At 41.9% G+C, this 72,089-nt stretch overlaps 2 protein-coding genes across 2 annotated transcripts; one reads left to right on the plus strand and one right to left on the minus strand.

Annotated features, from left to right (window-relative positions):
- Positions 1-4,448: 4,448 nt before the first annotated feature.
- Positions 4,449-12,292, minus strand: LOC124712406 (fatty acid-binding protein, muscle-like). Its single transcript, XM_047242701.1, has 3 exons — positions 12,211-12,292; positions 5,832-6,112; positions 4,449-4,499 (listed from the first exon to the last, which is right to left on the minus strand). Exons 1-3 carry the CDS (start codon positions 12,290-12,292, stop codon positions 4,449-4,451), a joined length of 414 nt encoding a protein of 137 aa, XP_047098657.1.
- A 26,014-nt stretch (positions 12,293-38,306) lies between these two features.
- On the plus strand, positions 38,307-48,828 carry LOC124712407 (fatty acid-binding protein, muscle-like). The gene is made up of 3 exons (XM_047242702.1): positions 38,307-38,388; positions 44,857-45,137; positions 48,778-48,828. Exons 1-3 carry the CDS (start codon positions 38,307-38,309, stop codon positions 48,826-48,828), a joined length of 414 nt encoding a protein of 137 aa, XP_047098658.1.
- The last annotated feature ends 23,261 nt before the right edge of the window (positions 48,829-72,089 follow it).

Consider the following 72,089-nt stretch of genomic DNA (forward strand, 5'->3'; position numbering starts at 1 on the left):
ACTGTTAGTATCAGACCATCGCGCAAGACATATGACACACTCAATTCTTATTTTCTTATTTACAGGATGAAACACTGTCTGCTAGAACTGACTTACTGCTTTGCTTAGCTTCATTTATTGAAGAAACACTTACGTTTTTTAATTTGCTTTAAGTCTGATAAAACACTACATACCACATAGTATTATTTTCTGATCGATCACTATAGCCTATATTTTGCTTAACTATTGTTTCTTGACAATGAGAGGACGGTATTTAAATTACTGTGACTAGTAAAGAGTGTCATTAAATTTACAACAGACTATCATATATTACATTATACTACGTCATGTAATACGCAACGAAGTCATATACTCCCAACCTGAATGAGATAGTGTCAAAAAATTACATATTAGTTAGCAGCAGTTTATCCAATAAAAGAGAAAACCGAAATAGAACCTGCGGTCTGTAATATTTATATAAAATATGTATGTGCGAAAGATTATAGTCCGATATATGGTAGCGGTTTTAGACAAATTCTATCCACCACACACAACAAACAGCGAAGTGAGTCGATAGTCGCTAAACAAGACATGTTCCCCACATAAAATAGAGAAAAAATTTCGATTCACTTGAGAAATATTATCCTAGAGGCACACACATATTTATCGAAGGCTAAAACTGGATGCAAATGATTAATGCCAGGAACTGCCCTGATGCAGGGTGTGACGTATAATTTTATACATATAAAGTTTCGATGCCTACAGTGTCACGTCTTTCAGTGTCATACAAATTTTTATTTTTAAAGGGGAACACTTAAGACTATTTCCATGGGTTCGCCCCTCAAATTTCTCCCTCATATAACAAAATTGTCGTCTGATGTAGTACAAACTGAAAAATAAATTCCTTTTAAAGCACAGTTTGGTTTATAATTTATATTCAAAACCTTAGACCTGGGTCACAGAACAAATCGTACATCGAGAATACTTTACACAAGTTTAAGGGAAGCAATGCTTCCGAGAATTATTACAGTATTTAAAGAACATCAAAATATGAACAGGCTGAAATGAACAAACAGTACATGAGACTATGTTAATCAATTTAACTGTAAAAAGCTAAAGAGCATATTATTAGCAAAAGGAGAAATATGCAAAAGTGAAATGCCAAAATGAGCACTTCTCAATTCGGAATAAATCAAAACAATCAGAATGGTTGAAAGAGAGCACAATAACATGAGCCATAAGAGCTAAGCAACTAAGCAAATAAGAGAATAGGCAAAAATGAGATGCCAACAAAATGAGAGCTGGCCGAACTCCGTCGGCACTTGTACACGGTTGCGCTCGTGGCGGCACCTCGCGGCCCGTACGCAACACGCGCGCCTGCGATCGCAATGCACTCTTAGCGCTCGCGGCGGCGTCTAGCGGCCCCTGAGCAAGTTGTGCGATTGCTGTCGCAGGTCGACCCTTAATCTATGATGTTACAAGGGGTATATTGAAGTGATTCATGTTCATATATATAGGCATGTTACCACTTAACTGACTTACGTGAGTGAACTGAGGTATCAATAAATCTGGAAAAAAAAGAAGCATCGGATATTCGAAGGACAGTCATAAAGATTTTTAACATGGCTGTCAATCAGCAATTGTTGTATAATACAAAATTTTGAAAAACACAGCCCTCAGTCGCGAACACAATTAATTTGTAACCTAGGACCTTCTTCGGACAAAATTAAAACTAAATGTTACAGCATAACGTACCAAAAAATTCGAAAGCTGCGGTCATGCCTGACAGCGTCAGATAGTCAGAATTAAAATAAAATGCAACAGAGGTACAAGCCACTAGGGGCTGCCATGTATGCTCTGCTACAGTCAACACAAAACGCGTTATGCTGTAACATGTAGTTTCAATTTTGTCCGAAGAAGGTGTTCCTTGTGACACCGAAACCTAGGTTACAAATTAATTGTGTTCACGACTGAGGGCTGTGTTTTTCAAAATTTTGTGCAGTCATAAAGACTTTAATTGTTATTGTTGTTGTTGTTGCTGTGGTTTTGGTGGTGGTGGTATTCAATCCGCAATGGTTTCATGAAACACTTCACGTTAATCTTGTGCAAGCCTCTTCATCTCAGCAATACCAACTGCATACATTTGAAACAGTTTACTGTACTGAAGATTTAGTCTACCTCTACAGTTTTACCCTCCATACTTCCTGATATTACCAATCCGTTTATTCATGGATGACTCAGGCTGTGTGGTTATCAAACGATTCCTTACTTTAGTCAAGTTGTGCCAAAGTTCTCATTCAGTTATATTCAGAACCTCCTCACTACTTATTCGATAAACTCATCTGATTTCCAGCATTCTTTTGCAGCACCACTTTTCCAAACCTTCTCTTCTAATCTGAACTGCTTATCGATTTCGTTTCTCTTCTGTACAAAGCTATACTCGACACAAATACATTCAGAAAAGACTTGCTAAGTGATACATTTACATTGAATGATGACAAAGCTCTCAGTTTCAGAAAAACTTTTCTTGGTATTGTCAGTCTGCGTTTTATATCCTCTCTACTTCGATCATCATCAGTTATTTTCCTGAACAAACGGCAAAACTCACTGACTGTTTATAGTATCGCATTTTCTAATCTAATTCTATCAGCACCACCTGATTTATTTCTAGTACATTTCATTTCCTTTATTTTGCTTCTGGTGATATTAATCATACAAACTGTGTTCAAGATCGTATTCGTTCCATACAACCAACCTTGCAAGTCCTTTGCCGTCTCTTTGACAATGTCATCGCAAAAATGTTTATATGTGTTCTTCCTGTGCTTTAATTCCTTCTTGAAATTTCTCCTTCGTTTCCTTTACTGCTCTCCCAGCGTACTGACTAAACAACATCAGTGATAGGCTACCTGCCTCTCTCATTCAGTTCCCAAAAATGGTTCAAATGGTTCCGAGCACTATGGGACTTAACAGCTGAGGTCACCAGTCCCCTAGATTTAGAACTACTTAAACCTAACTAACCTAAGGACATCACACACATCCATGCCCGAGGCAGGATTCGAAACTGCGACCATAGCAGTCGCGTGGTTCCGAACTGAAGCGCCTAGAACCGCATGGCCACCGCGGCCGGCTCAGTTCTCAAGAACTGCTTCCCTTCATGCCTCTCGACTCTTGTAACAGCCGTCAGGTGTCTGTACTGGTTGTATATAGCCATTCGCTTACTGTATTTTGCCCGTGCTACCTTCGGCGGTTCAAATAGTGTATTCCAGAGAACACTGTCATCAACATTCTCTGAGTCTACAAATACCATAAACATAGGTTTACCTTTTCTTAACCTGTTTACTAAGATTAGTCATAGGGTTAGTACTGCATGATGTGTTCCAAAATTTCTCCGGAATCAAAAATTAATTCCCCCGACGTCGGCTTCTACCATTCTTTTACATTCTTCTCTGAGTATTTTGTTTTGGTGTTTTTCATCAATGACTTATTGAAGTGCTTGTCCAAGGTAACAATCATCAAGTGCTAATTATAGCGTACAGAACCTCTATAATATCTTTTCGTAAAAAAGACTTAATGCTGCTCAGTTCCATAGATGGATTACAAGCAAAAAGTTTAGCTTGAGAATAATGGGAAGCAATGAAGAAGAGTATTTGGGCAGAAAAGATAGATTCAAAGAGAAGGTTTTAGAATGGTTTGTGTAGTAAATCCTCTTGAATTTCATTAGTAATAGGACGTCAGGAGTAACTTAGGGGAAGTGAGGAAAAGATTACTCGATAAAAATTAGTTCCTGGCAGATGTTGGCATAGTTGTGGGAGAAATATCTAATGCATATCGTCTCTAGATCTGAATTGTTGACTATACGAATAAACGCGGCAGGAAGAATGAAGAAAGCTGACTGAAAGCCGTTGTCGCTTATGGGATGCACGAAATGTCCACTATTCACGTGTCGTATTGCACAGTGTATTTCTCTTCTTACAATGACGGTCCATATACCGTCTTGCTGTAGCAGCTATCGTTGGGTGTTATTACTATAGTGGTTGGTTATACATCTGTGCAGCAAACTGGAATCAGTCTGCCATCCTGCAGAGAAAACATATAAATTGCATGTTTGTTACTGTAGCAAAGAAATATTCAGCCCTTCATATACCAAGCACTCCTCCACATCCTAAGGTGTGTAAGGAGCAATTCGGAATACAGGTTTGATGGCATTTTCCAGTACTTACTGTGTTAATTCCAGAATCAGTCTAGAACATGTTACATACTAGTCGCTTTGCTCTGTATTTTAAAATAAAGAACAGAATTGATGACAAAATAGAATCGGATCTCAGTGTTTTAACTTTAATTTATTTGTGAAACAGACTACAAAAATACAATAACTTAACAGATAAAGATTTGGTACAGTTAGGAGATCTTTCCGATGATAGTTTTTCACTGTATACACAGTAAACACACTGTATTTTCAAAAACAGAGTTCAAACTGCCTTGTAGATCCTTTTTGCTGTGACGTTGCCGGTAGTGAGGGTCTGTAAAAGAAAAAAAGTTGAATAAGAAAAAGCAATGCGCTGTTTTCTTGTTATGCCTTTTCTATAATGTAACTAAATTGGCAATAATAGGGCAAATACAGCTATATGACACAGTATATCAATCTGTTTTATTATTTCCATTTATTATGAGTCATTGTGGATATTTTTGTCTTTTATGCCTTAAAAGACTTAATTTTTTAAGCAGCTTGATACCTAGTGGAATAACGAAGATACATAACATTCTAGGTAAGAAATCAAATATTGATAGCTTTATTTGTTTACAGTGATTTTCTAGTTGATCATTAAATTAGGTTTTAATGTAAGGCTTTTGAAGCCAGAGTCCATTTGAATAAATTCTTGTACGTGTGTGTGTGTGTGTGTGTCTGTGTGCGGGAGGCAGGGAGGGGGAGAGAGAGAGAGAGAGAGATACGCGAATGCATCATACACGATAGTAAAACAACGAAAATCATCGCTGCTGTTGTAGGCAACCTTTATGAGGATAACATTTAATAATATTGTTCTATTGATTCTTCTGATCAAATTCTTTACTGAAGTCTTGAAAAGAAGAACTGAGAATACATTTGAAGACGAAGTAGATCAGTCACTAAATGAAGTTCAGTGTGTTAGTCACATTTTCAATACGGGTACCCTGTGGATCTGATGGAGAATACAAATAAATTTCAAAACTGTTTTAATCCTGAGGTTGTGGAAATTCCATATAAATTGTGAAAGACGAACAGTGAAAGGAAGTACTAATGACTGTTAACACCAAAAATTTTTCTCACAATAACAGTTAGAGATAATTATGCATCAATTAATGAATGATGCAGTGATCGCAGATAAAGCAGGATACTCAACAATATTATAGGCACAGCTTCATAGAACAAGAACAAAAGATGATACTGCATTTGATAGTCCTAGCATTCTGTGAGTGTACTTCATCAAAATAATGGTAGGCGATATATAGGATCAAATTATTCTAATCGAGATTCTCTTCCAGATGTCAGTTTTTACAAGCTTTCATAAAAATTATTAGTATTTTGAGGCACATCTTCATGAATTCAGAATGCTGATTAAAACTGACAGCAGCATCTGAGGATGTGTGACTTGTTCATTGTCTGTGCTCACTTTCATTAACTAAGCCTTATTTCAATCTGACACTAAAAAATTTTCAGCATCTATGGCTTGGAATATCAGAAATAAGATGCTTCTGTTAATTTATTCAATACTCAGTAATATGTGACAGCACAATGTTCACTCATATACGACACATGATAAGAGCAGGTATAAAAGAGGGAGTGCTGAGAGTGGGAGTGTAGTGTTGGGACTCACCGCGACCATCTTGTCGGCGCTGAAGGTCTTCTCTATGGTGACGGTCTTGCCGTCTTCGTACTTCTCGACCTTGACCAGCGTGTCAGCGCCCCTCTGGGTGACGGTGCTCTTCCTCTTGCGGCCGGCCGTGTCCTCTGTGAACTCCTCCCCCAGGCGGTATGTCAGCACGTGTTTGTACTCGCCCAGCTGGGTCACGTCCGTCACCTTGTCACCCTCCAGTGTCAGTGTCAGGGTGTCCTTCGCTGACAGAGCCAGCTGGCGGTGTGTGGCATCTGTCACTCCTGTGGGGAAAAATTAAGTAGACACTACAAACAGCCCGTCAGAGGATCATCCGCAACTGAGGATTCTAGCAGAGGTTGATAATATGGCTTCAGTTGTAAGGTTATTTTTATTTGAAACAATACCGGTTTCGGGATCTTACATGCCCATCACCAGGTCTTATACTAAAAATAAACAAGAGACCAGAGCTAATAATAACTTTTACATGTAGTAGTATACATAAAATAGCAGGGGGCTAGTGGTCCCACGTTCTTCTTCCCGTAAACAAATGACAGTACATTTGCCATTCTGGTTTATCAGTTTGCTTCCACCTTCGTGTATGCTACTGCATCTTTTGCAGTTGCTGGTGATACACACCGTCCTGCACTCGCCCACTGGGGTGCTAGGGGTCACAGGGCAAAGTATAACTGTCCTGGTGTTCATTGCATATTTCTTTACCCAGGCAGCCTTCTGTAGTATTGTCTGGTGTCACTTCGACATTGACTTAAGTTTTACCACACCTAGCTCAACTGCTAGTTTCTAAAACGTTATATGGAACTTAATTTCTGTTTTTTTGTGCACTGCTACATATAAAAGCTATTATTAGTTCTGGTCTCTAGTTTAGTTTCAGTATAGCACCTGACGATGGGCATATAAGAGCCTGAAACTGGTCGAGCTTTAACTAAAAAGAGTCTTACAACTGAAGTGGTATTTTCAATCTGTGATAAGTTAACTCTACAGGAGTACTGTCACATATTCCATAGGTAGTTGGTGTTAGATAACAATGGAAAATGTACACATGCTTAAAATGATTTCTCACATTGGAGATGTGCACCATATATAATTCTAATGATATGCTTTTGTGTAATCCAAGTTTCCTTTACTCATAACATACTTCATTATTAACATCAATTTATAACATCTTTGTCTTGCGATTACAATGCCCAACATATTAAAAACCAGTAAACTCCTATACTGATACGTTAAATAATCGATCGTCCACGTATGTAAGTGGTAGAAAATTTAGTACGTGGTAAAGAAATAATAAATTGAAAAGTCACACTTGATGCAGATCTTTTTACTGAATGAAAAATGAACATTTGGTAAGTGATAAACTGTTCTTCGTTAATTATTTTGTGTGCTTTTAAGGGAGAACAAGTATAGAAATTATATTTCAAGTGTTGGAAATTGATGCTCTCCTGATGAAATACTGGATGAGTACCATCTGGGAAAATTGCGATAAATTTTAAGAATAGTTAGTTTTTCACACACATCAATGTCTACAACGTCACACATCCTGGACGATGCGCTGCATAAAATATAATATTGCAACTATTGCATTTATCTCTACTGTGTCCAAAATGTGTTCCAAATGGACTTAGTACTAAGGAAGAAGAACTGCAAAAAAGGAAAAATATCTATGCTTTCATTATTTTCTGTTTTTGGTATCAGCGAGAAAAAGTTTCCAAAAGGTTTGAAATTGTGTGTCAAGTATAAATGATCATTACTTGAAAGCCTCAGGTGTCGACAGGTGTTGTTGATATATCTCGATGGGGACAGCTGAAAATGTGTGCCCCGACCGGGACTTGAACCCGGGATCTACTGCTTACATCACAGACGCTCTATCCATGTGAGCCACCGAGGACACAGATGGCTCTCACGGGAAGCGTGTGTGAGATAAGTCCCTGCAGTCGCCCTATTCATCTGTGTCTTCAGTGGCTCAGATGGATAGTGCGTCTGCCATTTAAGCAGGAGATCCCTGCTTCAAGTCCAGGTCGGCGCACATAATTTCAGCTGTCCCCATCGAGATATATCAACAACACCTGTCGGCAGCTGAAGGTTTCAATTAATTTACATTAGACGGACGGAGTCCTACAGCCGATCGTTACAGTCATTCCACCAGGAAGAAGGTATAAGGCTCGTGTTGTCTGTAGTTCAACCATGCCTAGACGGTCAATACCGCGGTTCGATCGTGTCCGCATTGTTACTTTGTGCCAGGAAAGGCTCTCAACAAGGGAAGTCCAAAAATAGTTCAAATGGCTCTAAGCACTATGGGACAACATCTGAGGTCATCAGTCCCCTAGACTTAGAGGTACTTAGACCTAACTAACCTAAGGACATCACACACATCCATCCCCTAGGAAGGATTCGGGCCTGCAACCGTAGCAGCATCGCAGTTCCGGACTGAACCGCCTAGGACCGCTGGGCCACAGCGGCCGGCCAGCAAGGGAAGTGTTGTTCGGATATGGAGGGGATACAGAGAGACAGGAATTGTCGATGACATGCCTCGCTCAGACAGCCAAAGGACTACAGCTGCTGTGGATCACCGCCACCTACGGGTCAGGGCTCGGAGGAACCCTAACAGCAACGCCACCATGTTGAATAATGCTTTTAGTGCAGCCACGGGACATCGTATTACGACTCAAACTGTGCGCAATATGTTGTATGAGGCGCAAATTCACTCCCGACATCCATGGCGAGGTACATCTTTGCAACCACGACACCATGCAGTGCGATACAGATGGGCTCAGCAACGTGACGAATTTAACGCTCTGGATTGGCATCACGTTCTCTTCACCGATGTGTGAACGCATATGCCTTCAACCAGACAATCGGCGGATACGTGTTTGAAGGCAACCCGGTCAGGCTGAACGCCTTCGACACATTGTCCAGAGAGTGCAGCAAGGTGTAGGTTCCCTGCTGTTTTGGGGTGGAATTATGTGGAGTCGAGGTACGCGGCTGGTGTTCATAGAAGGTGTCGTAATGGCTATGCGATACGTGCATGCCATTCTCCGACCGATAGTGCAACCATATCGGCAGCATATTGGCAAGGCACTTATCTTCATGGACAACAATTCACGTCCCCATTGTGCACATCTTGTAATGACTTCCTTCAGTATAACGAAATCGCTCGACTAGAGTACCCAGCATGTTCTCCAGACATGAACCCTATAGAACATGCTTGGGATGGATGGAAAAGGGCTGTTTATGTACGACGTGACCCACTGACCACTCTGAGGAATCTCCGCCGAATCGCCTTGAGGTATGGGACAATCTGGACCAACTGTGCCTTGATGAACTTGTGGATAGTAGCCGCGACGAAGACAGGCATTCATTAACGCAAGAGGATGTTCTACTGGGTATTAGGGGTATCGGTGTGTAGAGCAATCTGGACTACCATCTCTGAAGGTCTCACTGTATGGTGGTATAACATGCAATGTGTGGTTTTCATGAGCAATAAAAAGGGCAGAAATGATGTTTACGTTGATCTCTATTCCAATTTTCTGTACAGGTTCCGGAACTATCGGAACCGAGGTGATGGAAAATTTTTTTTGATGTGTGTATTTTAAGACATCAGGGCGTAGCTTCCTTGGGACTAGAGGGATCTGTAAAGGGTAAAAACTGTAGGGGAGGACAGAGACTGGAATATATCCAGCAGGTAATTGAAGAAGTAGGGTGCAAGTGCTACTCTGAAATAAAGAGCTGAGAGGAGTCCATACCGAGCCGCAGCCAACTAATCAGATGACTGATGACCCAAAGTCAAAAGCCCCCTATTATGCGTCATGTTCAGACCATTGAGCAGTTTCATCCATTTTTCTTTCCTTCCATCATTGAGTGGTGCGGTCTATACTTCGCCTGCGGTTTTGGCTTCTTCAGCAAATGAGTCTTCGTCAAAGTGCTCTCGGTACGCAGTGAACAATCGTTTGATGTGCTGTGTTAGTCCCACTAGGTACTGAGTCCTGCATTATAGTGGAATATGCTTACGTCATATTTTCTCCGTTATGTGCACAAAAATCCTGAATTTTATGTCGCTCGTTATAACTTGGTCTATCTCTAGTTCGAAATTATTCCAGCTCGCCTTCTTGAACTTGAAACGTCATTAAAGGGGAACATATTCAGAGTCAGAGGCCATCTGCTTCCACTTGTGACTGGCCAATGTTGAGCTCTGGGTATCGGATCTTCTACAGGTTTCATGACATATTGGTCGAGGGCACTCCTGATCTATATATTATTCGGATTACATCCCCGATGGTTCAAATGGCGTAGGAGTTTAAGGTCTTCCTGTTCTGCCCACAGTTACACTTCTTCGCCGTTTCTATGATGTTATACCCCCAGATGATGATATGACAGTTAAAATTTTCGATTAAATTTTTTATTTTTAAATTTGCCAAATTCATGGGTATCAAAAATTCTAAAACTGTGATGCGTCGTTTGTACTACTTTGTGACAGTGCAGGAGTCTTTCTACGTCTAAAGTAAGACTCTCTCCTCTGGGAGTCCCTCGTACCATTGATACACTCATGTCCAGAAAAAACATAAAATCCTGAATAAGACGCTCATATTCACAGAATTGAACATTAGTATGTTCTGCGGAAATGATTAGGAATGAGTTACCTCGTGTCAGTAAGTGTCCTGTAGCCGAGTAGCAACAGGGTCCGCCATGCGCACTCATAACATGTTCCAAGGGTGATGGCATCGACGCGTATAAGTCGCGAATGGTGTCCTGTAGTTTAGTCATCCATGCCGCGTTCATCTGGTTCCCGTGCTGGTTGGCACTGGGTCACGGTGCTTCACCTGTCTTTTCACCATATTCCACACATTTCCGAGTGGTGACAATCCTGGTGGTCTGGTGGGCCAGGGCAAAAGGACGACATCCTGTGACGTGTTTTTGCGGCAACCTCTCGTCGTGCATTGTCTTGGTGAAAAATGTCGTCTGGGGTGTTGTGCAGATAGGGTATAGCTACGGGTGGCAGGATGTCATTCATGAAGGTCGCACTGGTCAGTGTCCTGGACATGCACCAAATGTGATTTTTATTTGTACCCAATGGCATCTCACAGCATAAGGTCTTGATTTTGCGCTGATTTCTTGCGCAAATGCAGTCACTAAGATGCTGTTCCCGACTTCTGTAGCGAACCAGCAAGCGGCCATCTTTTTCATACACACAGAACCTGGATTCGTCCGAAAACACTATCTGATGCCGTTGCTGTCTGCGATGGAGTCGTTTCATACACCACCGCTGCCCAGCATGTTTCTGCACATTCGTGAAAGGTGGAGCGTACGTAAGCCATGCCGTAATGAACTGCGACAGACTGTCAACCCTAATAGTGTACGATGTATTGTTACAGCCGAGGAGGACGCAAACAGATCTGATCTGTAATGACATAAGGATGAGGCTTCCATGTCCTCGGTGGGTGGTCTGGGTGCTGCGACCTCATCCGTCTCGTCGTGTTCTACAGCTATCCGTGAAGCATTCGGCATACACCAGTTGTACTGTCGAGACACTTCGTCCCACACAAGCAGCACTTTCTCGGATGCATGAATTCCAATCTCTCATGCCAATTTGCGCCATCTTTCAGACTCACTGATTTGACGACACGATTCACACTGATCCAGTACCTTTGCTGCATAGCAAGAACGAGAGTCGCAGGCACATTTTACCGGTAGTTCGTGCTGCGCCGCGATGTAGATGTTGACACTGAACCGGCGAGGCGGTATTGTTCAAATTTCTCCAGAATCTACTATTGTACATGTTCTATGTGAAAGTCCTATCTTCAGTCGTTCAAGGGGTTCTGTTTTTCTCAACATAAGTGTACATCAATTTTATGACGTTTGCGTAGGTCAGTCGATGGAAGCAGTCTTTCTTTGTTAAATGAAGTCGTTCTGAAGCAAGCCCTTTTAAAACGCCGAGTGGTATTTGAGTCTTCGAAGTTGTTTCTTAGTGCGTAATGATGGTTAAGGGATTGGCCATCGGTGCATAAGCCGATAATACTTTTGACTGCTTTTGTGTAGTGCAATCTTAGTGTAGGCTCCTTCTTTGTTCCCCCCGTAAACCGCTTGAAAAATTTGATCGGAATGACGCGATTTCGTATTCATATATACTGATTTACTACCACCTAATCCTATAAACTTTCTGTGTAATTGCACACACTGTCCGAAAAAGTCCAAGAACTCTGCAGATTGTTCACTCTTAAGTTTTCCGCCGACATTTCACGTAACTCTAGCCAACTGTACAGACCTTTCTGCTGCAGTGTAAACAGAGCCTTAGTATTTTACTTTTTACGTAATTTAAATATAAGATATGTTCCAGAGTTAATAAAGGTTTTCTGATCTATTCACTCACCGCTGGCGTCGAGAAACGCCTCCATGTTTTCCAAGCTGGCCGCGTTGAGCGCGTAGCTCTTTCCTGAGAACTGTTTCACCATCTTGAACGGCTTACTCCTCTCAGGTGTAGCGGCTGAAATAGTGAGCCCACAACGTGTCTTGTGGCTGTGTGGCCGTTTATTTATCATCGAACCGTATCCTTCGCTCAGCCGTCACTTCCTTCGATAAGGAACGGTTCAGTATCTGATTACTAAGACGATATCCGGCACTCTTGCTGATATTTTCTTGCGTAATTCGTACACGTGACAGGTGATACAAAGCACATCTGTTTATGACGGACGTATCGTGTTGCGTCGTACACTTTCTACGAAGCCGAGAAATTTGCTGCGACATTAACATCCTTAATCATTCACTCCTCAGTTTGGATTCAGTGGAAATGTTGGCAGACATGAGGCAATACTGAAATTACGACTTAGAAGCTAGATTAAGGAAAGGAATAGCTACGTTTCTAGCATATGTTGACTTAAGAGAACGCTTTTCACAATGTTGACTGTAATACTATCTTTCAAATTGTGAAGGTGGCTGGAGTCAAACACAGGGAGCGAAAGAGTACTTACAATTTGTTCAGAAACCAGATGGCAGTTATAAGAGTCAAGGGGCATGGGAAGGGAGTAAGACAGAGTTGTAGCCTATTCCCAGTGTTATTCAATCAGTATATTGATCAAGCAGTAAAGAAAACAAAAGAAAAATTTGGAGTAGGAATTAGAATCCATGAAGAAAAAATAAAAACTTTGAAGTTTGGCGATGACATTGTAATTCTGTCAGAGACAGAAAAGGACCTGGAAGAGCAGTTGAACGGAATGACCATTGACTTGAAAGGAGGATATAAGATGAACATGAACAAAAGCAACTGAAAGTATTCGAATTAAATTAGGCGATGCTGAGGGAATTATATTAGGATATGAGACACTTAAAGTAGTAGATGAGTTTTGCTATTTGGGGAGCAAAATAACATGATGGTGGAAGTTGAGAGGATAAAGAATGTTGACTGGCAATGGCAAGGAAAGTGTTTCGGAAGAAGAGAATTTTTTAACATCAAGTATAGATCTAAGTGTTAGGAAATCTTATCTGAAAGTATTTGTATAGAGTGTAGCCATGTATGGAAGTGAAACATGGACAATAACTAGTTTAGACAAGAAGAGAATAGCAGCTTTCGAAATGTGGTGCTACAGAAGAATGCTGAAGGATAGGTGGTTAGATCATGTAACTAATGAAGAGGTACTGAAAAGAATTAGGGAGAAAAGGAATTTGCGGCACGACTAAAAGAAGGGATCGGTTGGTAGGACATGTTCTGAGGCATCAAGGGATCAGCAATTTAGTATTGGAGGGCAGCTTGGAGGTTAAAAATCGTAGAGGGTGACCAAGAGATGAATACACTAAGCAGATTCGGAAGGATGTAGGTTACAGTAGTTATATGGCGAAGAAGAAGCTTGCACAGGATAGAGTAGCATGAATGGCTGCGTCAAACCCGTCTCTGGACTGAAGACCACAACAATAACACCATTCACTCCATTATGGATATATTGGATAATGTATGTAGCAGTCGTTATGTGATGTTCTTTCTATAGTATTAGACACTAGCGTTTCCCCAGAACTATTACGAGACTGTCTACTCATTACATTTCATGTAGTAACTGAATTCATTAACCAGACGCAATATTTTATCTTCTGCATAGTGTGACAGCACCGACTCAACAACGATACGCCTCAATCTTGCTGTTGTTTTTGTGTGTTAGCTGTGATGGTCCAGTGAATAGTTCTGTTTCTAGTGACTGAAGAGCATTTTATTGTTCACGTGCTCCACTGTGTAGTAATGGTGATAGATGTCGTACTTATCTAAATGTTTAAGAGTGTAATAACTGCTGTACGACTGCATGTGTATTTCTGTCAGACAAAGAGTATCTGGGTGGGTCATCCTCTTCGGAAACAAGAGAGCTAAGTGAATCATTCTTGATGACTCCCGTGCCAAAATTGATGACATTGTGCATGAACTGAAGATTAGGCACAGTTCACCGTTTGCCATAGCAAAGTTTGTGCTCATTAGGTACCACTCCCACTGACAGATAAACACATAAGAGATTTGCGGAAATGTCGAATTTACCGTTAAGGCATATGGAAGGGATAGGAAAACTATCTTACTCGTAACCGTTGCTGATACGTGATATGATCTTCGTGAACTACAGAGTAAGCAGCAAGGCAGTGTGTGGAAACATCCGTCTTCGGCTACAGAAAAATGGTTTAAATTCCTAGCTCGGTTATGGCTCTGTTTCATGATGTGTAAGGTTCGCTGAAGATTCTTGACACCCCTAAAGATCAAACAGAGGAACTCACTACGAACCACAGAGTAAGCAGCAGACGGCTGTGTGGAAATATACGTACTCGCCTACAGCAAAGATGTTTAAATTCCAAGATTCTGCAGGAATGTTTATCTTGAAATTGTTCTGCGATGTGGAACGTGCAGTGACGACTCTTTACGCTCCTAAAGGTCAAACAGAACATTTTTATTTTGAGCTGCTGGAGCATCGACTGTAGAGTCCTAAAGAAGCTCAAGTGATTTTCAGCTCCATAGTCCACTGAATGACCTGTGCCGGTGATTTTTCTCCACTGGAAATTAGTACACCATATGTTCAGTCATGGACGAAGAACGTACAATTAATTTAGCATGATCTGCATATCACTGATTTTGTTGCACATATCTACACGAATTCTAAATTGTAGCGTAAATACAAAATAAAATCAGCGTAATCTGTAAAAATGTGTTTTGTCATTTTCGTCATTTTAAGCCCTTTGCCCCGATTGTTTGAAACTTTGTATTTGTAATTTTATTGAGGGGGAAGACGACGTGAGTCCGAAGTGGGCAGATGGGAAGCGGAGAAATAAGTGGCAGTTTTGTGGAAGGAACGCTTTTTATTTGTGGTAATACTCAGATGGTCATGTGTGGAGAAGAGAGTCAAAGTATTGAGGGAGTGGGGAGCAGCTATGCGGATTTAATTACAGTTGGAATGAAGATGTTGTCACAGATGGGTGACGGGTCAATTTTATAACGCCTCATTGAATGTTTCGACGAAAAAACAATGTACGGAAATTTTCTACGAACAAGAGGGTCTGTCGAAGGCAAGACGGAAAAGAAAAGACAGAAGGACTAATATTTGCGACACATAAGATTTACCACGAGAGTCGATGAAGATCATCAACATGAAGAGACCTAGACATCAGCAAAAGAAAAATTGTATGATTTCTCGTCAAAAAGTCTGAGTGTGTGGAGCAATAGCAGCGACTGTATACAGAGAAGATAACAGCTACTGCCTTTTTACTCAGAAAAGTGGAGAGATGGCGAACAACATTGGCGAAATGGATCATGAAACCAAAAAGCGACTGTTAGGCAAACATCTGGTGTTGGGAAAGAAAGACTGGAGTCGATGCAGTGAATGTCGTAATTAATTATTTTGAGTACCAGGCACTGATTTGTTTGAGAACAGAAGAATACAGTCAACTGATGCCATATGATATAAACAAATCTTGCAAGGGCTTCCACTGTTGCGAACAAAAATAGTGTGCTTTTGTGGATTAATCCCGTAGAGGCCAACTAAACATCCCATCCAAAGCATTTCAAGGAATTTAAATAACCAGAGACTACTAGAAAGTGGCAATTTGAGTCACTAACATGTTTAGATAAATTGCTTGGTCACGAAACCGCTGTGCCCCTCTCTTTCTCTCATGCAGTTATTGTCTCTTCACTATCTTTACAACACAACTACTGTCTACTATCTTCCATATTTATTACTTTTCCGTCTCTTTGGCACTGCCATTGCCTTCTTCTCTCTCAGAATATAAAATTACGAGTACGTTCCCAAGCGAAAGTTTTTGGAATTTTTTTTAAAGGCGCTGAGGAAGGCACAATCAGGCAGCAGGAACCCCACTTTTCACAATATTTCAAATAGACAGAACACACTCTCATTCTTTGTACTCCGACAGCAGCATTTTTCCACTGGTTCCCTTCTTTCCCGTGCTGCGGCGGGGCATGTAGCTAATATGAAAAGAAATGTACTTGTCAGAAAAATTTTGAATGTTTACTTAGGTGAAACTGAAGTAACGGAAAACTAATTTTACGCCTCAGAACGGATTCTGCAAAAAATAAATAAATAAAATGAACAAAAATTCGCATGTCCTTCAGTACTACAACATGAACTTCTCAGGTGATAAAGGAAATACTTTTACAGCGCATTTCTCCGAGCTACGTCACTTTATAAACAACATTTTCGCCAAAGACCGGATTTTACGTATATATTTTAGGTGTACAGGTAGGGTAAATTTGGACCTCTGTATCTCGGAAACGGATAAAGATATGAAGAAAACTTTCAATGTTTTCGAGATAGGAATCTTAGGAATACATCGTAAAAATTGAAAATTGCAGCCAATTTCTGTGCATATATCTTAGAATCTGCGGCTTGGTTTTGGTACCCAAAAAAATTTTTTTTAAGAGTTTCTCATGAACAGATAAAATGTTATGAAACCGGGGAGGCGGCTCTTCTGGATAACTCGCAAGAGAATGTATTGTTAAAATATTATCAGTTTTCTGCTGTTATTTATTATTTAGATTTCTTCTCATATCGGATTTTATTTCTAGAAGTAGGGTAACTATGAACCTCTGTGTCCAGTAAAAGGACAAAGATATTAAAAGAATTTTCAAGACTGATCGAGGATCGGAATCTTAGAAATATATCATAAAAATTTCGGCCGCTTTCTTTGCCTACTAGTCCTGAAATGCTTGGTTGGGTTTTGGTCTGCTGTTGACGGTGAAAATATAGTAAAAAATCCCTTTTCCAGAGGAACCATCCATGAACTAATCGTGACCTCGCAAGTCTTATCAAGTCATCCCTAGATCACTTAAATGTAAAAAGAACAAATGGATTTGATCCATTTGCCTAAGCGGGAGGAAGTGTATAATGTTCATGTTTTGACCCTGTAATGTAGGAGAGTAACACTAAGACAATCCTTCTGTTGGGTGTACAAATGATACCTGGCCCACTTGCTATCCAAAACACTCCATCCTATCTTTTTATCACCAATAGGACCCGAGGTATGAGCACCGAAATGTCCCGTTTTTATGTATGACGTTTTGGAAAGTATTAGGTAAGCAATGTGTCGCTTACATACCCATAGCTAAAAGATAATGGCTGCCATGAGTTGACTGAATGGTGGTGTCAAATAATGAGAACCAATAATTTCAGGGAATCCAAGTCACTACACTGACTGTTATTAAGCTACTGTAACGAATCCCCTAAACCCACGATGCCGCTATACTATACACATTTGTATACGGTATCACGAGTGTGTAGTGTGTGTAAGGAACGGGTGGTATAATCAGATAAATAGAATCATTTGTGATTTGTGCTCACTTGTACACTGTTCATGATTGTGAGCTTCTTAAAGTTTTATTTATATTGAGGCAGTTATGAGCTACAATCATTTCTCAGTTCATGCACAGATCTCTTTCTGCCCGTTTCCTTGTTTCTATTTCAATCACGTAAGTAATCTTTTCCGCTGTAGGCGTCACGTCCTTACCCACCGGTTCTCAGGCTGTGTACACAGATAACCAATTCTACCTAATGATAAATTTAAGCATTTCCTTTGCTGTTGATATACGACATCCTGAGAAACTCTAGATTAATGTACGTGCTTGATAAGAGCACATACGTATGGCTCTAATGAAATGCTTGTCAGCAAATTATTTGCAACCGAGGGCTGCGCTAATCTATCTGTCAAGTATAACTGTCAACATCAGTTTCAGCCTCAACCTCAGGTGTAAAGAAAATGTGGGATGCCCGCATGACTTCCTTCGCAATGTACTATGGAGGTGGATTTGTCGATGGATTGTTCTGACCTCACATGAAGTTCCAGCTGTAACAGAACACCACACTCTGATCGCGTAATCACAATTATTGTGCATCTGAATGACTCGGAAACACGGCTTCAGTTCAAGAACACAATCGAATCGTAGAATGAGCTCATACAACTTACTGCCAGTAATGACAACTTTCAGTTCACTCACTATATGTTGCTGAATGACTTTCCTTGAACATGGAAAATTGAACAGAGTACCAGCTGCAGCTGCTTATCTAACGGCTTTGATTTCCGTATTTTGCGTAACTACTGACAGAGTATAAAAAATTAAAATACTGTCATTATTTACCCTTTATGAGATAACTCAAAATGCATTAGTCGAAGTCGCTTCTTTGCATCCGTTTGTATATGCAGGCTAATCTCAAATACTGTATGGATTTTGATCTAGTTTTCACTAATAGATGTACTGATTCACGAGGAAGGTTTTTGTATGTAATTTATAAATATTTCGGACAAATTGTATGAATTATGATGAATTACGATGGCTATTCGCAAAGTGAGGAACGATAGATAGCGAAATGGAAACCACTGTGAAAATCCGACGAGGCTTTTCACAGACGTTTTGGGCAGTGTCTCTAGTATGACCGTCAATCGCATCAAGACGAAAATGGCTCTGAGCACTATGGGACTCAACATCTTAGGTCATAAGTCCCCTAGAACTTAGAACTACCTAAACCTAGCTAACCTAAGGACATCACACACACCCATGCCCGAGGCAGGATTCGAACTTGCGAGCGTAGCAGTCCCGCGGCTCCGGACTGCAGCGCCAGAACCGCGCGGCCACCGCGGCCGGCGCATCAAGACGCTCTGTTCATTTGTGAGCGAGTAAAGGTACCTAGAACAACGATGTCTCCCGCCACGTAGGTGGGCCCGCTGAGACGCTTCGCCTTAATGAATGCGCCCCACCTAACACAAATGCCACGCACTTCCTTCTTCATGGCCATTCTCAACCGCACTCTGCAGGGGGAATGAAGACGCTATTGCAGGCTTTTCGATGGGTTCACCCACACACAACCCTAATTGAGTACCATCTCTGTTCACATGAAACGCTGGACACGGAGACAACACTTGGGCGCAGACTACGTGCTGTAGACCAGTGTAGAGAATTATTAGGGAGCACAGGCGGCTGCCTTATACGATGATGGTGTTGGAAATTTGGTATAACGCTCCGACAAATATCTAAGTCGGAGCGGCGACTATACAGAGAAGTACCTGGAAGGTGTAGATAATGTGCAAAGAAAACAATTTTGATTTTCACTGTGGTTTCAATTTCGCGACCGTTCGTTCCTTACTTTCCGAACAACCCTCGTAAAATTAAATTGTAAAAACGACGACATTGCTACTTAGTGAGCAACCGCCGTAGCTTATGCTAAGAACAGCACACACACACATGGCCGAGGGAGGACTCGAACCTCCAGCGGAAGGGGCCGCGCAATCAATGACATGGCGCCTCAAACCTTTTCTTGTATTGTCGTCGACTATCATGGCGTTTTCCCATCGCCAAGCCATGACTAAATTATTTTTTCCTCTGGATCATCCATGAAGTCAAAAGGGTTTGTTTAGGTTGAAATGCGTCTCCCACTGCAGAATGTTCTCGCAGTTCGCAGTACTGTGTATAGCACTATGGATGATGAGGAACTGTCCGCCAATGTTGTGTGGCACCATGCTCACGATCTTAATTTTCGATACTCTGAAGGCCACATAGGGGTTGTTGTGGTTGATAAAGCTGGTTTTGGCCTCCAAATATTGAGGGTTTGGGGGCGGATTGGTGCCAGGGACCGGCACGCCTTCTCTCTAGGGAAGCAGTGCGTTAGACCTCACAGCTAGCCGGCCGGGCTTACTTGTGTTTTCTTGTGCGTTAGATACTTAGGCTATGCACGATTACGTTCAAAAAGAATAGCTCGACGTAGTCATAAGATCGATCGGTGCACGACTGATTCCATCCCCTGCAGTTATTTCGCTGCAAATAATAACTTGTAACTGTGATCCTGCAGTGAAATAGTCTATGCATTGGCTAGAATTATAAGTCTATAAAATAATGCACGGAAATACAAAATAAAAGTTAAATAAATAGCTGAGGTTTTATTCTAACGCCTGTAAGTGATGTAGACGACAGAGAATTATGTTGATTTATGTTTGTTCAAAAAGATCATCTTTAATGAACGGGGAGTGGTCCAGCAGTTTTCATTTAAAATATAGGCATAAAATACCCTTATGAAATCTAGTAAAGTTTCGGCGAGAGCGTTACAAGAATATTGGCAAAATCCCTAAACTAAATGTAATCAAGGAGGCGCGAAAACTAAGTCCATTTCGTAATCACAATACACGAAATATTCACCAGCTCAAAAGTTCAGACTCATAACACGATGGTTTACAACTTATCACATGCGATACAAAGAGTAGTAATTCATACTCTATCGTCCGTTTTGTAGTACAAGCAGAAAATTTGTTATAGTCCAGCACAAGAGCCCATAAAGACCTCTCGATGTACATATAAAGTCCCTTCAGAAGTCCGTTTTGTAATATAAGCAGAAAATTAGTTATAGTCCTGCACTGGAACCCATAAAGACCTCTCGATGTACATATAAAGTCCCTTCAGAAGTTAAATTATTTTAGCGGCTGCTCATCGTGAGGAGTCAGTCATTTATACCACCAAATCACATAACGTCATGCAAGTTAGCTAAAGCTCTGCCTTCTTCAAGAACTCGATACAACCACTTGAGTCCCATAGTGTTCCACCACTATCTGCTTTTCTATTTGATTAAGACCTTCCCCACCAAAAACACATCGTTCTTACGTTCTACAGACATCTTTCGACTCGACTTCACCACTTCCTGAACTAAACTAAATATTAGAACAATATTTAAATAAATAAATATTATAAACATTGGGTCACAGACCACTCACAATAAATATAAATATAGGTTTGTCCATAAATAAATAAGCCAGTATTTTTGCGCAAGTGCGCTCGTGATAAATGACAACAGTCTGAGTTAAAATTTTGTTTAAAGATGTATTTACGGTATCTTGACAGAAGCGACTTTTGCTTCTCTTTACAATTGTATTGTCCACTAACACATGCGACTGTGCACTCTCAAATTAGCACAGATTTTTAATAGCACTTGCAACCAACAAGTTACAGGCAAAATAGTAAACTTTCATTAAATAAATACACAAGTATAACAAAATATGAGGTATTCATGTTATGTGCATCTGCTGTACAACTGTGGAGAGTGCTGAGTTCTGACAAACATTTGTGTAACTAAAAAAGTTGTAAACAACGTCATAAGTCAATATATAAAATAGATACTGATGGGTGGCTTTAATTGATAATGCAATGCTATCATCTGAGTTATCGTTTGATGAAACTGCACAAAGCGTTTAAAAGTTGTTGACTCAGACGTTCATTGCGAAAATATTTAGTCATTTTAAATTATTATCTTTTGTTATTTTAAAGACACTGAAATTATTGTTGTGTCATTGGATGCGCCTTTTTTTTGAGATCGCATATATATTCAGACTCGGTTTAATATTTGACTGAATTATTGTTGAATAAGCCATCTTTCAGTTTGTCTGACGGTAGGCCATTGCTGGAGCACAGCTGGCCCTCTTAAGCGATCGCTTCATCTTCCAAATTCCCCATACCATGATTTTCCCCATTTCCAACCACGCCTTTGTACCCGCACCTGGCCTCGCTAACAACCGTTGCTACCTCTGTACCGGCCGCGGCGTTTTGGCAGCCCTGGGGCTGTCAACCAGGGCTCAGCCTCACAAGCAAGTGCACTTTACCTGCTGCCGACTCCAGACGGCCGAATCGCTCACCTACATATGCATAACGTTACACACTCTTACATTTTAAAAGATAAAATCGGTTTCAGCACCTACCTTCGACATTCCAGAAGAAAATGGATTGGCCCAATATTCCAATGGATAAGAATGCAAGGCGGTCAGAAAGTGGGCTAAAAGTGTCCATCCAAGAAATATCGTCAAAGCCGAGAGAAATGCTAAAAGCGCCAAGCAAAACTTGAAGTCTGTGAGCTGATGAGTAACCCTTGCACAAAGAAAGCTAAGCGACGCACGGAAGAATAAATCTAGAACTACAGCTTCACCTGTCAAAAGCAAGTGTTTTGAAGACTCTATGGGGAACCCGCCAATGAAACTCATTTGTAAAACAGAGGAATGGTATGGTGGATTTTGTGAGGTGTATCGAATGGCAGAAATGACCAGATGCATGAAATGCAAAATGTGGGTTCATGAAAAGTGTGTGAAGGTGGGTATAGGAGTGGGAAAACTGTACTGGAATGCACGCAAATATGGAACATTTCGTTAATGTTAGGCTAGTGTATATATTCAAGCTCAGGGATATGGGCTACTAGTGTGTTACAATTTATGTAAACAAAAATACAAATTATGAAACCATATAACTAATTTGTACCTCTTGCTAGGTACTTGGAAATTGAAGCGTAGTGTGTTTATTTTGCACGGAATGTTCACGGTTTGTATCAGATACCACAATGGCATCCTTTTATTCAGAATGAATTGCTTAAATAATCTTGTAACTGACTGTTTAGGCTAGTCTCCCAAACTAAGTACCAGGTATGATGACTGATGAAATTTAAATTAAATTTTCCTATTAAATTCGTTGAATGTTCGAAGAACGCCGTTACACTGCTTTAAAATGAAGGTTGTTTCGCCAATCAAATTACGACAGAATCTGAATTCGCCGAAATCGTGTAATGGTTCAAGACTCTGCATCGAACAACTGCAGAATAACATCACCCAAGCGAGTACAATGGCTGGCAAAGTAATATGGGAAACCGTTTTACACCTCAAAAACTTTTAATAACATCTGTATTGTCCTTCAGTTTAGGTGATTGAAGTTTCGAGTAAAGATGGCTTACACCATGATCATCGACAAAGCACTGGGCCAAACACTCCAATATTGTGGTGTTAATTTAAGGAAATCACATTCTTCATATGGTCAGTTGTACATCACATGCTCACGAGCTGTATCAACTCAAAATTTGTTCATTTACAATCCGAACAATAAAACTACAAATAAAGTGTCCTGAAGCGACCTGACAAAATTGAAATACAAATGTGTACATAACACAAAAAATAAATTTCTTATTAAATTAAGCAATCTTTTGTGTTTAAATAACAATATTTTATCGCGTTGTTCATAATTTAATTTGCTATTGACTACATACATCGTACGCTAGCTATTGCACCTAGTATATTGTTATGTTCCATGATAGTACCCCGGACAGACACTAAAAATTCGCCTAAGTTCTACCTTGGCAGCTTCCAGAAGCTGAAACACCTGCGTCAGTGACCAGTAGACTGCCACCTAGGGGTAAATGTTGGACGAGTTGAGGCTGACAAGAAAGCTATTGAATTACAGGGGAACGATCGAATGCCCAAGTCTCCAAGTGAAGCATAATGACATCATGGAAGCTGTGAGACATCGTCATATTAGAAAGCAAAGTGTCTTAAAGAGGACTAGGAGCAACGCTGCAATAAGAGTCCGGTGCCAAACCAGAAGAAAAGAGTCTGGAACATGAAGCTGAGGAAGACTCAAGTTACTAGCAAACCTGACAGCTAGGGAAACCAGGACACATGATGTCATTGCGAGCCAAACCGTCGCAGAGCGCACAGGAAGCGCCAATATAAGTCCCCCCCCCCTTTTCATAACAAATGTCTGGTTGCTGAGCGCGAATTTCTGCCTGACTGCTCACTGCTTAGTCTCCGCCCTTGTGCCAGTTTCAACTATCCAGTGAGAGGGCCGGCTATCCAGGTTGACCCTCGGCACTCCTAGCTGTCTTCGATCGTCTATGGAGTCATGAGCCCAACTGGAAGGAAGCTGCTGCTACGAGCTGCACTGCCAAATTCCATGGCAACGGTGACGAAACACGGAGTGTTCCATCACTCTGCAGGCCTGCTGGAGGCTTGACCTGCATGACCAGGATGTTTTTCTGTCTCCTACTTTCAAGAACGAGGACCACGGCTATTATTCATCCTATTTCTAAAGCCGACAATGGTGCTGACGGCTCCTGCTATTTAAACAGGAGCTCAGAATCGACCCCTATGACTCACTGAGTCATTCAGATGGACTTAGTGGCGTGACTCCTTAGTGATGTCAACAAGAGCACATTGAAGATCAATATGTACAGGCGGAGGCTTCCAGTGCCACTTGATACACTGGTGGAACAACAAGTCGAGTGCATACCAGCTCTCTTCTGGTGATGAGGACGCCGCTGTCAGCCAGGACAGCTATAGTGCGATGCTTCGGAAAGCAGTCCTGCATTGCCACTTAATAATGTGTTATTGTCAATTATGTTTTCTTCGCATTCCACCTGGCTCTCTCCTGAGCAATATAGGAGTCTGGGACCACACTCCTATGTTCTATGAAACAGTAGTGTGATACGGTTTCCGATGGTTCCTCAATACAGTGGTTTGATACGTTTTTTGGGAGTAGATAAACAGATGCTCGAGGAAGTTCGTGTATATAAATTATTACCGCTAAATGATGAGTGTATTTTGTATATATGTACTGATTAATGATCGATGTACTAGTTCTGCAAAGCGCACTGTGGCCTGAGAATGTTGGAACCACACCATCTCTTTCATACGAAATGGAACAGCCTATAATAACTAGGGTATGTTATCTTGCAAGGACAGTATTTACACTCATGCTCATAAATTAAGGATAATTGCAGAATGCGGTGCCACACAACGTGGCACTACACAAAACTGGCGCTAATAGCATAGGCACATAGGAAACACACAAGACACAGATCTGTAAGTCCACGGTATTGGTGATAAGTTGCGAAAACCGTACCGAAACACATGTGCTACAAAACGCCACTGTTTCCTGCGCATCTACCCCGACATCAACATAGTATATGATCGCCATGCACACGTACGCAGGCCGCACAACGGGTTGGCATACTGTGGGTCAGGTGGTCGAGCTGCTGCTGGGGTATACCCTCTCATTCTTGCACCTGTGCCTGTCGGAGCTTCTGAAGTGTCGTAGGGGTTTCAAGACGTGCGTCGATACGTCGACCAAAAGCATCCCACACGTGCTCGATGGGGTTTAGGTCTGGAGAACAGGCAGGCCACTCCATTTGCCTGATATCTTCTGTTTCAAGGTACTCCTCCACGATGGCAGCTCAGTGGGGCCGTGAGTTATCATCCATCAGGAGGAAAGTGGGACCGACTGCACCCTGAAAAGGCGGATATACTGGTGCAAAATTACGTCCCGATAAACCTGACCTGTTACAGTTACTTTGTCAAAGACATGCAGGGGAGTACGTGCACCAATCATAATCCCACCCCACACCATCAAACCACGACCTCCATACAGCTCCGTTTCAAGGACATTAAGGGGTTGGTATCTGGTTACTGGTTCACGCAAGATGAAAACCCAATGAGAATCACTACACCTGGACTCGTCCATGAACATAACCTGGGAACACTGTTCCAGCGACACCAAGCTTTAGGGGCTCTCCTGTGCCCAGGGGTCAGTGGAATGCCCCTTGCAGGTCTCCGGGAGAATTAAACCATGTCTGTTCAGTCGTCTGTAGACTGTGTGTCTGGAGACAACTGTTCCAGTGGCTGCGGTAAGGACCCGAGCAAGGCTAGCTGCAGTACTCCGTGGCCGTCTGCGGGCATTGATGATGAGATGTCGGTCATCTTGTGGTGTTTCCTGTCTGCTGGAATCGTTGCCATAATCTTGAGATCACACTTCATGGCACACGGAGAGCCCATGCTACGACCTGCTGTGCTTGACCAGCCTCCAGTCGCCCTAGTATTCTACCACTCATAACGTCACCAATATGTGTTCTCTGAACCATTTTCAACAAATATATATGGTTCAAATGGCTCTCACTATGCGATTTAACTTCTGAGGTCATCAGTCACCTAGAACGTAGAACTGATTAAACCTAACTAACATAAGGACATCACACACATCCATGCCCGAGGCAGGATTCGAACCTGCGGCCGTAGCGGTCGCAAACCGCCCACCAGAGAGTTGTTTCACCATGTATCAGCATTATCCTTAATTTATGAGCATGAGTGTACATTGGCCACCGGAGTTGAGGAGGTATCATGTAGAAACCATGTGACTTCTAGCCCATGATACTGGCTCACATGTTTACTGCGAGCCGTCTGATGATGTTCATAAGATTTTTACCTAAGCTTTCATCCACCCATACATACAAGTTGTAATACTTGTACGTACCTCCTGAGTAAATCGAACCTCGTCCGTAAGCAGAATCAGCTGTACTAGTGCATGCTTAGAACTCACTCAAAATGTGTGATATCTGTCAGTTTGGGCACAGAAAGACCCTATCTATGTCAAATACAATTTAAATTCGGTTACTTACAATAGAATAATTTTACATTTTACATATTTCACTGTTATTTGAGCAACCACCGTGCAGTATAAGACCATAACATATTCCAAAGCTATTTAATTTCGGCTCTATCAGCTTCTGCAATTTGTTACATCCTCTTTAATTACATTCTATAATTCTTTATACGCAAAAGAAAGGAGCTAGCTTACGATTACTGCAAAGACAATCACATAAACAGCGTGTTGCCGTATTAATAACTGAGAAAGCGTACTAAATTTTTAACCTGACACATTCGATATCACGAAGGCAAATTGCACTTATGATCCGTGGAACACGCTAACTCACAACTTCTTTTAAAATAGTCCAGTGAACGATCTTTTGTATATTAAAGGCGATTTTCAAATCCTTTCCGTCTTCTGCCATATTTTGCGCAATTGTATTCTGCCTATAATGTAATGGTTATTGACAGATTCTCCAACGAAACCTTCTCTTAAAATATTTTCTAAAAGAGCATCAGTAATTTGTAGCAAACTCCAGCTCAAGAAAACAGTGACAAAAACAGATACATGTCAGAAATTGTGCACAACTAACGTTTGTAAGAATTTTATTTACCTGTGTACAGGGACCTTGGGCGACTTACAGATTTGTCATTGTCTCCTCTATTCAATGGCGATTAAAAGCGGCAATCTGGCCACCACTTACCGCTGTAACTGGGTAACTTCTTTTGATGCTTGTCAATTGTCAGGATGAGCATTACTGCAAAGGGCATTTGATTCTAAAGCATTATGTCAGGGTGAAAAACACTAAATAAATTACTTTTTCTCTCTTAACAACATGTGGGCAGGGTGGGTTCTTCCTTGGCTCGGGTATGAGGTAGAATGAAACACCATTTTTACATAAGATAACTTTTATTGAAAGATTTGTACAATGGTTTCCTTACTGGATTGTTCTGACTGGGAGAGTGACAGCTGCGTCATTTGCGAAGCCTTCTGCTGCGTGGGCGGCGGTGTCTGATTACGCCTGGCGGTGTGTATCTCGTGTCACTATTTCGCCCAGTTGACTGGAGACGCGCCTCGTGCGGTGGCCCATTTAATTATTGAGAACGAAGTCGTGAATCGGATGGTGATACCTTGGATGTGGCGTCCCAGTGTTTCTTTCTCTATGCGGCCGCGTGTGTCAGTGTTGTGCGTCGGCCAGCGGAGCGGCGCAGCGTGGGAAGGCCAGTGCCCAGGACTCGAACAACGGACTCCAGCTTGCCAGTCTTTGGCTGTCAGATCTTCATCACCAGCTCACAGGTGACTGCTGATGTGAGGCCGTCTCCTTCCTGTCCTCACGAGTCACCCTGGTATGTAAACATCAGTCTTCAATACCTTCTGTCTTCTGGCAGCGAGGCTGCTGCTTGCTATTCCATTACAGTGGCGGACTTGGTGCTTCTGTGTACGATGTAGTCTCTTCCTCAATGACGGTCTTCAGCACTGACTGAACTGTACTGGAAGTGAACTCGAACCGAAACTGAACTGAAAACTACTGTTGGGCCCACTGCGTCTCGCGTATTTATTTACTTTAGTTCACTGGAGGTGAACGACTTCACGGTCATTGCCTCTTTTGTCACGTTAAAAAGCTTCTCGAAGAATCTTCTTAGCGTTGGTCATTGGCTCTTGGAATGTAGGCGAGGGCCTTTGATCATATGTGACAATTGAGAAACACGTGAGCCGGTTGGCTGATGCCCTGACGGCTGAATCGACAGCTTCCGCTAATGTGGGGAGGGCGATGGCTTCTCCTGAACGAGCTGACTTGCAAGCTCCGGCTGTTGCCACTGCTGCTCTGCCCGCTGTTTGCTAGTGTCTAACTCTTCTAAACTAAACTAAGTTTTTCTTTTATTTTCTAATTTCTACTTCACTTCACATTGATTTCACTAATTTATTCACCTATCTTAAGTACCACTCAACACTGCGTATGCCTACAGGCATGGATCGTAACTCTCTGTAAGCACACTTACCTGTAGATCTTTGCGCCACATCGCTAACATAATGTTTTAAGATTCAGTTTTAGTTGCTGTCCCGCATTTCTGCCTCTCTGCGTCGTCAGTAACAATGCACCAGGGGGAATAGTTTACGTAAAGACGAAATGTTGACAGGTTATTATGGTTTTAATGTTTGTCACTGTTTGCTAATTGCTTTGGATGCACCGTTCACAAAATTCGAAAAATACGGAACATATCCCACACATACTGAAATTTCAACAACTTCCACACTCAGTTCCACCACCTGCTCTGCTTTCCGCTAAGCAGTGCACTCTACACCACCATCCCATCAAAAGTATTCTTACGAGCTCTCGGCTCCACAGGGGTGGGAAGTATGAAGGAAGCTTATAGCTGTCTGTAAGGTAGAGTTACTACACACAACTTTCACACAATAGGGCTCTTTTATTTTCTTTATTGTTATTTTAAAACCTGTACAACAGGCAGGCTGTCAGCAGCACTCTACACTGCTCTTCAGCCATAGAATACACAATGAGAAGAAACAGTGAGAAGACACATAAGTTACAGAACGGTGGGCAATAAAACAGTAGACACATAAAGACAAACACGGAGCCATTCACACTCGACGATAATCCACACTGCAAACTGTTCATACGACGCGCAAACACTGAAGATGACGATGACACTGGTGAACGATGGAGTGTGACGATAAACACTGAACACTAAACACGATGGCACACACGAGACACTGATGGTGGTGATCTCCGCCGCGCGAATGTCCACTTAGCGTGTGCGAGTCCGGGGACCTGCCAAGAGGGGAACAAGGGTGAGGTGGGGGAGAGGGGAGAACAAGGATGCCAATGGCTGAGGATATGGGGGCAGGAGGAGAGCGACAGGGGAGGGGAAGCCCGGGGGAGGAGTGGGGAGAAATGGAGGAGGGAGGAAAGAGGGAGAGAAGGGAGGGAGGGTGCCCAGAGGAGCAAACACAGGAGGAGGGTGGGAGGATCAAAGTTGGTAGGAGGGGTAGATGGAAGGGAGGAGGGCATCATCAGGGAGAGGGAGCTGGCGGAAGCCACCTTGGGAGAGGGTAAGGAGGGTGGAGAGATGGAGACCGGGTGGGACGTGGGAATACAGGCGCGGCAGCGGGTGGGGATGGGAGAGGATCGGGGAGACTAGCGGGTGAGGAGGATCGAGTTTAGGGGAGGTGTACAGGATCTGTATCCTTTCAAGGAAAAGGAGGAGGTGGGGGAAGGGGATGAGATCGTACAGGATCCGCGTGGGGGAGGGGAGACGGGTGTGATAGGCGAGGCGGAGAGCATGGTGTTCAAGGATTTGGAGGGATTTATAAAATGGAGGGGGGGCGGAGATCCTAGCCGGATGGTCGTAACAATAGGGCTCTTGTGAGTAACACATTTATAGTATCGTTCCCCATAAAATGCTATGAGAGTGTGTTACTATAGTCATAAAACTATCGTAGACCACCACAGACTATATTAAGTAATCATAAGCTACGGTAGCTTTCCTATAGTCTTGGTCAGTTATGATTGCAAAACTGTTGCCTGTACTTTGGGTGTGTTACATGCCTATTGGGCGTTCCCTCATTTCGATTGCTTTGTTTAGGTATGCGATTAGTGTCTTACTAGGTTCGCCTAGACACTGAATGAGGACATATAGTGGGCTGCACAGCCTACAGAGCGTCTTTGTTCGATATAGTTATCCTTCTGTGTGGTGCTTCAAAATAAACAGTATTTACAGCAAAATTGAAATTGTCTGTGATTAATTCAAGTTTTATTCGAAAATTATTGATTTTTAATGAGAAACAAAGGGATGTTGTAGTGAAAATAAGAAAACCCAAATTTATAATATATAGAAAACGCAATTACTCGCAGAAAGGTGAAATAAAGAAAAACGCAAAAGAAAAACAATCACACATCGTTTCAATACCAGGTCGAGCTGATATAAAACATGGTTCTGTTACTCACAATTAACTTCCGCACATATCAGTGATTACTGGAAGCTTAAACCTTTGATCATGACGAAAAACTTTCTATTGAGTACAAAATAACAAGAACAGTTATACAGGTTCAAAATGGCTCTGAGCACTATGGGACTTAACATCTATGGTCATCAGTCCCCTAGAACTTAGAACTACTTAAACCTAAGTAACCTAAGGACATCACATAACAACCAGTCATCACGAGGCAGAGAAAATCCCTGACCCCGCCGGGAATCGAACCCGGGAACCCGGGCGCAGGAAGCGAGAACGCTACCGCACGACCACGAGCTGCGTACAGTTATACAGATTTATGTTTGTGCATGTAAACTGTACTTGCGTCAAAGGTAATTGCTTTGATTACTAAGGACACAAAAGTTACGAGACCATCTAATTTTTATCACACGATTGGCGATGCTCGATTCTTGTTATGTGCAAAACAAACGGCCGGCTGGAGTGGCCGTGCGGTTCTAGGCGCAACAGTCTGGAACCGAGCGACCGCTACAGTCGCTGGTTCGAATCCTGCCTCGAGCATGGATGTGTGTGATGGCCTTAGGTTACTTAGGTTTAAATATTTCTAGGTTCTAGGCGGCTGACGACCTCAGAAGTTAAGTCGCATAGTGCTCAGAGGCATTTGAACCATTTTTGCAAAACAAACAAACAAGCAAACAGAAAAGAAATAAAAGTCATCAGCTCCCATTGTTTCTTCTACATCTTCATTTATGTTTCTCTCCTTACGAATGCTACCAATATCATCGGTAATCCTATCATTTACTATATATAGAGATGGTATCTGTTCTTTCTGACATGTCCGAAAGACATCGGTGACCAAGCAGCGCTATAGAAGGAAATGATAATTAAATCAAGACCCTACGCTGTGGACAGGCATTGATAGACATCAACGGGGACAGAGGAAAATGTATGCCCCGACCGGGACTCGACCCCGGGATCTACTGCTTACATGGCAGACGCTCTATCCAGCTGAGCCACCAAGTGCACAGACGATATTGCGACTGTAGGGATTTATCCCTTGCACGCTCCCACGTGAGACATTTCCAACTTAATGTCCACACATTACATTCGTAGTGCCCCTGCCCACTACACTCATTACTCGCGGCGGACAATTTTACCGAGTCCCGTATGAGTTCAGGCAATGCGTGTGCATCCGGACAAAGGAGCCTTAACTATATATGGAAGTACCATCTCCATGTATGTGTACCGTATTTGGTCAAGTTGTGGTAAATGTAAATATTGTAGAAATTTTCCTCTCCATAAACAATAGATAAATGCATTGAATTAACACGATTTTAAGTAAGAAAGAAGAAGGTATTCTGAAGAGATTTTTATTGTGATGCAGTGCTTAAACTACATATTTTCCTAATATGTGAGGAAAATGTCCGAAATAATAAATACCATCGCCATATATAGTTAAGGCTAACTGGCCATTGACCTTCTTCTTCTGTGCTGGATGCACACACATTGCCTGAACTCTTACGGGACTCGGTCAGATTGTCTGCCACGAGTAATGAGTGTAGAGGGCAGGGGCATAACGAATGTAATGTGTGGACATTAAGTTGGGAATGTGGGTCTCGCGGGGAGCGTGCAAGGGATAAATCCCCGCAGTCGCACTGTCCCCTGTGCCCTCGGTGGCTCTGATGGATATAGCGTCTGCCATGTAAGGAGCGTACATCTAGATGGTTAAATGGGGGTTTGTGCCCCTGATATTCACAATACTAGTCCAGAGCCTAACTGTGAATTTTCCCTTTAAATGGTTGTGAATGTGTGAGTATCAGAGATAACTTAAGCATTTTCAGCTTTGCGAATTTATTTATGTTGATGCAGACGATTGTTCCACTTCTGAAGCTTTTCAGTGCCATATGTTCCATTTACTGCATTAATCCTAAATTCCTGCTCGTTATTTGGCCCTCGTTATTCCAACGATATAGCATTTGATGACTGTCCGTCATAGTCTCCTCTTTCCCTACCCCTTCCATCTCTTTCTGAGAACTTCCTGCTCACATCTAGAAGATTACTCTCTCTCTCTCTCTCTCTCTCTCTCTCTCTCACTCACTCTTACTCTGTGTGTGTGTGTGTGTGTGTGTGTGTGTGTGTGTGTGTGTGTGTGCGTGTGTGCGTGTGTGTGTGTGTGTGTGTGTGTGTGTGTGTGTGTGTGTTTGTGTGTGTGTGTGTCTGTGTGTTTATGATGAGGTAACTTCTATAAAGTTGAAGCCGGACTCTGAACTTCGTAATCATCTTATCTGCAGCGAGCGGATGCGCTAACTGGCTATAAACCTGTGTCTCAGATAATTTCCACTATCGACCGACGTCTCTGAAAAATGTTTCGTAATGCCTCTTCTGGTTTATAGCTACAATACAACTAAATTTATGTTCAGAGAGAAAGTTATCGAACAAAATTGTGGGTAACGTTTCTAAACAAACACAAGGTAGTTGCGTAGTGAGACAGTGACGGAAACACAAAATTATTAAAATTCGCAACCATAATATAAGTAACAGGATATCGAATGCATTGTTTATTTCTGCTCGTAAAGTGGTACCTCCGAACTATATTCATGGAGCCACACTTGCAACAGGATATCTCTCTCTCTCTCAGGTGCTGCCTATCGAGGTTACTTTAGGTTTCATCCCCAGTTCATATAGGTAATGTTACCATAGTCTAATTGACATTCACTGGTAATTTACATTCACTGTTGCTTAGGACCCACCGAAATTCATTCCTAATGTGCTTACGCGCGTATCCACCGACCGCTCATCGCACTGATTTAAAAGGCATCATTTGAGACCATTCTTTCCTTAAAAAAAAAAAATGAAAGAAGGCATATACATGATTCCTATCTCTTGACGCGCTGTCATGGTGATGGGTGCCAGTTGCTCTATCGTCCACTACCAGAAACAAATGAGCTTCCTGCATAAACAGCGATGTACAGTGGCGGTTTCATGTTGACCAAGACTACAGAGCGAACAGCGAATCAGATGTGGTCAATCTATTTGTGTCGTAACCTCGCAATGAACCTGGGAGTCCCTGACGGGAACCACGTAACTTCTGAGAATACAGATTCGCACTCAGTCGACAACCGAAATAATGTTTTGACAAATATTGATAGTAATGAGACCAGAAAATGGTTCAAATGGCTCTGAGCACTATGGGACTTAACATCTGTGGTCATCAATCCCCTAGAACTTAGAACTACTTAAACCTAACTAATCTAAGGACATCACACACATCCATGCCCGAGGCAGGATTCGAACCTGCGACCGTAGCGGTCACGCGGTTCCAGACTGAAGCGCCTAGAGCCGCACGGCCATACCGGCCGGCAATGAGTCCAGAGTTCGGTTTTGTATTGTGGGAGCTTATTGCTGTTAATTTTCTTAATATGAACTCAAATTTTCGGATCCGAGCAAGACCGTCCAGTTGTTAGCACACAGGACCCACATCCGGAAGGTCGGCGGTTCAAATCCCTGTTCGGCCATTTGCAATTAGGTTTTCCGTGAGACGGTTCTTTTGAAAAGGGCACCGCAGATTTCTTTCCCTGTTATTTAGTAATCCGTGCTTGTGCTGCGCCTAATATAACCGCGCTGTTGACTGGACGTTACACTCTTGTCCTCCTTCCCTTTCCAGATTCCGAAAGAATACATGCGAAATAGTACGCTTTTAAACACAATTTTTTACTTTATACTGAAACGAGGTACAAAAATAGTTATTATTGTAATATTAAATATATTTGATTGCTGTTATTATTAAAAGCGTTCAGCTGTAGTGACACAGTTCGTACACTGCTTGAAGATAGCACTCTGCTTGCAGAATTTTACACGTAGCAACAGTAACTTCAACAATTTGTGACGTAGTCGGCTTCTGATCTCCCCAGGGGTAATTCCCAAATCGACAGTCAATTCGAACTTCAGAACCATGTTCTTCAATCCCGATGCTCAAAGAGGACTTCTCCGTATTCCTTTAATTCGCCGAGCCTCGCGAAGAGCAGCAGAACTATTGTTGTTATTTTGATAAAACGGTTTTACGAGTAAAACCTTGCCCACCTTGTCACGACCAGTGTTGACTGTCTGCAAGCGTAATGCACACCGATGCTTATGTTTCAACCCTGTGTCGCCGTACCACTACCGGCGACTAACGGCAAGTGATGATAATAACACAACTAAAGTCACAAATCCTACGGAGCACAGTCTGAACATCATTGTTATAAAGTTTGACTCCCACACGGTAAATAACTATCAGTCTATAGCAGCTCAAGTAGCGAATGCTTAATTACACAAATCAAAAAAAGTTTTGCATCACCCCGGTTCCCAGAACTCCTGATGGCAGATGATGACTGTGGATATTGTATCACAGACACAGTCCGTTTAACTGTTCAGAGATGTCACTATGTAAACAGGCATGCAAGAGAAGCGCCTATTAGACGGAGGGGGGCCGACAGCCGATCAGATCCATTCCACAAGGAAGGAGGTACACGGCTCGTGTTGTCTGTAGTTCAACCATGCCTAGACGGTCAATACCGCGGTTCGATCGCGTCCGCATTGTTACTTTGTGCCAGGAAGGGCTCTCAATAAGGGAAGTGTCCAGGTGTCTCGGAATGAACCAAAGAGATGTTGCTCGGACATGGAGGAGATGCAGAGAGACAGGAACTGACGATGACGTGCCTCGCTCAGGCAGACCAAGGATACTAGTGCAGTGGATGACCGCCACCTACCCTGATAGCAACGCCACGATGTAAATAACGCTTTTCGTGCAGCCACAGGACGTCGTGTTACGACTCAAACTGTTCACAATAGGCTGCATGATGCGCAAATTCACTCCCGACGTTGTGGCGAGGTCCAGCTTTGCAACCACGACACCATGCAGCGCTGTACAGATGGGCCTAACAACATGCAGGATGGACCGCTCTGGATTGGCATCACGTTCTCTTCACAGATGAGCGTCGCATATGCCTTCGACCAGACATCGTCGGACACGGTCAGGCTGAACGCCTTAGACACACTGTCCAGCGAGTGCAGCAAGGTGGAGGTTCCCTGATGTTTTGGAGTGGCATTATGTGGGGTCGACGTACACTGCTGGTGGTCATGGAAGGCGCCGTAATGGCTGTACGATACGTGAGTGCCATCCTCCTTCCGATAATGCAACCATATCGGCAGCATATTGGCGGCGAGGCATTCGTCTTCATGGACGAAAATTTGCGCCCCAGTCGTGCACATCTTGTGAATGACTTCCTTCACGATAAGGACATTGCTCGACTAGAGTGGCCAGTACGTTCTCCAAACATAAACCCTATCGAACAAGCCTGGGATAGAATGAAAATTTCTATGGACGACGCGACCCACCAACCACTCTGAGTGATCTAAGCCGAATCGCCATTGAGGAGTGGGACAACCTGGACAAATAGTGTCCTGGTGAACTTGTGGATAATATGCCAGAACGAATAGAGGCATGTATCATTCCAAGAGGACGTACTACTGGGTTTTAGAGGTACCGGTGTGTACAGCAATCTGCATCACCACTTCTGAAGGTCTCGCTGTATGGTGGTACAACAAGTAATGTGTGGTTTTAATGATCAATGAAAAGGGCGGAAATGATGTTTATGTTGATCTCTATTCCAATTTTTGTACAGGTTCCGGAACTCTCGGAACTGAGGTGATGCAAAACTTTTTTTGGTGTGTATACATCCATGCAGTGTAATCGGAGAGCGAATCTGGTACCACAAGATGTGCGAAAAAGTTCTGTATTTGACACAAATAATAATTTGGTATTTGGTTGTCTCAAGTTGATGACCTACGATATAATAAAATTTTAAAAATTCTTGTAAACAATAATGCACAGCTTAAACGTAATTCAAAGTGGCATTGCAAAAACGACCAAAGCATCTGCAATAGGTGTTTACTAACAGAAAACTACTTCCCGTCAAGCGACGGTGATATTAATCTTGAAGTGTTGGCAGAAGAGCCAACACTGTGTTGCTAGAGGAGGCCGAAATGCACGCGTTTAATTACACGCTGACTGGCGCGAGGTCTGGAACAAGGTAAAGTAATTATCCTATAAAGAAAAGAACGTAGTTCTTGGAATACTTAACTTTAATCCACAATTGGTGTACATCGCTCTTGACGGTACATGTTATAATCTCAATATCAAATGCTATGGCGCCTTGCTAGGTCGTAGCAAATGACGTAGCTGAAGGCTATGCTAACTATCGTCTCGGCAAATGAGAGCGTAGTTGTCAGTGATCCATCTCTGGCTAAGTCGGCTGTACAACTGGGGCGAGTGCTAGTAAGTCTCTCTAGACCTGCCGTGTGGTGGCGCTCGGTCTGCAATCACTGACAGTGGCGACAAGCGGGTCCGACGTATACTAACGGACCGCGGCCGATGTAAAGGCTACCACCTAGCAAGTGTGGTGTCTGGCGGTGACACCACAAATCTTGTACTTGAAGCCGAGGAACTTCAACCTGATGTAATGCTATCCATTATCTGAACATGGTCTTTTGACAGAAACTACTTGTACGTAAGTAAATACATAATATCCTTTTTATTGACTTTCAAAACAGAAAATAGAAAATAGAATAGACGCGAGCCTATGACCAAGATGCTACTATTACTCATGTCAATATGTAAAGATTTTTGCTACAGGTTGTATATTGTTATAGCAATACGTCTGAAATTACTTACACTAGGAATTATATTGGGAGACGTAAAGTAGTATATGAGTATTGCTATTTGAGGAGCAATATAGGTCTAACTGGTGATTGCCGAACTACAGAGGATGCAAAATGCAGATTCGTAACAGCAAGAAAAGCATTTATGAAACGGCGAAACTTGTTAACATGGAACATACAACTGAGTGCTAGGAAGTCTTCTCTGAAGTTTTCTATGTGGAGTGTAGCCTCGTACGGAAGTGAAGCATGGACGGTAAGCAGTTCAGACAAGAAAAGAAGAGAACCTCCTGAAATGTGGTGCTACAGAATAATACTCAAGATTATATGGGCAGATCGAACAACTAATGAAGTAGTTAATTCAACAGGAAGAAAAATTATGGAACAACTTCACTAAAAATAGGGATCGGTTCACAGGACGCATCCTGCGGCATTAAGAAATGTATGTGAACACAGAGAAGAAGGCTCTAATGCAGTAACACATTAGGAAAGTTTAACTGAATGTTGGCTGCAGTAGTTATTCAGAGATGAAGACACTTGGCACGCGAGATATTTTAGAGAGCAACATAAAGCTAGTCTTAGGGCTGAAGGCCACAACAGTTGCAAAGATTAAAGTTTTCAGAGGCGCTGAAAGAGCTCAGTAGATTACTTAGTACTTATCCGCCCACAAAGAGACCCATGTAACGCATTCAAGGTGGTAAAATCGCTGGAGACAACCCAAAAGTGAATGTTATGTTACGAAGCAAGTCAGTATTTTTTGTGAACGCAAATAACGGCGACTTACTAATAGAAATTAAAGAAATAATCTAAAACAATAGCTGACACATAGTCCCTACTCTACATGAGATACAAAGCGAACCAAATAGTAGACGACATCAATATCGAAGAAATTTCTGGGTCTCACAAAACAATCCGAAGCAAATGTCTTTAATCTTGAAGTTCGGTATCGCATTTCGTGATCTGAGATAAGTTGCTGTCGGCAGTACCGGATACCGCCTTAATAATCGAATACGGTACCACTATCTGATACAGGAAGTGACGATATTTCGAGGGATGTAGGTCTCAGATAAATAGACCGGCGTAGTTCCAGAAGTCAGACTGGGTTCTCTGCTTCTGCCGCAACTGCTGAGAAGAGTAAAGCATTCGAGATGGTGAAACAGTTTTCTGGAAAGAGCTATGAACTGGACGTCGCCAGCATGGAGAACATGGAGGCGTTTCTGGACGCCAGCGGTGAGTCAACAAAAAGCTTCAGCTTTGTCTTTGTCCTCTCCTACGAACCGTATACATCAGTCAGCAGGGACTTTAGGTCATAACTATAGGCTGCCTATCCGACAATGCGAAGCTTTGAGTTGCTTAAGAATGTAGAAGAAGAAAAGAATGTTGAAGTTTATACAATTACGCTGGAGAACAACATCTCTTATGCATGTTTATAAATACGAATTTGAGTGTGAATAGATAATTTCGTCTAAAAATGATATTTTATCAATCTTCATAGCATACTTTTACGGCCCGAAGAAAGGAATAGATCCAATTGCATTAACTATTGAGTCACATCGATAGTTTTGTTACAAGCAATAGTGAGACTAGACAAGCTTACGGGAAGGAAAAACTCAAAGCAATGTAAAGGAAATTCGACCACCACTTCTGAAAGTCTCCCAAAACTAATACTATAAATAATGTTGGTAATATTTACAGTTCCATGCTGTACAGTTACTCCCACATAAGTAACATTTTAACTACCGTACATAATGTCGCAGTTGTCTTGCAATGGAATGTTTTACATTTATGAACTACTTCTTCAGAAACTTGATAAAGAAGGTAAGGGGTACAACTTCGTTGATTCAGTGTTAACATAACCTTCTCAAGTCATGTTAAAGTTTACCTACTCCGGCACAGTATTCCACCAAGATATACTTACCATCCTTTTTAATCTCATAGCTAGATAATATGAAAACGAATGTTTTTCCAGTTTCTTCTGTCCCGCTACCATTTGTCCTATGAATTTATGTCCTTGGACCTGCCTCCTATACTCCCTTGAGCCACGTACCTATCGATTTTCCTCTCGGATTTTTGCGCTGTAGTTTTATTGCAGGCACGTTTTGTGTGCTGCGTTCTTTTACATGCCTGTACTACTTCAATCTTAACCTCCCCATTTTTTCTTGCGAGAGTTCCTCGTTTAATGTCACTGTGACTGTCGTATTTCTTATTCCGTCTGGTCTCAAGCCTTTTATGGCCATTCTCAGGAATTTCATCTTATTCGTTTGCATTTTGTCTTCCTTCTACATAGATCAACATTTACTTGTAGTGTGTTTGGTATACCATCCTCCTTAAGTTTTCGCGGTACGTGACCACGGCAAATGTTCTTTGAAGCTATTGCTGTTTCTTACCAATGCACATTAATTTCTTCACACTTCTCTCCCATTTCCCTTATGGTACTCTCAAAGTATCTCTAACGTTCCATCCTATTCAGTTAATATCCTCTCAGCCTTACTGCACGCGATCTTATTTGTGGTCTTCTAGAGGTGACCAATATCGCTCTTAAATCACCAAAGCTTAATTTCGTAACCATCCATTTTGCTGTCTCATGCGTGTAACTGCCAATGAACTGCCTGCTTATCCTCTTCTCGCATGCCAAGAAAAACATTTAGTCTGCTCCAAGCTTTCCTGTCGCTGTGCCATGGTCGCGATGAAAAGCAACTATGAAAGAGTCCCCTTTTTTGCACATATTTATGTTACAACCTGTGTTCATTGTTTCATCTTATTTAGATTTCTCCGAATCGTCCTTCTGTACTTAGCGTCAGATAGCTTTTGTGTACTGAGGTAAGACATTACCACAGCCTTCCCATCTAGATACTTGTGCTCTCGTACTCGCGCTTTTCGTGTCACAGAACATTTTCTAGTGTATTCTAGACGTGTCTTTCTAAAATTTCCATTCTGTTTCCGTAATGGAACGTAATAAATCTTCAATTGGAACTGATGACTATTTTCATCCGATAATAACGTTTACCGAGTCACTCGTCAGGTAATGCAGCGAATCAAGTAACAAAACAGGTTTATTCTCCAGAATCAGATTTTCACTCTGCAGCGGAGTGTGCGCGGATATGAAACTTCCTGGCAGATTAAAACTGTGTGCCCGACCGAGATTCGATCTCAGGACCTTTTCCTTTCGCGGGCAAGTGCTCTGCCATCTGAGCTACCGAAGCACGACTCACGCCCGCTACTCACAGCTTTATTTCTGCCAGTATCTCGTCTCCTACCTTCCAAACTTTACAGAAGCTCTCCCCTGCGAACCTTGCAGAACTAGCACTCCTGAAAGAAAGGATATAGCGGAGACATGGCTTAGCCAGAGCCTGGGGGATGTTTCCAGAATGAGATTTTCACTCTGCAGCGGAGTGTGCGCTGATATGAAACTTCCTGGCAGATTAAAACTGTGTGCCCGACCGAAACTCGAACTCGGGACCTTTGCCTTTCGCGGGCAAGTGCTCTAGCATCTGAGCTACCGAAGCACGACTCATGCCTGGTACTCACAGCTTTACTTCTGCCACTATCTCGTCTCCTACCTTCCAAACTTTACAGAAGCTATCCTGCGAACCTTGCAGAAGGTAGGAGACGAAATACTGGCAGAAGTAAAGCTGTGAGGACGGGGCGTGAGTCGTGCTTGGGTAGCTCAGATGGTAGAGCACTTGCCCGCGAAAGGCAAAGGTATTGAGTTCGAGTCTCGGTCGGGCACACAGTTTTAATCTGCCAGGAAGTTTCAGGTTTATTCTCTAACATACAAAATATAAATAACACGATTTTATAAGGCATAGTTTTTTCCTGGAGAAAGCATGTCTCTATGCCAAGGCAATCAAAATATAGGGCAATTTATCTCACATATTTCCATACCTTGCATGTATCTATATCGATTACAGGCACGAATCGGCGAAATTCTCGGTTCCCGGGAAGGAGGAACTATCTATATACATAACTAAGTTCTCACGAAACCCTTGGTGCCTGAGACCTACTCACACTAAACTAAATTTTTAAGTGTAACGAACAGTGCAGTGTTGTATTCGGTGATGGAAGTAAATGTGAGCCATGAATACGTATGTTCCATATCACCGGTAGACGCCAAACATAAGGAAGACCAGTTTTGATTTCGGAGAAACATAGGAACACGTGCTACGAAACTGAATCTATGACTTAGGTAAAACTTCTGACAGTGTTGACTGGAATACTCTCTTTGATATTCTGAAGGTATCAGAGGTAGAGTACAGGGAGCGAAAGACCATTTACAATTTGTACAGAAACCAGAGGGCAGTTATAAGAGTCGAGGGGCATGAAAGGGAAGCAGTGTATGAGAAGGGAGTGAGTGGGGTCATAGTCTGTCGCCAATCTGTACACGAGTAAGCAGCAAACGAAACAAAAAAAATTGTAGTAGTAATTAAAGTTCAGCGAGCAGAAATAAAAACCTTGAGATTTGCCGACGACATTGTAATACCATAAGAGACAGCAAAGGAAATGGAAGAGAAGCTGAATGGAATGATCAGTGTCTTGTAAGGAAGATATAAGATGGACATGAACCAAATCAAAACAAGGATAAAGGAATGTAGTCGAATTAAATCATGTGATAGAGTGGGGATTAGAATGCGAACGAGACATTTAAAGTAGTAGATAAGTTTTGTTGTTTGGGCACCTGAATAACTGATTATGGCAGAAGCAGAGAGGATATAAAATGTAGACTGGCAATGGAAAGAAAAGCGTTTCTGAAGAAAAGAAATATGTTAACATTGAATATAGATTTAAGTCTTAGGAATTTTTTTATGAAAGTATGTGAATAGAATGTAGCTGTGTATGAAAGTGAAGCATGGATGATAAGCAATGTAGGTATGAAGAGAATAGAACATTTTGGAATGTGGTGTTTGGTAAGTACGCTGCAGATGAGACGGATAGATTACATAACTAATGAGGAGGTACTGAATAATATTGGGGAGAAAAGAATTTTGTTGTAGATCCTAACTAGAAGAAGGGCTCGGCTGACAGAACACATTCTGAGACACCAAGGGACCACCAATTTAGTTTGCGAGGGAAGTGTAGGGAGGAGGGGGAGGATAAAAATTGTACAGCGAGATGAAGCGATGAATACTGTGACGAGATTCAGAAGGATGTAAGTTGCGGTAGTTATTCAGAGATGTTGACAGGATATAGTAGGATGGAGAGCTGCAACGAGCGAGTCGTTGTACTGACGACCACAGTAACAACAGAGCAGAACCAATGATGAACGGCATGTTTCTCCACATGGTTGCAAAGTAGGCGCGAGAGCATTACGGACGTATTGAACTAATAGCAGTGGAGGCCGCACGGTTGGCCCTGCGGTCTAACGCACGGTTTTCCGGGCGGGAAGGAGCGCTCGGTCCCAGCACGAATCCACCCGGCTGATTTGTGTCGAGGTCCGGTGCACCGGCCAGTCCGTGGATGGTTTTTAGGCGGTTTTCCATCTGCCTCGCCGAATGCGGGCTGTTTCCCCTTATTCCGTCTCAGTTACACTATGTCAGCGATTGCTGCGCAAACAAGTTCTCCACGTACGCGTACACCACCATTGCACTACCACGCAAACATAGGGGCTACACTCGTCTGGTGCGAGACGTTCCCTGGGGTGTCCACCGGGGACCGAACCGCACAATAACCCTGGGTTCGGTGTGGGGTGGCGGAGGGGTGAAGTCGACTGCGGTAGTCGTCGTCGCGTTGTGGACCACTGCGGCTGTGGCGGGGTCGTTTCTAGGTCCCGGTCAACACACAACACAGTACAATACAACAGAGTGGCATTTTGAATCACTAGGAGCTTTAGTGTTGAAATTCCGAGAGCATACATTCCAAGAAGAGTCGGCAATATACTACCTCCTTCGAAAAATTTTCTGCGTAAGTGCCGTGACGAGAAATTAGATAAAATGTAGCTCATACCGAGTTTATGGATTCTTGTTCATTCCATGGCCTACTCGCGAATTGAATGAGGAAGGTGGGATGTGATAGTCATAACAGAAGAACCCTCGCACCAAAGGGTGAGTTGCGGAGTATAGACGTAGATACAACAGTTAAGTTATCGGTACAAATCTTTCAGTTATCCACATCCTCCTAATGATGAGAATTGCAATTGGGAATAATACACTCCTGGAAATGGAAAAAAGAACACATTGACACCGGTGTGTCAGACCCACCATACTTGCTCCGGACACTGCGAGAGGGCTGTACAAGCAATGATCACACGCACGGCACAGCGGACACATCAGGAACCGCGGTGTTGGCCGTCGAATGGCGCTAGCTGCGCAGCATTTGTGCACCGCCGCCGTCAGTGTCAGCCAGTTTGCCGTGGCATACGGAGCTCCATCGCAGTCTTTAACACTGGTAGCATGCCGCGACAGCGTGGACGTGAACCGTATGTGCAGTTGACGGACTTTGAGCGAGGGCGTATAGTGGGCATGCGGGAGGCCGGGTGGACGTACTGCCGAATTGCTCAACACGTGGGGCGTGAGGTCTCCACAGTACATCGATGTTGTCGCCAGTGGTCGGCGGAAGGTGCACGTGCCCGTCGACCTGGGACCGGACCGCAGCGACGCACGGATGCACGCCAAGACCGTAGGATCCTACGCAGTGCCGTAGGGGACCGCACCTCCACTTCCCAGCAAATTAGGGACACTGTTGCTCCTGGGGTATCGGCGAGGACCATTCGCAACCGTCTCCATGAAGCTGGGCTACGGTCCCGCACACCGTTAGGCCGTCTTCCGCTCACGCCCCAACATCGTGCAGCCCGCCTCCAGTGGTGTCGCGACAGGCGTGAATGGAGGGACGAATGGAGACGTGTCGTCTTCAGCGATGAGAGTCGCTTCTGCCTTGGTGCCAATGATGGTCGTATGCGTGTTTGGCGCCGTGCAGGTGAGCGCCACAATCAGGACTGCATACGACCGAGGCACACAGGGCCAACACCCGGCATCATGGTGTGGGGAGCGATCTCCTACACTGGCCGTACACCACTGGTGATCGTCGAGGGGACACTGAATAGTGCATGGTACATCCAAACCGTCATCGAACCCATCGTTCTACCATTCCTAGACCGGCAAGGGAACTTGCTGTTCCAACAGGACAATGCACGTCCGCATGCATCCCGTGCCACCCAACGTGCTCTAGAAGGTGTAAGTCAACTACCCTGGCAAGCAAGATCTCCGGATCTGTCCCCCATTGAGCATGTTTGGGACTGGATGAAGCGTCGTCTCACGCGGTCTGCACGTCCAGCACGAACGCTGGTCCAACTGAGGCGCCAGGTGGAAATGGCATGGCAAGCCGTTCCACAGGACTACATCCAGCATCTCTACGATCGTCTCCATGGGAGAATAGCAGCCTGCATTGCTGCGAAAGGTGGATATACACTGTACTAGTGCCGACATTGTGCATGCTCTGTTGCCTGTGTCTATGTGCCTGTGGTTCTGTCAGTGTGATCATGTGATGTATCTGACCCCAGGAATGTGTCAATAAAGTTTCCCCTTCCTGGGACAATGAATTCACGGTGTTCTTATTTCAATTTCCAGGAGTGTAAATAAATTATCATTTTAAGTAACTCGACGAAGATATACTGCGTCTCGAAGGGGATCGATGAGAGAAACTTCTTTCGAGTCTCGGCAGGCTGAGTAATTTCTCTTTATATTGATGTTAGTTTCTGACCTGCAGGAGTCACTGATCCCACGCACCGCCAGATGGCTCTGTCAGCGAAGGACACCTTGACTCTGACACTGGAGGGTGACAAGGTCACGGATGTGACCCAGCTGGGCGAGTACAAACACGTGCTGACATACCGCCTGGGGGAGGAGTTCACAGAGGACACGGCTGGCCGCAAGAGGAAGAGCACCGTCACGCAAAGGGGCGCCGACACGCTGGTCAAGGTCGAGAAGTACGAAGACGGCAAGACCGTCACCATAGAGAAGACCTTCAGCGCCGACAAGATGGTCGCGGTGAGCCCCAACACAAAACTCCCACTCTCAGCACTTTCTGTTTTGCACCTCTTCTTGCTGTGTGTATATGTTAGTGTGTGTATGTGTGTGTGTGTCTGTGTGTCAGATAGAATGTTGCAGTATAGTAACCCATGACAGTGAGCTCGAAATCATTTGAAGAAAGTTTTGTACCGTCTGCCTCAAACTTGTGTATAATTACTGCTATAACATCTCACGTGATTTCAAATTGGTAGTGTTGCCTGATACAAGGCATAATTCCCGGTTGATAGGTTTCTCAGATTGTGGTACAAACAAGGAACTGCTCGTCTGTGAGCATCACTGTAACTTTTAATCATAACCCCTCAGGAGAGTAATATGGTTGTTTCAAACATATAAAATTTTCTTCACAGACAATGTGGTTCTAAATTGTTGGTGCATGCCCTTTCTTTGGATATTATATACTGTTTTTATGGGATCATGAGATTCTATAGAACACTGTTTTGTCACCCCATTCTCCTTCTATGGACTTACCCATTACCCGAGACATTATTACAGTTACTTGTGCTCCACCCTTAATGTGTCAAATTTACCCATGTTTAAACACAGTACCTCTAATCCATTAATTAATTTCTTCGTGATTTTATATAATTTGTATGAGGGTGGTATGATTGGTCTGGTAAAAAAGCAAGAAAAATGTTATTTTGTAAAGAAAATCACTCGCCTTATTTCTTACAGTCTCATTTGACGGATGTACGATTGGTCCAGCGATCCTCCAGCTTTTTCTTCAAATCAGAGAAATAACAACTTTCAAACTTTGAAAATTACTAGTAGACTACAACTGTCACTTCCTTATTTGATGAAAATTTCTTCCCAGCAATCCAAAGTTTCAAGTTAAGGAATGGGAAGAATTCGGGTGAATAGAATGGATGAGGAACCAATTCAAAGCTCAGTCCACGCACTTTGGCATTTTTATCATTGATGAGTAGGATAGCGCATTACCACAGAGAAGCAACACTTTTTCCCTTACCAACCTAGGTCTTTTTTTCATCCAACGCAAGTGTCAAACGATCTAACAATGAAGCATATTGTTTCTTGGGAAAGCCAAAAAACAGTGGCCATCACCTTACCAGCTGACAAAATGGTCTTTGCCTTCTTCGGCGTACTTTCACCAGCCTTTGTCCGTTGTTTTGACTACCGTCTTGAATCTGGTGTGTAATGCTGGATCTAGCTGTCACAAACGGTCACGAATCAACGCAAAAACTCTTGCTGATTGCGTTTAAATATCGCCATACATTGTACTGAAATGTTGTGCTGGATGCTTTTGGTCGAGTATGACCAATCGGTGCACCCATCTCGCACACAGCTTCATCGTAGACGATTCTCCGTGCGGGATATTACGCATTCGGTCAGTTGAGATCCAACAGACTCCGGAGTCTTACGAATTATTATTCGGCGGTCTTGCTGCGCCGTATCATGGATTTTGTCAACTGTTTCCTTTGAGGTAATCTCAACTTGACGGTCATCATGACCACGCTTAGATTCACTAAGCCAAAAGTAAATGGTCTTTAATAACGGTACAGAGTGCGCGTGCTCTTCGTCCACTTCTGTTTCGATTGCTGCGACAGCCAAGCCTTCAAATGAAAATGATTAAGATTAGCACGAATCTCAGTTTTGTTAATTTTCAGTCGCAGTCAACACAGTGACCAATTCAGACGGTTATCAACAATGAACTGTACGCTGTACGTTGTTCAAATTCTTTATACGTTCCTTAGAACGCGCCACATAAATGTTCCATTCTTTTGTGGAAATTTATCAGACTTATCACACCACCCTTGTATTTAATTACGTACCTCCACAGCTTCTTCATGTCCGTCATTTTTAATCATTAGTAAATCATTTGGTGTTCTTCTTCGCTTTCCATTTTGTGTGTGAGTGTGTGTGTGTGTTTGTGTTTTATACGTGCGTGTTTGTCATATTCATAAAATCGGATTAAAATAATTCTTACACTTGTTTTTATGTTGTATTAGTTACTGTTTGCCCTAACTCTGTCAGATGCCTTTCATTTTATCACAGTTCCTTTCTTGTGAGTATATAGCAGCAGAGTAATGAATAAACTTCCGTGCGCAACAATAAACTTTCATACTTTCATAGGCACTTCAGTGCGCACAAGTTCGTTTGTGTACATTCCATTACATTCTTGTCCTTAGCACTTTTTACTCTGGTGTACGCATTTCTGTGGTGACTTTTTCAGTTTTTAATCAGACAATCTAACCTCTTATTATAGCTTGTACGTTCTACAAAAGCTTAAAATATGTTTCTCGTGCGCCATATGTGATTTTTAGTCTGGTCCCATACATATACACATCATATTTAACTATCACTTCGAAAAATATTTGCGCTTGTTAAGTGCTCTATTAGTGTTGGTAAGAAACACCTTCTACCTTCTATTTCTGTATTTCACGCAAGCATTTAGAAATTTCTGCTTTATCCCTAGGATATCCTCGTAGATCATTGAGGTTCACCCGGAGCACAGAACTGCCACAGATTTTTAGAAGCATGATATTTGCTACAAATAGTAGTATTCGGTATGATTATACGAGCATACTTCGCCCTACAAGAGGTAAATGAAGGTTAATCTGTTCTTCAATGGAACACTGAAAACAAGAAACATGGCCCATACAGCTTTCTCTTTTCTAATTGACTAAAAAGAAACCGCATGAGCTCTGCAGTTTTTGCAGATCCTTGCAGTGTAATTCAAATACCATTCTGAAATATTTACTTGAGATGGAAGTATGCAGCGATTAGTCGTGAATAATCTGAATTTATTGCAGACCTATTTCGACTGTAGAACAGCCAGCATCTGTGCGGTCACATCAAACGTCTGTGACAACATTGGATGATGTATGCACTGAGTCCAAACCGATCTGTAATAAACTGAGCTTATCCACGACCGATCGCTACATTCTACCACTTGCAAATCCAACGGTCGCTGGGCAGGGAGACCTATGGTTTCCAAAATAAATATATTTACTTGAACCTATGAGAAACTACTCTTTAGGTTTGCATATCTCTTCATCTTTCAGTCTTCCTCCTCATACGATCGTGTCTGCGTTACTGTATTTTCTTTTTTTTCCATTCTGTCTCTTTCACATGAATCATTTCTGTATTTTTATTTTGTGTTAGATCTTATTAACTACTTGTTAATTTCATTGTGACTGTGTGACAAACTCTTTATGAGCAGTTTATTTATAAGTCTTCACATCTACTACCCAGTTAGTCTACCAAATTCCAAAGACCACCTTTTAAGTCTCAGTTCTTTTATGTGACTGCACTGAAGGAGAATAATTAAGGAATTTTTCAATAACATTAACATCTTTTTTGCCGAACAGCCAATCAGCTAATATTATCACAAAATGATATTATGGATGAGTAAAATAATAACTGGGAAACCTTAGTACATTGGTGGACAATGAAAATGTCCTTTCTTATTTTGCCAATATTTATAACGAACTTGTACTATTGCATAATGAGTGCACTTTTACTTATTTCAATCATTGTTATGTTTGCATTATTATCTTTCATATAATCATAACTAGTAATAGTTGAAACTAATAATTCTTTATGAGTTAATGATTTATAACAAATTACTTTTCTCTTTCAGACCCTCTCTGTTGGCAGCGTCACTGCGAAAAGGATTTACAAAGCAGTCTGAATTCGCCTTTCATTCGTCTAAAATTTAGTAATTTATTTCCTTTGTATATTTGCAATAAATTTTTTTTTTCAGAGTATAACTTCAAATTGAAACTCTGTTTGACTGAAATTGCTCTACCGTACCCACTCATTTGTTATATTTTAGTGCCTGTTTCCTCTTGAATGTGTCAGTATGCGTTTCCATCAGACACTCACTGTATGAATAAAGATTTTCATATCAGCGCAGCTGAAAAATTTGCAGTCACAGAAAAGACGTGGTTAAAGAGTAATCGGGAAAGTTTCATAGCAGTAAAGGGAAAGCATTCAGTAATCTCAAAACATTTAATGTCCGTTATGAGTAATTGTACAGAATAATAGAGAGAACTCAGGGGAAGGTAGTTCTAATTGATTACTTATCGCAGTTTCGAAGCTTTTCCTCAGACAATGACTGCTCCTTTAGCCAGTGCCTCGACCCTCGGCTGTAGACATATGCGCTTCGCACTGACAGTCTGGAGCATCCGTCAGAAACAGCTCTGGTAATGGCCTCTTAAGCAATTAATTTATCCTCTCTTGTTCGTATTTTCCTCTTATACCGCGAGGTTTGTTGTCGCATTGCCTAAAGAACTTTCGTGGAGTTTATACAGTGTCCACACCGCATGGGTGACACAAACGGAACTGGGAAAACTACACATGCGTACGAGTTGTCCAGTCCCCGCCCTCTGTTAACCTCTGCTCCGTGGACTCGCCAGGCGCCGGAGGGCTGACCTCTGACCCTGATGCACAGTTATTTAGGATAAATAACATAGTGTCTTATAGAGTGGATATTTACCAGTGGAAATCAGAATAACTAGTAATTATAGCAAAAATGTTTTTAAGGACAGTTCACAAGAGATGACCTGCGATGAAATATACAACGAATCAAATGCTAACATAAAATTTAATCTATTCCAAGATAAATTAATATCATTATCTGAAAATACCTTTCCACATCAGCTAATCAGAAAAGACATTAAATAACAACGTAAAAACCCATGAATCAATAGGGGGCTTAAAGTATCTTGTGAAAGGAAGAGGGAAATATATTTATTGGCAAGAACAAGCAGAGATCCTGCAGCAGCTGCACACTAAAAAAACTGCTCAAATTTACCAGAAAAATTATTAAAAAATCAAGGAACATGCAGATAAAGTCATAAATCAGTAATTCAGACGACGAACTTAAGGCTATATGGGATGTAGCGTCCTAACCACACATAAAAAGTAATAATATAATTATTTAACTCAATGGGAGAGCTACAAATGATCAGACACAGCTGGCATATATATTTAATATTAATTCCTTAAATGTAGTAGAAAGTCTAGGGACAAACAGTTCAAGAGAAAAACCACATCAGTATATTGGAAAGGTATATCTCACAAAATACAGTCATATGGATCTAATACCAGCTTCACCGTCTGTCGTTAAGAAAATTATACATCCTCTCAGGAATAAAAGCTCATCTGGTTCTGTTGGTGTTTCCAGTAAAAATTTAAAGATTTGTTCAGACATAATAAACTCAGTCTTATCTGAAGCATGTAATGCATCACAAACTCAAGACATTTTTCCACATAAACTGAAATATATGATTGTTAAACGCCTTCTTAGGAAAGCTGATATGGGAGCTGTCAGTAACTGCCGACTTGTTTCACTATCGATATTTTCCAAAATTTTTGATAAGATGATGTATTTTAGAATAGTATCTCACCTCAGTAACAATAATGTCCTCAGCAAATCACAGTTTGCGTTTCAGAAGAGTTGCTCTACTGAGAACGCAATCTAAATGTTCAATCACCAAATTTTACGAGCATTGAAGAATAAAATAGCGCCGATTGGTATTTTCTGTGACCTATCTAAGGCATTGGACTGTGTGAATCATAGCATTCTCCCAGACAACGTGAAGTTTTATAGGTTTGATGGATACCCAACGATTGGATAATGTGATATCTGCAGAAAGTTATATTTGCTAATTTAACCAATATAGTCTGGGGTCGTAATTCTGACCGGGGGGAAGTCGCGTATGGCATTTTCCAACTCCCAGTCTCAGGTCCACTAGTGTTCCTTATATATGTACTATCTTCCGTCTAATATACAACAAGCAGAAGTCATTGTTTTCGAAGATGACGCCAGTATTATAATCGAAGCACACATAGAGAAACAGAGAAGATGGTGAACAATGTTCTTAAAACTGTTATTGACTGGTTTTCTGCGATAAAATTGTCTCAACCTCAATTTTAAAATGACACAACATAATCCGTTCTGCACATCTGGAGGTACTACAACAGTAATAAGTATAACACATGGTAAGGGAACAATAAATAGGATGGAAACTCCATAAGCCTAAGGTGTCCATACTCATGAGAATTTAAACTGGAAAAGCACATTTTGGAACTCCTAAAACAACTTATTTCAGCCACATTTGCAAATCTTCAAGAGAGACAACGTACTAGGCTGACATATTTTTGCATGAAGTAACTTCATATGGAATAATGTTCTGGGGATAGCTCATTTTTAAGAAACAAAGTATTCAGTGCTCAATAATACGCTGTATGGAAAATATGTGTTGCTCACCCACGATAATCTTTCAGACATCTGTTTAAATTGTTGTGCATTCTCACAACGAAATCACAGTACATTTATACACTCAAGATGTTTGCTGTGAATAATCCACTACATTTCAAAAGGAACAATAATGGACAGAATTACAAGACCAGAAGGAAAAATGATATTCGTTATTCACATTGAGACTGTGTTTGACACAGAGAGGAGTGCATAGTGCTACAACAAAAAGTTTTGATCACTTGGCCAGCGGTATAAAATGCTTGACGGAAAGAAAAGTTAAATTTGGAAACAAACTGAAAAAGTTTCTCCTTGATAATCCTTCTATTCTACAATAGAATTTCCATTATAGTAATATGTAAAATGTGGTGGATAGGAACTATTAAGCCACGTCTGCATATTTAAAAGAAAATTTGGAAGGTTCGAAGTGTTCAGAATGTATCCATATTTAAAAATTAATTGCGATATGAATGTAAATGACTCGTTCCACATCATTACGATTAATCGTGCAAAACTGACTAACAAATCAACAGTCGACATGGAAAATTTTTGAAACCATTAAATGTGTAATGGATTTCTTACTCAGATGATATCCAATGATTAGGCCATATTCGAAGGTACACCACCCTCTTGACTGACACAGTTTGCTGTAACGATTTCTCTACAGACAACAAAATACTCCTCACGTCCTTTTACACCGGTGGATCTGCGCCTCATAACATGTAGCAGTAAGTTCCACATCACATACAGATGTCCATCACATACAGATGCCATGATACTTTTGATCACACAGTGTATTTCAACATTCCTGGTGAAAAATCTTCATTGTGGGTATGTCGTGAATGAGCGACCGTTGTGACCGAGCGCTTCTAGGCGCTTCAGTCTGGAACCGTGCGACCGCTGCGGTCGCAGGCTCGAATCCTGCCTCGGGCATGGATGTGTGTGATGTCCTTAGGTTAGTTAGGTTTAAGTAGTTCTAAGTTCCAGGGGACTGATGACCTCAGATGTTAAGTCCCATAGGGCTCAGAGCCATTTGAACCATTTTCTATGCCGTGAACACTCCCGCTTTTTGTTACATCCATGTATTCAGGACTGAACCGACACGTTCGTCGTTTAACAAACCTCATGAACCCTATCACCTCTTGAGTGGCCTTCAAAATTACCCAGTCTGAATCCCAAAAAAAAGTCTGACACAATTCGGGAAAGCTGGTTCGTCAGAAGAACCTACGTCCGCGCAGTGTGGAAGCTCTACGGAATCCGATCATCAACGAATGAGCCGAACTCGATGTGGCGTACATGAAAAAATTGAGGCGCGAGACGACTTGGATGAGGAGTGGAGAACTGAGCTATTTACGACTAAGACTGGTAGGTTGTAAACAAATTTATTTGTCAATTTTTATTTTTTCTTTATTTTTCCAAGTTCAAACGTCAGTTAGTAAGATCCTACGTCCTTTGAGTGAGCTAGGCGTGAGGTGTGAGAACCGCGCCGTCTCTACGAACAAGGCGTCTTGTCGATAGCAAGGACGTCTCACGCCCCTCAGCTGCTGAGAGTAAACGACAGAGGAATGCGGAAGCCCTGAAACAGAGATATGGATAGCCAAGGCGATCTCACTTCAACCAACACCACTGGCTGACAGCTTTTGAAACGCACCAAGTAAAAGCATCCCATCCAACAACATTCTAGACTTTCACAATCATTCAACAAAGGGTTCAGAATTTCTGGACCCACAGAATATAAAGTAGCATTTCGAAAGCCTATTGACAATAAAATAGTTGGTTGCAATGCCTTTGTTCCTTTGGAAGTGCACGCATGCCCGACGAAACAATGCATCCTTCTTGTTAACAACACACTATTTATCCGCCGATACAGGCAGCACCTCTCAGGTAAAATTCCTTCCCCTGTATGAGAATTACATAATGTGTGTAAGAGTATGTGACGCAGGAACGACGACATATGGGAGTTTGTGTCAGGCTGTGAGTTGTCCGCTTACAGCGGGAAATCTGGGTTCGAGTCCCGGTTTGGCACAAATTTTCGTGGTCGTCATTCACTTATACAGCTGATAAAATAGTTATGTACGTATTAAACACTCACAACTTAGCTTTCGGGACGTGCTCTTACTGCCTTCTTAACAGTGGGATGTCAATTCTGACTATTTGATAGGAAGGACAACCTCAGTCCGCGAGTGGAGAAGATCTCCGACCGGGCCTGGAATCGAACCCGGCCCCCTTCGGTTAGCAATAGGTCGCCCTGACCACACAACTACCTACATACCAGACATTTACACGTACCCGACCAGCAACAAAAGTCACTACACGTTAGTAGGCAGTTGTGCCGCTCTCTAAGCTACACCCTAGCTCGCTGTTAACTCCACATCAAGGACAACCATGCCAGCAGGTGTTTATCATAAGATGATACTCAATTATCGGGTGGTAGCCGTCTTACGGTAATCGGCACTAGCCGTAGCTCAATTTAAGTTTTTATTTTATAGCGGGGACTTTATCCTTTTATAACCAAGCAGATACTAGCATGATGAATCTAGCGTGATAGCACAAGCGTAGGGCAGCACTGTTCCTAAGAATCAACAATTTGCCCCAAAAGACTTAGAACTACTCTCGCTGTATGACTTTGCAGTGAGAGCTTAGGACAACCTCGATAACGAAAATACGTCCGTTGTGCCTTACACATAATGCAAGAGAACAACTAAAAATGCGCATCGGTGAGCAAAATTAAAAAGAACCATCCGGAGTACAAAATTTCACTAAACGCAAGCATCATAGGCGTCGTTCCTCTGTACCTACCAACATCCAACGTATATTAATCTGATCATCACACAGCGAAAACTGAAACACACCAATCAAGAAAATTAAGGTATCACTTTACCGAAACCCCCAATTGCCTCTCATAGTGATGCACTTTGAAAAAAATTGGCTCGAAGGCCCTACAACCTGCCTCCGTAATGGTGGAAAAGCGTGGTACCCTGCGCCCTCAACTTTGATGAGCACGATATAAATGTACCTTCACAAAATTTCGACACCAAATCAGCCTGAGGGCTGCTTTAATGAATAGGGTTAGGCAACCCCTTCGACACCCCTTTGGTGCGATGTGCCTAGTTCATGCGCTAGAGTATTCGTCACGCTGAATTGGTGTCGAAGTTCCCGACAGGTACATTTGTAACGTTCTAGGAACTCACAGGGAAATTTTCCCTTTATTTTCCCGCCCCGCACCGCGGCACTCACCACACACAAACGGCCCTTTCAGGGCCACTGACAACTCTCCGTCGCCAGCAAACTTTGTCTGCCGCCTCGTACTCCACGCAATTTCCTTCCTTTCGTCCCTCCTGACTTCGCCAGGGCACACACAGGCCGACCCCTCTCCACAAACAGACCTGCGCAACCTCCCTCCCCGGCATAAGCGTCACTCGCGGACACGGTATAAACAGACAGACAACACGTCAAAAACAAAAACTAACGTCAGCATACGGTGGAAGCCGCCGCCCGCACGCCAGTCGCGGCGCGCGCGCGCACACGCGCACACACACACACACACACACACACACACACACACACACACACACAGAGAGAGAGAGAGAGACAGAGAGAGAGGCACGCCCACCCTCCACTTCGCACCACATACCAGCCACACCCATATTAATGCTGCCCTCCCGCATCATCACGCTACAAGAGGGAGGACAACAGAAAAGATGAAAAAGGATAAGAACTCTTTGATGCTTCAGATAACGTCCAAATTCAGTCGAATGGTTTTGATAGGTTGCTAGTGGCACCACCCTGTTCACAAGAGTAAAAGTTGCAACTAAGCTAGCTAAACTGATTCTCTCTCGGATACGGCCCTCACAAAGCACCTGTACGTTCCATGCCAAGACAAATGACAGCTGAGATAACAACAGAACAACACGGTATCTCTGTGCATGTTTCCTTGCACGCGTCTAACTCATTACACTGCTACAGAAAACCAATATGACATTTCAATCATATTGTAGAAAACAGCTCTCAATATACATCTGATAGTATCAAGCACAAGCAAATAAGCTGTTGAGGACTATACCTTCAGACATTTGCACGCACAGCGAACGTAAATGTTCCCTTAAGAACAGCTGCGATCCAAATTAGATGTCCTCAGCCAGAACGAGCACCTCATTGGTGCAAATCAAACCCGAAAAATACTCTAATGACTAATTCTGTATGCGTTTGACATACGATACAACCCTAATACGTGTCACTAGCTGCTAACCACACGTCTCTGTGGAAACACCGTTGAGTCAACGTGGTACATGACTGACTATGAACACCAACACGCACTAAAAATAAGAAACAACTAACTACACTCACGCTCATAAATTAAGGATAATTGCAGAATTCAACGTTGCGCTAATAGTATATGCACATAGGGAACACACACGACACAGATCTGTAAGTCCACGGTATTGGTAATAAGTTGAGAAAACCATCTCAAAACACATGTGCTACAAAACGCCACTGTTTCCTGTGCATGCATCCCGACACCAATATGGGATACGATGACCATGCACACGTACACAGGCCGCACAACAGGTTGGCGTACTCTGGATCAGGTGGTCGAGCAGCTGCTGGGATATAGCCTCCCATTCTTACACCAGTGCCTGTTGGAGCTCCTGAAATGTCGTAGGGGTTTGAAGACGTGAGCGATACGTCGACCATCCCAGACGTGCGCGATGGGGTTTCGGTCTGGAGAACACGCAGGCCACTCCATTCGCCTGATACCTTCTGTTTCAAGGTACTCCTCCTCGATGGCAGCTCGGTGGGGCCGTGCGTTATCATCCATCAGGAGGAATGTGGGACGCATTGCACCCCTGAAAAGCCAGACATACTGGTGTAAAATGACGTCCCGATACACCTGACCTGTTACGGTTCCTCTGTAAAAGACATGCAGTGGTATACGTGCACCAATCATAATCTCAACCCACATCATCAAACCACGACCTTCATACAGGTCGCTTTCAAGTACTTTAAGGGGTTGGTGTCTGGTTCCTGGTTCACGCCAGATGAAAAACCGGCACGAATCACTGTTCAGACAATACCTGGAATCGTCTGTGAACATAACTTGGGACCACTGTTTCAATGACCATGTACTGTGTTCTTGACACTAGGCTTTACGGGCTATCCTGTGACCAGGGGTCAGTGGTATGCACCTTGCAGGTCTCCGGGCGAATAAACCATGTATGTTCAGTCGTTTGTAGACTTTGTGTCTGGAGACAACTGTTCCAGTGGATGAGGTAAGGTCCCGAGCAAGGCTACCTGCAGTACTCTGTGGCCGTCTGCGGGCACTGAATGTGAGATATCGGTCTTCTTGTGGTGTTGTACACTGTGGACGTCCCGTACTGAACCTCCTGGATACGTTTCCTGTCTGCTGGAATCGTTGCCACAATCTTGAGTAATCTTGAGATCACCCTTCGAGGTTCACGGAGGGCCTGTGCTATGACCTGCTGTGTTTGAACAGTCTCCAGTTGCCCTAGTATTCTACCCCTCATGACGTCATCAATACGTGTTCTTTGAACCATTTTCAACACACAGTCTCCATTTGCACGTCTGAAAACGTCTGCACACTTACTCGCTGCACCATACTCTGACATTCACCAACACACCTCTGCGTATGTGGACTACTGCCAGCGCCACTGTGCGACGTTTGCAGGTCAAATGCACCGCATGGTCATACCCCGAGGTTATTTAAAGCCGCAAACCGCCCACCAGAGCGTTGTTTTATCATGTATCAGCATATCCTTAATTTATGAGCATTATTTGTAGAGTGTAACACACTAGCCGATTCGTCGTTTACTATACAAAATATCGAATACCTGAGGAAACTCCTCCAAGTAATTCCGTTACGTGGGAGAACACTAGGTAGAATGCCATTTGTTGCTCTTCACAGCGCGACAGAAACTTACGCAACAAGCTCTACATTGTAAGTAGACTGTTTAGGTTTTTTTATTGGTAACGCCACCTCTGTATGAAAATCACTGGCTGTGCTGTGTGCAGTCTGTGGCTGCTTTGCATTGTTGTAATACTCGTCATTGTAGTGTTAGGCAGCTGGCTGTGAACAGCGCGTAGCGTTGCGCAGTTGGAGGTGAGCCGCCAGCAGTGGTGGATGTGGGGAGAGAGATGGCGGAGTTTTGAAATTTTTTCATGAACTGCTATATTTATATATGATGATATCAAGGTAAATACATTGTTTGTTCTCTATTAATATCTTTCATTTGCTAACTATCCCTATCAGTAGTTAGTGCCTTCAGTAGTTTGAATCTTTTATTTAGCTGGCAGTAGTGGCGCTCGCTGTATTGCAGTAGCTTGAGTAGCGAAGATTTTTGTGAGGTAAGTGATTTGTGAAAGGTATAGTTTACTGTTAGTCAGGGCCCATTCTTTCGTAGGGATTTTTTGAAAGTCAGATTGCGTTGCGCTAAAAATATTGTGTGTTAGGTTAAGCACAGTCATTTGTAATTGTTCAAAAGGGGACGTTTCATATGTCGACCCTTAGCCGAGGATACCTCACTGGAATCTTCTGATTTTTTGTTGTAGTTTGTGTAATTAGTGTAGATTTTGTTTATTGCTAGCGCGTAATTGTAGAGAAAATCTCCTTTGTAGTTGCAGTCTTTCATTGTTGTACAGTAAAACAGTTGTGGTATGCATGTAGATTTGCACCAAGTATTTCGCAGCTGCAATTAACTAGATATTATTTTCAGTGCTATGTTAATGCGTTCTCTTAATTTTGATCTTCAAATTGTGTTTTTCTGTGTTGTCGTGTGAAATACTGTGATAATAATGACGTGTGAAAAACGTAATACTAGGCTCCAAAGTAAACTGAGAAATGACAGTGAAAATGAAAGCAGCGTGTTAGCGCCACCGAGTAATGAATTAACTGATGTTCAAAGTAGTAATTTGGTAATTGTGCATAGGGAAGTGGAGCGGGCGGCAAACAATGGCGTGGACAGTGAAACAATTAGTGAAGAGGGAAGCATTATCGATCGATCGGTCGGCAACAGCTCGCCTCAGGAATCCGAAATGACAGGATACAATCTTGCAAATACTGTAGATTCAGGTTTTGCGTCCTCACCCTTTTCTCAAATAAGTCAAGACACATTTTCTGCTATTCAAACTGCGAATATTGCCGGTTCAAATGTGTTGCCGAATAGCACTGAGGAACATGTTTCAGACACCAGTGCACTGTTATTACAGTTAATGCAACAAATGGGACGAAGGCTACAAAAGTTAGACACAATAGAACAGAATCTTCTAAAGTTAGACACAATGGAACAAAATCAGAGACAAACACAGCAAAAGCTTCAAAAGTTAGACACAATGGAACAACACCAGAGACAAACACAGCAAAAGTTAGACACAATGGAACAACACCAGAGACAAACACAGCAGCAGTTAGACGCAATGGAACAAAATCTTCACACCACGCTTGAACAAACACGTGAAGATTTAACTACTGAGTTACATAACATTGAATCGAAATGTCAAAAAGTCTGTAATGACGTAAAAACACAAATATGTGAGCATTTTCAACCTATTTTTTCGCGGCATGAAAATGCATTACAGAATCACGAAGCAGCCATAAAAGAACTGCAAACCATTGTTCATGAAAATCATGAGACCTTGTTAGCTAAAATTGACTCAGTTGCATCTACCGATTCGGTTACGCAACTTGCAAAAACTCAGGAAAACTTAAAGAACACAGTAGATTCGATTTCAACACAAATGGACACTCTGAAACTTGGTTCAGAAAAACACACTGAGGAAATGTGTTCACTATCGGAGAAAGTAGCCGAACTTTCGGATCAGGTCACTAACTTATCTACAAAGGTAGATGATGATCTGAATGACACAAGACCCGTAGCCTTCACTGACACAGAAGAGTATGAACAAATAAGAAAATTCAAACAAAATCAAAATCAAATCAATACACAGTACAAAAGAGAAATCCGGGAAGTACAAGATCAGTTGACACAGGTGATACAAGAATTACATATTTCAGAGGACACTCGCGCTCCAACACGGGAAGAGGAACTTAGAAATACGGAAAAGCCACAAAATAATAACACAGAGCATTTCGGTAATTATGAAAGGAATTGGCAAGGTGGACCGAATTTTGAGATGGAACCGCCGACACGATGTAACAATGACCGATATGCTACTCGCCGACACGATGACTTTGACTATAAGCTGTTCATTACTACACGTAAATTCAAAACATTTAAGAATTCTGCCAACGACATTCATCCACAAGCGTGGCTCCATCAATTCTCTCATTGTTTTCCTCCCAACTGGTCATTGGAGCACAGGTTAGAATTTATGTGTGGCTATTTAGAGAATGAACCAGCTGTAAGAATGTGATCGGTCATTCACGATTGCCACAGTGAAGGAGAGTTTTACCATGCCTTCCTCTCAGCGTATTGGTCTCAAGCCACACAAGACCGAGTATCATAATGATGAAATGTTTCGAACAATCTGAATTTTGCAGTCTTATGAAATATTTTGAAGACATGTTGCATAAGAATCAGTATCTTTCAAACCCATACAGCTCCTCAGAACTCATCCGCATTTGCTTAATCAAATTACCTGAACATTTACGACACATTATTTTGGCAGGGCGTTGCAAAGACGACATTGAAGCTTTTCAAGGACTCTTACAAGAATTAGAAATTGACACAGACAGTCGCGGGATGCGAAAACAGGAAAACAATCACTACAGGTCACATCCGTCACAATTCCATGACGACAGAAGTAATAACTGGACACGACAAGGCTATTCTCACAACACAAATCGTGACCAAAACAGACACCACCCTTATGACAACCGCTGGCAGAATAATAGTTACAGAGAAAGATCGCATTTCCGTAGAAATGAATATGACAGAGATAACCATAGAAATAGACAATATGGTAACCAGAACTATTATTGTCAAGGGGGGCAGAATAACTTTAGACGCAACGGTCCAGCGCGCAGTTACGACTCAGGGAGAAATTCTCCACCACGTGACCGACAAGAAAGAAACTATGGAATCTACCGACATGACGACAGACGATATGATCGTAACGGCAGACCTGAACTGCATCAGAACTGGCGGGATTCTCGTCACGGTGAATTTGTAGAAGTTAGGTCTCCAAATCCCAATAACGACGCGCGCCAACAAAGGAAGAGACAATGACTCGCACCACAGGCAGCCGCGTGCGCCGGCTGGCTCAGAGAAAAATAACATAGACGCTAACCTTGAGAAAAATTTTAGCATTCCTTACCGACGTATAAAACATGACAATTGCTTTTCAGTTGAAAGTCTGCGTACTAGGAAGAGTAAAGGTTTACACCACATTTCACATGTAAAACCGTTTATTGAAAGATAATCTGCTTTTTAACTTTGTCATTGCCATAAAACTTTTCACTTTACATTACTAGTATGCTTGTCAGACTTAGAATCTGTTAACATGCAACAATGTTTGAAGTTAAATATCCAGTCAAGAACCAAGAGAACTTATTTAAACAGAAATTACGAATGCATTGTTATTGCGAACAGACGACACAGTGTAATTGTGTGTGTACATTCTTGCTTGTTAGTTGCACGATTAGAACATTTACCAGTACTGCTAATGAGATTTTAATGCAACATTTTGGTTTACTTGAAAATACATTTGGGATTTAAAATACTTTCAGTCAGATATCAGATGACACAGTGGTTAGTTTATGTGACAGCTACACGATTTTATCACGACGGTACTAATGAGTGGCAATTTACAATGTTGCTTTTGCAGTGTTTCTGTTTTATATCTGCACAGTTTTCTGTTTTATTCTGGAAAGTAAAACATGTTTTAGTAGTAACTTTTGTGGTATAGCTACAATGAGACTGCCTTCTCCGTAGCACAGCAATACGTTACAGCACAGTACTTTCTTCATCATGGCAATAAGCGTAATAACTAAGATATCTATACGCAAAGCATTTCACTTTTGTTTATCATGAGGTAAGTACATTGACTTCTGCAAAACTTAGCTTTCGGAGGACAATAACTACGACACTTCCACACAGATTATGTTGCAACAAGATGCACATTTAGCGCTACAGTACACGTATTTGAGTGATTAATTTTGTACTTAAAACATTTATTTTTAAAGATTTTTGAATTACAAAGAAAGTTTTCCGTGATACATTTAATTCCATTGCTGTAATCTGTAACACCTGAGGGTATAATTACATTAATCCTCAGGGGGGTACACGCCTACTTTGTGTACCATGTGTTTGGCAAGCACAAGGAGCCCTAGCTAATATGGTATTTGCTTATACAACTTTACACATCGGTACCATATTTCTCTAACACAGAATTACACAGCTATCTGATTATTTGACAGAGAAACAAACATTCTTTTTACTACGTCAGTGACACATGTTTACGTAATTACACCGTTGGATAACTTCATACCTACGAAATTGTATTTTGTCTGTACTGTGTGAACTCTTCATATTTTTTCGGACCCATTGTGATACTATGAGAGCTTTGAATGATGTATTTGGTATGAGATCATGATTTTTAAAGTACGTATGAGGCAGATGACACTATTGAAATGAACAGAGAATATTTTTTATGGTTTGAAATTATTGCAGAAAGCTACGACCTTTCTGAGATTTGAATGAGGTGTTATGATGTTATTTTTACGACGACGATGTGTATTATGCTGTTGAGGTATGTTTATGATCAATGAGATGATGCTATATGAGGAATTTGATTATGCTATGTATTTATTATGATAAAATATTGAAGAAGTGTCGACGAATATGTATATGTGTAATAAGGTAAGGAATAATGAGTAGTGGCTAGGGACTCTGATTTATGAAAAGGATGTTGGAAACCAAGAAACGTACTTTAAGAGTTATGAAATGTGTGTGTATATGCATGAATGTATTACAATGCAGACGAAAATTTTTTGGACACTGTTATATCAATAGCATTTTGTCACTAGAGATTTGTAACGCAAATTCTTGACCTGTGAAATATTTTTATGTGAGACTGTCACTATAGCGGAAACTGCTGTTGTAAATATTTCCGTAAGAAAGTTAAGTGACCACCTGCACGTAATGCGTCGCAGGCACCCACCTGGGCGACAGCCGCCCGAAAAAAAGCCATTAGCCTTTCAGCGGCACAGGTAGAAAAAAAGAAAGGGGAGGCCGTTATCCTCACTATTGACATTTCCTTGTTGAAAGCATACTGTGGAGCTCGTAATTTATGATATTTACTGAAATGCCTAATGAAATGACGAGAAATATTTTTACATCTGCACACCTGATTACGACAAGCGTCTTTCTACGAGAGTTGAGAGAATTTCTACTAACTTATGAAATGTCACATGACTATTGAATGATATTTTTATGCTTTGATTTGCGTAATTGCTTATTTCATTTGATACCTGTTTTCCAGCTGTGTTACAGCATTAGTTTTATAAAATAAACTTAGATGCATTTGCTAATGTGAACACTTTCTGTCAACAGATCTATTAAATGATAATTTTGTAATCCACCTTCTTTAAAAAAAGGAGCACTTGGAAAGGAAAGAACAATAAGAAGGGACTAGTAACAGTAACTGGACACATAATTTTCTTTTCAAGTACATGGTAATATTTTTTTTACAATAAGTTGTTGTGGTGCACCACTTTAATTACATAGACATTAAGATGTGAATATACATTTCCCTTATCTGCATTGTTGTTTTTACTGTAATATTTTTTCTGCTTGAGCTATGTCATGTTTAGGTATAAGTTACTGCTGTTTGCCAGGCATAGTGTTACTGAATTTGACTTTGTGTTACTCTGCTAAGCCAGTTTTACTACTCATTTATTTTTCTTGTTGCTGCTCATTGGCTCATATTAGTTGTAATGTTGCATTGCTTGGTAATTTAGATTTACTGTAGCTTGCTCTGCAATTTTCCATTTTTTTTTGGTCATTGCTGTTTGTGTTACTTATTTTGTGCTGCTGCATTGCCTCATCGCTTAGTTTAGCATCTGAGCTCAGTAGATTTAAGTTAGCTTAAGAGGGGGTAGCCTCTAAGAGAATGAGTTGCGATGAATTGGAAGAAATGCATTGAGAAGTTATACGAAAAAAGTACAGGAAACAGGTTTAGGTAGGATTTTCTTGGAAATAAATGTTGAGGTAAGAAATGTGTGAACATATAAATACAGAAAGCATGCTTAGATAGAATTTTTTTGGTGGAAACAAAGGATGAAATAAGAGGAAAGATATATGAAGTTTTGGGTTGGATTGCAGTACCAAATGTTACACTGAAAACGAACCCTGTCCTTTCCTATCGGTGTTATCCCACTATGTGTTTGTGTACCCTTGTGTATTTGTTTTCATCCTGTCTCTGTGTAGTTTCATAGAATTTTTTCTTCTTTTAATATTAAGCTACATTCACTATGATGAGGAATACTGTTATCCTCGAATATAATTGGCATTAATAATATGTTATTTACTTTGTAAAGATGTTAGACATTATTAACTCTGTTCTGTTTAATGCTCATGTGTGAAGTTGACGTTTCGAAAGTTATTGTGATCTTTTATGTATGTACTCATGTCATAATTCCACTGATGTATATGTTAGTTCGATTCTTTTGTAAAGCCTGTACTACAAATGTTATCTGTATTGTTATGTTTTTAATGATGTATTTTGTACCTTTGTTATTGTATTCTTATGTTATAAAATTGTAATTGTCGCCAGTTCATGATATTATTAACTTGTTAGTTACATTTCACTGCACACGTTTCTGTTGGTCATAGTATATATACAATATGTGAGAAGTTGGGACTGTTAGTGTTTGCACGTGTGTTACTAATTCAGCAAGGGACTGGATAACAGCATTGCTGGTTCTAAGGACATGTCAAACAATTTTTTGTGAGTGGACAAGTGGTGGTTGATGGACTTGCTATATTCTCCGCAAGACTCTTCGCTGGTGATTGTACACCTGCACAGTCGCAACAGATGGCTGCTGGCCGTCTCTACAAGGACTATAGTAGGTCTGCATCTTTGATGGCCCACCAATACCATTATTTCTACAAGGACTGCACTGGGTCTGCACCTCTGGTGGCCCAGCAATACCACAATCTCTACCAGCACTCCAGTGGGTCTGCTCTGTGATGACCTACCTACCAATATTCTTCAAAACTTCGAATGACTCTGCTGTGGGTTTGCTCCATTGTGGCCCATTACCTGTCAGCATGTCAAGAGTCAGCACTGTCTTTCCGTTGGAAGGACAACACTACTTCTTCAAGACTGCATGGAAATCCACTACTTCTGTGTGCAATTTCTTTTACTAATGAGACTTTTAGAAAAAAACTGTAATTACTATTATGATGAATGATCAGGACTGTCTTTATGGACTGTGACAAAATTTTAGCTTTTGACCAACATTGTATCAATAAGTGTGTGCATTTGATTTCTTTGTTATTGTAATTATGAAAAATTTTTTCAAATCTGTATTGGCCACTGCCCAAACCAATTTGTAAAATTTTTTGTGGGGAGCATAGGGGTTATGTAAGTAGACTGTTTAGGTTTTTTTATTGGTAACGCCACCTCTGTATGAAAATCACTGGCTGTGCTGTGTGCAGTCTGTGGCTGCTTTGCATTGTTGTAATACTCGCCATTGTAGTGTTAGGCAGCTGGCTGTGAACAGCGCGTAGCGTTGCGCAGTTGGAGGTGAGCCGCCAGCAGTGGTGGATGTGGGGAGAGAGATGGCGGAGTTTTGAAATTTTTTCATGAACTGCTATATTTATATATGATGATATCAAGGTAAATACATTGTTTGTTCTCTATTAATATCTTTCATTTGCTAACTATCCCTATCAGTAGTTAGTGCCTTCAGTAGTTTGAATCTTTTATTTAGCTGGCAGTAGTGGCGCTCGCTGTATTGCAGTAGCTTGAGTAGCGAAGATTTTTGTGAGGTAAGTGATTTGTGAAAGGTATAGTTTACTGTTAGTCAGGGCCCATTCTTTCGTAGGGATTTTTTGAAAGTCAGATTGCGTTGCGCTAAAAATATTGTGTGTTAGGTTAAGCACAGTCATTTGTAATTGTTCAAAAGGGGACGTTTCATAACATATATGACTGCTCGACTCAGCAGCACAACAAGAAAAACCCTACCACACCACTAGAGGTGGTCCCAACTACTGTCTAGTTTCGTACTGATCGCTTTCCCGAGAAGACTCACAAGAAACGCTTGCGTGCGAGGTTGCAGATGGGAAATGATGTTTACAGCATTTGACGCCCCACGTATTATGTACCATGCAACCAAAAATTTGCTGCTAAAGGCAACAGGGGGTGGAACTGGCGGTATCCAGTGGTGAGCACAGCACGAGGCTACCGAGCGTAATTGAACTGCTTACTGATGAGTAACTCACAACAGTGCTACAGAGATAATAGTATCGATACCAAGCAGAGCAACGGCAACGATAAACAAAGCTAAAATTCCATTATATCTACAACAACAGCTGTTGAATTTGACATTTCGCTGGAAAGGAACCCAAGAAATTTCATAGAGTGAGAAAGAAATGGCTACTATTACTCCCGTCAATACGCAAACATTGTTGCTTCACGTAGTATGCTATAATAGCAATACGTTTGTAATTACTTATGTTACTAGATACATTGGGAGGCGTCAAGTCGTATATGAGTATTACTATTTGAACAATATAACAGATGATGCCTGAACTAAAGAGGATGCAAAATGAGATTCGCAACAGCAAGGAAAGCTATTAAACGAAGAAACTTGTTAATATCGAATATAAAATTAAATGCAGGGGAATCTTCTCTGAAACTGATGGTCTGGAGTGTAGTGTTGTACGAAAGAGAAACGTGGGCAGTAGGGAATACAGTATTTACGTCACAGTACGCAAGAGTGGAAAAATGGACGTAAGAGAATTAGAACTATGGTATGAGCACTGCTTTTGGTCACTTGTTGGCCAAAATAATTTGCTTGTCTACGTATAAAAATCGTAGTCCTTTAGAGCAAACTATCCCTCCTGAAAAATGTGTGATACTGCAATTTATATCACACGGAACCACTGGACAAATTTAGCCTCTGGACGTTCGTTTTTTCCGTGTCTGTAAAACATTATCGCACCACCTGCAACTACGCCTTAAAGACTAGCCAGTTTCACGAAAAGCTGTTTCGTATTCGGTTGCATGGCATCACGTTCCATCAGTTCTCATCACCTCGTTACACCAATATGATTCCATATTCAGTCTTTAAAAGTGGATGTCTAGTTCAGCTTACTGTACGATTTCTAACTCCCAAGGAGTTCGCCTTCGATCTTTGTGATGCTAAACTTTGTGATCAATGTGGCGTGCCATTTTTTCATTCGGTGTTTATGCAGCAAGTTAATGCACCATGAGCGTTACTTGAATATCGGTGATGTCCATTTCCTGAAGGGTAATACGAACATACCACGGAAGATTGATTTCTGCACCTGTGGACACTTATTTTCATTCGCCCTCCTGATGCACAAGACGAGTTAATAAGAGTTACTGTTTTTTCGGTCATGATTGTTAAAACAACACTTTGAACTGAGCCATACTAAGGACTGAACTTGCGTCAACGCTAGACGTTTGAGTGATATCTTCTGGGGGTGATTAGACTTTGACCGATGTGCTTATACTTCATGTTTAAAAAAATGCTGTTAGAGTATATCAAGGAGGACGCCTAAATACAAGCAATGGACGACAATTATGTGAGCCACGGAACACTAAATATCACAAGTGCAAAGCCCATGTTACGATACACAAACAGATTAACGACAGTAGCGCTGCTAGTGGCTTAGCAGTGAACTTCCAATACGAGTGAATTTGGCGCGAAAATCCGTATATTTCATTTGAAATACGCGATTTAGGTGACAATAGTTTTCATTTATGCTTCTGGGGTTGGCTTCATAATCTAGAAATAAAGAGCGAGCCAGGAAACCAAACGGTTTTTGTGATCTTGAAAATTAATATGTTCTCATTCGAAAACTAAGATTATCTTCTCATAGCTGATGTTCACAGTCATGTACAATTTTGTAAATGAAGAGTGGTCGCCTACTGACTGCAAAAACTGGATGATACTATGATCATTCATAATGACTCAGTCCAACACTAGTCATTCTGACACATATCGAACTGTAGTGTTATTGGCCAGAGTTCGCTGTTGCTCTCACTCTTTCAGGATTCGGACGTGTAAAGCTATGTCTGTTCAGTATGTGCAAGATACATCTCGTATTTGATCCCCTGGTTCGGCTCCCCATTGGTCTGTTTCCCTACTCTGCGACTGCGTGTATCTCCGTTGATATCGAGAAACAAGACTTGGCATTTGGTACCACCAATAGCGGTAGTTATTAGAAGTCTACCTGTCAGCTATTTGTCAGTACTACCTGATCTTGTGGATTTGATGCCACAAATTCGTCGTTTCTCGTGGGAACATACTACGTCCAAGCCCAGTTCTTTCCCTATTTTTCATGTCTCTGCTGGGGTAGCGCTGCTTCGTATAGCTCGTCTTTGTACTAGCCTTACCACTTGATTTCCATCACGGCTGTCTAATGTAAACTGATCTACATGAAACTGTTACAGCATGAACACTTTGAACAAACGCTGTATTTTAGTTCGTTTGCGATACGTTGAAGAAAATTTCATCCTGTTGTGGATTTATTTTCTCTACAGAAAAATACCATTCCTACAGGTAAATAATGGTTTGAGTACATGATTACTACCAGGTGTGTCTAACGCTACAGAAAATTGTTAGGTGGAGTTTGTAACATGGAATATCTAGCCGACGTGCAGCTACACCTTATCAACATCTTTTGGACTCTGAGGTAGGACGAATCATTAGCATCAAGCTCATGGAGGATCATATAGATGAGTAGTGCAGCCACTCTGCGGTAGTGTAGTGACTACAGAATGGACGATGACGAGATGAAGAAACAAAATTTTGGGAAGAGTGGTAGACACGCGGCGTTCCAGAAGCACTACACCCGGGAATGGTGGTGGGACTGTTGGACCGGCTCTTGTAAATAGACAGATGACAGCAGCTGTAAGTCGGGTAGAGGTTACAGCCAGAGTTCCAACACGAACCGTCGGGATGTCGGTCTAATTCACGCGGACGTTCCATACTCGACCTGGTGGAAGGTCACAGGAAGACAGAGATTCTCGAGACCCATACTTTTCCGACAACTGGAATCATGGTTTGCGGAGCTAATAGATGTGATAACAGCACTGATGCCGTGGCTTAAAAACAGGCTAAAAGTTCATCAGTACGTGACAGAAGTGATAAACATTGCTGACATGCTCTTCACGAATAGGATACCACATTATGAGTACATACTGCAAGGTTCGAGATTTCAGTGCACACCAGTGTAGCATTTGGGAAACGGTTGTTTTGAAGTGAAGAGCATCCTGCCATAATAACAATTCACTAAACGTCTATACAATTCTTGAAAGTTATTGAAGACGAATGGTCGCTCTCCTCGGCAGGTCACACAAATGTATGATACTTTTCGGCAAAATATTCGGAATACATTATAAACTGTTGACTGACTCTGTTACAGGAAATATTACCCCCTCTTGATTGGCACCGGTCTGATAGTATGGGGCAAAGACAACGAATAAATGGGTGATTTCTTCAGTGTTGTCCTCGAATTCATAGTCACTACACTTCATTGAATGTAATAAACGGTGCCCATGAGAGGTCTCAGCAAATTTGTCGTATCCGATTTTACTCACCTCGATTCGATTGTTCTGCCATTATTTTTGTCTTTTCTACTGTCCCCGACAATACTACAATATACGATGTTTCCTTGTACAAATATATAATTGGCTGATGACATACACTCTGTCTTGTAGAGTTGTACTGAAACTCACTGTTCTGAATTATCTTTTATACACATGATAATTGAGTTAAATCGTTCAAAATGTAAAGACGATCTAACAGATGTTCCGGTAAACATTTTTAAACAGAACTTTCGGGGTTTGGAAAAGGAAATTAGTAAGATACAAAGTTGAACGTCTGAGGTTTAAGCCTGATTATGGAACTGCAGTAGTGTCAAGTGTAAGTAACTGCAACTGCACAGTGCATTAATGTAAGAGATTTATGTAATCGGTGTCGAAGAAACAAATGCAAGTATTGTCAATGCAGTTATTATTATAAATGTTGGCGCAAATAACGCAAGGAAGTATTAAATGGTGCCGATTGCTTGTGGTGCCCGACGTTAAGGCTATATGTATTACAAAGGAAGAGAAGTACATGCATAAAGATGTAGGTGGAACCAAAAACTCGACTGAAGTAATTTTGTTGCATTACTTCAGGATAGAGTTGTCGAAAGTCATGCTGAATTTAGCACATTCTTTATCTGGCTTTTAAGATCCAAAGTTCTTTATGTCAAAGAGTTTAATGGAGTATCCTTTATATATTGTTTACTTTCTGCACTTTTTACCAAATGTCTTAGTGTACTCCAATTTGGGACTGCAGCCTACAGTCCTTGTCTTTTCCTCTAAATCTTCCTGTAGCACCATAGGTTAAATTACCTGATGTCTCAATGCAGTTTCTAACATCCTGTCCCTTCTTCTTGTCAGCCTTTTCCATACATTTCTCACCTCATTGATTCTGCTGAGAGTTTATTCATTCCTTGTCTTATCAGTCAACAAAATTTTCAGAATCTGTTTGTAAAACCACATCTCTACTTTCCCAGTTTTCCCACATGGCACGATTCTCTTCATCGTGACGCCTGGTTCATTTCCAGCCATTTCAGTCTCAAATTAAAGCCTGTTCGAGACAAGCAGATCAGTTTTGGTGACGAATTCTCTCTTTCCTTAAGCCGGTGTTCTTCTGATAGCCTCCTTGCTTCGTTCATAAAACTTTAATTTGCTCAAATGCTTTAGAATTCCTTCACATCGTCCGCTGTGCGGCCTCCTGCTGTGATGCCAATCCTATCGCTAATCTCATTTCTGCCACACCTGATTAATTTTGCCTTTCTTTCTTTTGCTCATTCTATGTTCTGTGTTCCTATTTCCATTCTTCTTCCTTTTGTGTCTTACACATACTTTATGTTTACCGACTTTCCCCCTGACTTCTTCCTGATTTTCTGAGGATTGCAAACACTTGCACCACTTTATAATTTCTAATTATTTAAATTTGTCGACATTTGGTACGAATGTGCCTTGATCTTACATAAACCTTCCTTCCATAAGCGAGTGTAACATTGTAACAGCCTCCCCGGTGACGTTAGTTATCCCAAACCCAGTCTAACCATCATTGAAAAAATATCTTTTTTCTGTTATAACTTCACATCGTCGCTAATCGATGTAGATTCTGTGACTTCAGCACTTTGCCAACAGTCTACGAGAGGCCGCATATATGTCTGTGTGAACAGGGGCGCCAATCCGACTAAACGCTTTCAGGCACGGCTGCAGATAAATAACACGACTAAAATAATTACAAGCTTCCGTGTACGAAACTCTGCTTTATTCAGTAACACAAATACACAACTATCATGTGATCGTCGTAAAAACACTTCTAGCAATGCCAGTGTCCGCTTCAGAGACAAACTCCAAATCGGTGAAAACAACTATCTTTTTTCCGGTGTATACACTGGTCCATCGCAATGTCTGGCGTTATTAATGGACTACTGATTTCCGTCTGTCTCGTCGCTGGCGCGTGCGCTATTCTTTCAGCGAACATGCCACTGCTCTTCGGCAGGTGTAGTCGAACTGCTGATCTTGATGGAACTTCTCATTAAGGCACGGAACGCGGCTTGCACCACTGTGATATGAAATAGCGCCCTACTTGTTACACGAGATAGCTGTGTGTGACATTCATTCATTCATCCATTCATTTCAATGTCCGGTCAGCATTTCCGGAAGGTAACAACTCCGATGACCTTGTTGTTTCTCTAGTTCAGGTCCTGTGATGTGCAGGTTTATTCAAATTGAGGACGAATTAGCAGGTGGGCCGGGTCTTGTTTTGCACTCGCAGGATGTATCTCCATCAGCTGGAAGAATGCCCCATTTTCGCATGTTGGTCTTACAAAGAGGAACGCCCACCATAAGACGACTGAGCGATCTTCAAATAGGATAGGGTAAGTCATTTCCTGGAGCTAGCTCTTCCTGTACAGGGATATCAGGTGGTAGCTTGCTCTTCCACCAGGTGATACGGTTAGACTCTTGTGTTCCCTCTAGTGGTTGAGTCCTGGCGATGAAACTCTTTCTCGACTTCAGTCGACTGACTACAGCCTGATGATCTGCAGTGGATGTCGGGGATCATAAGTTTGCTTAGCCCTCTCTACATCAGCAGCAAATGCCCTTCTAATAGTGGGGAGAACTATTCCAACAATCGGGTAGATTTTATCGACTGGGGTTGGCTTCATACATCCCGACAAGATTCGGACGGTCTCATTGATTGCAATATCAACCTCTTTGGTGTGAGTGGATGCACTCCACACAAGTGAAGCGTATCCTGTAGTGGACACACACAAAGCAAGAGCCGAAATTCTCAGGACGGGAGGACTTGCTCAAATGTTCAGATGTGTGTGAAATCTTATGGGACTTAACTGCTAAGGTCATCAGTCTCTAAGCGTACACACTACTTAACCTAAATTATCCTAAGGACAAACACACACACACCCATGCCCGACGGACGACTCGAA

The sequence above is a fragment of the Schistocerca piceifrons genome, chromosome 8 (assembly GCF_021461385.2).
Source record: "Schistocerca piceifrons isolate TAMUIC-IGC-003096 chromosome 8, iqSchPice1.1, whole genome shotgun sequence".
Lineage (NCBI taxonomy): Eukaryota > Metazoa > Arthropoda > Insecta > Orthoptera > Acrididae > Schistocerca > Schistocerca piceifrons.

Coding starts and splice junctions, on each gene's coding strand:
- LOC124712406 (XM_047242701.1), bottom strand. CDS start 12,292: ATGGTGAAACAGTTCTCAGGAAAGAGCTACGCGCTCAACGCGGCCAGC. Junction 6,113..12,210: donor GGCGTTTCTCGACGCCAGCG/GTGAGTGAATAG, acceptor TTTTCCCCACAG/GAGTGACAGATGCCACACAC. Junction 4,500..5,831: donor GCGCCGACAAGATGGTCGCG/GTGAGTCCCAAC, acceptor TTTCTTTTACAG/ACCCTCACTACCGGCAACGT.
- LOC124712407 (XM_047242702.1), top strand. CDS start 38,307: ATGGTGAAACAGTTTTCTGGAAAGAGCTATGAACTGGACGTCGCCAGC. Junction 38,389..44,856: donor GGCGTTTCTGGACGCCAGCG/GTGAGTCAACAA, acceptor TCTGACCTGCAG/GAGTCACTGATCCCACGCAC. Junction 45,138..48,777: donor GCGCCGACAAGATGGTCGCG/GTGAGCCCCAAC, acceptor TTTCTCTTTCAG/ACCCTCTCTGTTGGCAGCGT.